The sequence below is a fragment of the Ischnura elegans genome, chromosome 1 (assembly GCF_921293095.1).
Source record: "Ischnura elegans chromosome 1, ioIscEleg1.1, whole genome shotgun sequence".
Classification (NCBI taxonomy): domain Eukaryota; kingdom Metazoa; phylum Arthropoda; class Insecta; order Odonata; family Coenagrionidae; genus Ischnura; species Ischnura elegans.
Window position 1 is genome coordinate 42571504 of NC_060246.1, and position 52056 is coordinate 42623559.

General features: G+C 37.2%; 2 protein-coding genes across 5 annotated transcripts; one reads left to right on the top strand and one right to left on the bottom strand.

Annotated features, from left to right (window-relative positions):
• Positions 1–277: 277 nt before the first annotated feature.
• LOC124159372 (serine/threonine-protein kinase PRP4 homolog) lies at positions 278–39668 on the bottom strand. Of its 4 annotated transcripts, XR_006864957.1 has the most exons (18): positions 39424–39668; positions 39120–39281; positions 38580–39036; positions 36802–36822; positions 36534–36709; positions 35474–36211; positions 34067–34159; positions 27894–27981; positions 27183–27539; positions 21097–21332; positions 7166–7319; positions 6641–6778; positions 5865–5979; positions 5679–5785; positions 5469–5600; positions 2048–2446; positions 1117–1228; positions 278–668 (listed from the first exon to the last, which is right to left on the bottom strand). XR_006864957.1 is itself a non-coding variant. In XM_046535153.1 (16 exons), the coding sequence occupies exons 1-16, from the start codon at positions 39426–39428 to the stop codon at positions 2240–2242; spliced, it is 3186 nt and encodes a 1061-aa protein (XP_046391109.1). In that variant the 5' UTR covers positions 39429–39668; the 3' UTR covers positions 278–2239. The 4 variants fall into 4 exon arrangements, 1 of the variants encoding a protein (XP_046391109.1); XR_006864953.1 differs by having other exon boundaries at positions 1117–2446; XR_006864958.1 differs by lacking the exon at positions 36802–36822 and having other exon boundaries at positions 1117–2446.
• A 2587-nt stretch (positions 39669–42255) lies between these two features.
• Positions 42256–48825, top strand: LOC124159389. Its single transcript, XM_046535168.1, has 4 exons — positions 42256–42506; positions 43367–44980; positions 45083–45204; positions 45288–48825. Exons 1-4 carry the CDS (start codon positions 42424–42426, stop codon positions 46307–46309), a joined length of 2841 nt encoding a protein of 946 aa, XP_046391124.1. The 5' UTR covers positions 42256–42423; the 3' UTR covers positions 46310–48825.
• The last annotated feature ends 3231 nt before the right edge of the window (positions 48826–52056 follow it).

Here is a 52056-nt window from a genome sequence, read left to right on the forward strand (position 1 = left end):
CTTTTGTGAGGTTTTGACTACATAGCAACAGGAAAAATTATAAAAACCTGAGTTGTTAGGGTGGGGACCACCAAAAATTGATTAAATGCAGATGGAGGTAACCTATTTGTGCAATACATAATCATTTAGTAGCATTCAAAACCATATTATGGCAAATTAAACAGCACCTTTTCACTCAAAAAGCCAACCATTCAGTCAAAATTAAGGTTCAATGGAGGGCGAATAAACTCAACACTTAGACATGTACATTAAATTTATGTTTAAAAAAATAAAACAGTTAGGTTCACTTAATTTATTTATGTACCATTAATTACATAAATATAAAATATGATTTACTTATTCATCAAAACAATTGCAAATGAATAAATGGTAGATAAACTTCAATTATCATAAGCTTAGCCTTTTTGGTGTACATGTTCTTCTTAGGGCCTACAAAAAAAGAAGAAATGTGTTAATAATGGATTATAAATATACACTAAAGTACTAAAAGCAGTTGATACTTACTTGCATCCAGTTCAATGCAATTCACTGTCTACCATAAAAATTTTGAAAGAAGATTTGAAAAATACCTTTTCTTTACCCTAAATCACAAACTTGCAGATTATTTGTGAAGCAACTTACAGAAACTCCACGAAATCCAACTTGAGGATAATTTATGAATGACGAGCCTGTGAAAGGGAACACATCTTTAGTCATCAAAGATTAACCCAATTGAAGTTTGTGTGGGGTTTAAAGGAATAGGACAAGGTTTCACAAGGAAGGAAATTCATTCAAACTTGAATTATAGACAAGTAATTGAACTTCTAATAACAACTGCTTGGATTTATTTTTAGAGCTCTGAGTCAAAACTGATCTGGCTGTAAAACTAACTATTTCAACCCTGATTGTCACGAATAAGTAAAACATAGAAGCACACAAGGCTGAGAATTATTAGGAGCCATAAGTAGTGTGGTATAATTAACCACCTGCTAGGAAAGAAGTACTTCACACTTCATAGGACACAAATTAAGTTTACATCCTAGAAACATTGCAATCGATAAAAGATAATGAGATTGCACTTCAATTAAGGTCACACCAAATTTCAGATCTATTCCTTCCCGCCAGTTGCACAAATACCTTTGAACATCTAGTTACTGAAATCTCTGTAGTGCTGAAATCAGCCCAACAGCATCTCAACCTTGGAGATTTAGAATATGGCAACAATTTTCTCAGATGGTTGTAATGATTCCTGGAAGGAGAATGACAGCATGAGAATGAGATACAATGTTGGTATCCTTAACATACCTGATGAGGAAACAATTGTCTCCCACAAGCCTAGTGAATGAAATGTAATTTCAAAATTCTGATAAGAACAATTATTCTGAATTGCTGACTGAGAATAGGTACTTTTAAAAAGTTTCTAGTTAAGAACCTAATGTTAAAAATTAGAAAGAATGACAGAAGGCAAGAAAAAATAACCATAGAGCAAGAAGAAAATAACTAATTTAATAAGGAATTGAAAAACATTGACACACTTATATAAGTCGACATTTTATTACTCTTGTGAATTGACACTAACAAAAAAAACTCCAACAGCCTTAATCTTTGGCCACATTTTTACATACATTTAAACATTTGTTATGATACATAGAAACAATATTTTGTACGATAAAAATGTTCACTAATATGTCCAACTTATAAAAAGATGGAATTTTTACGTCATATAAATCATCAGTCCATATGCAAATTTCACTGGCAAGGAAATATATGACCAATACTTGATTTAAAATCAATGAGTCAGTTAATAGCATACATCTGATGCATCATGGCATATTTCCTTGTCCATGCTTGACAGTTGCTGATGTTTTTGTTTATATTATATACCCAAAGGCCAAAAAAAGCCTAATCTCTAAGTTTTCTACAAAAAATAGTGATTTTTCTTGTGAGACGCACAAACTATATATTAATTATCATATATGATTATTAAGGATAATTATATCCACAAACATGGAGCAACAACACTCTCCATCACAACCTGCTGTGTTCTTGATGCGGAGGCAGTAGTTACCTCTCTCTCCCACTCTGCCTGATTAACCACCATTACTTGTTCCTTCCATCCACACTCGCGTAGCAGGGTAAAAACAATGGCAAACTGCATCAACTCCATAATTCTCCAGCAGAGTGTGTATGTGGGCTATAATTCTGATTCCTTACAGGAGATCATGGCCATAGCTGTGAATGGAACAATGTTTAACACATATTATATCTTCTCCTGAATGAAGGGATGGGTGAGGGCCTGGTTGATAGAAGCACGTTTGGAAGAATCTAACATCAGGATGCGTTCAAGCAAATCCTTGAGTTGGCTCACTTTCCGAAGTTGCTCTTCAGGGAGCAAGCTCTGATGACCAACCAACTCTGCTTGTAAATCTCTGGATGGATTGATGGCAGACATCACCACCACTTTTTCCTAAAAAAATAGATCAAACAATAAGCTCAAAGGGGTTCACAAAACTCCTGAGCATGTAAAGCTAATAAAATATTTCAAAATATATGAAATATTAACTCTAGTGTATATTAACTAAACAAACAAGAGGTGATGCGATATGAGACCCAGAAGAGCTCTTAGAAATATCATTCTATCGAAATTCAAAGAAGGACTCAGGTAAAAGATAACTGACAATAAGTTTTCAATAGTGCGAAAGATCCACAGAGAAAAAATCATTCGCCTTGATCGGGATCCCGGTCAAGGCGAATGATTTTTTCTCTGTGAATCTTTCGCACGATTGTGCATTGCGGGTGACTCCCATAAAAAAGTTATCACCGCGGCTAGTCCCGGTATACTTTAAATAAGTTTTCAATAGGTAGGCAAATGAATTTAAAATATTTACCACACAAATTAGCATGCATGTGGCTTCTTATTAAAAGCTTACATGTATTTCATACTGTCTGCCAACAGTATGCACAGCACAAGAAAAAACTAAAGCACAATTAGATTCTGAGCCTTCATTGCACACTTTAAGTCATTTTATAGTAGAACTTAAAGCAACACTAACAATATAAAATATCATCATATTGCATGAGGACTCCGTTTCATTATGTTAATGCCAGCGAAGCTAGATATACTAAAAAAGAATTACAAATAGTATTTTCCATTTGTCCAAATAGAACTTAAAAACTGATTTAAGATTAGACATACATAGCATTTTGTCATTTGCAAAATCAGTACCCTTAGGGTGTTTTTGAAAGCTCACGAGGCATCTTTTGATCATTCTAAGGGCCTCTCTCCGTACAGTCATGCTGACTAGTCAAAGATTGTTTATGAAATTAATGTCAAAAGTTTTTCAAAAATACTCATGCTCTCTTCACACATGGTTCCCACCCAAACTGAAATATAAAATTCACGGTTTTTTCCAGGTTTTCACGGTCTAGATGTCGTCACATTCACGGTTTTTAGATATACTATTTTAGGCAGAAATAATGATCGCGTAACGATCATCGGCCGCAGGTTAACTAAAAATTTTACAAACGCGACAGACACCGTGAATGCAAACGCAGCAATGAAAGTGCTATCTCTCCTGACGTCACATATCGTTTGCAAAATTCAGCTCGGGCTTAAGTTTGTGAGCGGGAAAATGGAGGGACCAGGGTGCCAGGGAAATTAAGAAGTGTCTGAATTTTTGCCAGGGTTAATGAAAACTTTGTTTACCAGTCTTCCGGCTTTGGTACAGGCTTAAGGTCAATGTGTCATCACGACACACGGACCAACAATTGCGCTTAGAATATACGTGAGCAGATGAATGCGTGGACAGTGTCTGTGCATGACTGAACTTGAAACATGATCGACATTTCAATTTTTTCTTTTATTTGTCTATCGTAGTTCTACAATCAAGTTTGACAGATTTCTAAGGTTTTATGACGAAATTCACGGCTTTTTCCAGGTTTTTTCACGGTAGAAGACATTCACGGCTTATTCACGGTTTTAAGGTTTTCACGGTTGAGTGGAAACCCTGTCACATATAAGATTATCTGTGATGACTAATGTTAAATTAAAGAGTTAAAATTAACAATCAATTAGTACTTATGGTGATATATTTGAAGAGGGCTTACCTCCGATCGGAGGATTTAATAATTACCGATAAGTTTATGGTAGTAGTTGTGAACAAGACATGGAATTTGCGATAGGTGCCCATTGAAAAATATGGAATGGCAAAATATTGATGTTCCAGTCAGATTGTAAAAAAGTTGAGCCATTTTTCCTTCCATTTACAGGTGGTCCAATAAATATAACTTTCACAACTTACCTACCTTCGTGATTTGTGGACAAAGAACTTTTTGATACATTTTGAGTATTTTTGAGACGTTTTGAGTGAGATAAATTTTAAGAATTATATTGGGTAGTTCTTATAACAGCAGACTCCCGATTATCCGGCTGCGGTTTATCCGTGTTGCGGATTATCTGTGCATGATTTTTCACTCTCGCTCAATATTTCCGCGATCTTTATAAAAAAAAAAATCTGATGCAAAATCACCGGAATTACTGCATTTGAATGCTAGGATACACCGGGCTTACTTTTTATATTAGAATCCCAAAAGTAAAACGAAAGTGATCGCGCACTAGCTGGATTCACTCTGTGTTCCTGTTTTCCAAGCATTGCAGTGTGCAATTGCACTCTGTGATCACGGATACACGTCCCGCAGCAGTTGCAACCCGGGCAACATGTGCGAGATGCAACTACGTGGCGTGGTGCCTGAAAGCATTGTTTCCAATGTCGTGCTGTGGTTTTGAAGCATTCATGCAAACCACTATTCAGTATCCCTAATCGCGTGGTTTCCGAAACGAGGTCTTATATGAGGCCATAATAGTACGAGTAAAACCTTGTTATCGCCACTAAAAAAATCGGGGTCAGGCAAAGAAAGCTCTCAATGAGTCCGGGAAGCACTCTAAAATAACATAATAAGGGCGTATATAATTACACACTTTTTTTACGTAAATTATGAACATTACAAGAAATTTAAGCGAAAGTTTGGATTATCCATGTCTTCCAATTATCCGTGCCATCTCTCCCCATCATTAGCCCGGATAATCAGGAGTGTGCTGTACTAGACCCTTTGAACAACAATGCATCAGTTCTGCTGACACCTAAGTACATTCTCGAAGAAAAAAAAAGTGTTTCCGAGTTGCATACCGTTAACCGCTCTGTTCGCTGGAAGTTTCATTTATACAGAATGTGTCCGGTCCCAGCATTCTGAATTATCTATCTTCTACGGTACAAAGTAATTATTTTTCAAAAATAAATTTTTTCCCAAGCTGAGTTCCAAAAAAGGGGGGGAGTAAAATTGTGTTTGTCTCAGATTCATGTAAATATGGTACCCAGGGTTTCCATAAAATTGCACCACAATTTACTATGCATTGAACCACCCTCCAACTTCACAGAATACCAAACATAGCGACATTAGATAACAATAGTGTGAAAAAAGTATAGTCTTACCCTTTCAGTAACTTTGTCAACTTCATGGTACAAGAAATTGCAGTTGCTATCAAAATGCTGATCTTTGAATGCTCCTTTTCTGATGATTTTATTTGGCATTTTCCCCTTCAAATCCATGAAAAATTTCAGCATCTAGAAAATAGGATAAGATGTAAGTACAAATCCGAGAGTTGCATCTTGACATACCATTGAGAAAAAAAAGGTAGTTACCTGGTTATTAGTTTTTCCAGCAAACATAATTTTTCCAGTGTACAGTTCATATATGGTACACCCAGCAGACCACATGTCTATTCCAAAATCATAAGGAATTCCCAAAACTAAAATATAAACAAATGTATTACAGTACTAATAATTCGAAGTAATTCATGTAATATAGTCAACATGACAAAAACTTACTTATTTCTGGTGCACGATAAAATCTGCTGACCAAGTATGGTGTTATCTCATTTTCAGCAACATGAGATGCCGAGCCAAAGTCACATAACTTCAAGACTAGCTTACTTTCATTTACCTAAAATGTTGCAAAGTGAGATGGGAAATCCCATGAGTGGGGCAAATACTATCAAAGAAATATAAAATTAAAATTATGCCAAAAAACCCAAGTTTTTGTCAAATATATACACTTATTGTCACACTGTATACCAATTTATACTGACATAATTTCATTTCCCTACAGAAGTTTTCAATCATGCTTTCAACACTCAAAATGAATGAACTACCCAACTCTTTCCTGAAACCTAATCCTAGAGCGTAACAGCAAATTGCCACCTCAAAACAACCAACTCACCCACCCAATACTGGTGCTTTGAATGGGCAGAAGAAAAGTGCATGGAGACACTTGAACATGAAGTAACAACATCAAAACACTTTGCGTCATTTGTGAAGTTTTTAATTGCAGTAACCCCTTAACCCCAATTATAATGGGATTTTTTAAATGCCATCTCCAACCCAGCAAGGCCAGAGGATGCCTTAAACATACTAGGTGAAACATCACCACCTTTAGGATACCAATCTGGAGAAAACTTGGAAACCTATTGGATTTCTATAATTCTAATAAAATCTTACACAGAAAGTAATACTTTCAACTCATTAAAAAATTTGGTAAATACAAGAGATCATAAATGGTAGCAGAAAAGTCCATATAACTTTATTTCAATGAAATAAATACTCACCAAAATATTGTCAGGTTTGATGTCTGCATGTAATATGTTAGCTTTCTTCAAAAGTTTTAAAGCCAAAAACAGTTGCTGACTGTAAGACCTAACTGCTTTCACATGTAATCCTACATCTTTGCCATATTTCTTTAATACCTACAATAGAAATGTAATACTTGAATTGTATAGCTCACAAAAATACAAGTACATAGTTAAATGCTTTATCATAACTAGGGGTTAAATACACAAAATACCACCAGTAGTAGTACCAATCAGATGAAGTAAAAATAAAAATTTCCATGAAACCTCAAATTATATAACAAATTAAATCATGATTTGAAACCTTGATTTTAAATTCATTGATTGTAACAGGAAGATATATTGGAAAAATACTTCATTTACCGCCTTCTGAAATTCCTTTCAGTTCCAACTATTGCTTGCAAAAATAGCTCACACATTCACGGATAAAAATTGGGATTATGACTAGGTTGCTCTAATTAATCTGGCCATGCACCACTAAAATAGACAATGGAGACAGCTTACCTCGCGAAGATTCATACTCAGAGGTTCAAAAACTAGGCACAAATGTTGTTTGTGAAAAAAATGGCGAAATAGCCTCAAACAGTGAAACCTATCATCAGGATCAGCATCATTTAAGCGCTTCAGTATTTCCAGCTCCTTCAAGCCAGTTTTATGCCTGAAATGATCAAAAGTTAATACAGTTAACTTTCAAGAATTCATAAATTAACTGAAAATATTAATGCATACCTAACGAAAAACTGTAAACAAAATGGCAAATTTAAAAACATCACGGGCACACAGCCATAAATAACTGTATCTCCGCAACAAGAGCTAATGTCATTTCTCTCAGAAATGAATTGAAAAATTGATACACAAAAAAAAGATCCATATTGCCAGTCTCTACTATCAGCATTATTAATCCACAATAAATTGTATAAATTTGAAACAATTTCTCAAGTTTGATAAACTTGGAACATGCATAAATAAAAAATTACCATTTCCAAAGAAGTTCACATTTACTGTGTTTCTAGAAAACCAGATAGTCCCAATCACCTAAGAGACCACTGACAAGTTCATACACACCAAATGCTTTTTCCTGAGATGGCTGAATGAGCAATTCTATTTAAAAAATGATGATAATAAATTAAAGACGTTAACTGTTAAGTTTAACTATCCACGCAAATTTATGACAAGCCCTTACAATGTTGCTTCCTGTAATTTTACTGAGTAAAATAATAGCATTCAAACAATATTCAAAACAGTCAACAAAATCTGTGACTTACAAATCAGAGAATATCACACATTAAATGACATGAAAAACTTCTAGAAACAACCTCTTGCAGAAACCCAATGGAAACATAATAAAAAGCTCAAAATTTTACCCAGAAAGTCATACTAAAAATTCACAAAATTATGCAAATTTCAACACATGTAGCCAAAAGTTAATGCATGTATGCTATAACCAGATAAAAATTTATATCACTGTCAGCATTAAGAATCTGGAACTAATGATCACACACCTTCATGACTAGCATAGTCAATTTCACTCGCACCCACACAAAATAATGATATAAACATTCAAAGATGATCAATGAAATATGCCATCACATAACAATAAGCAATGAAATATGCCATCACATAATGGTAAATAACACACATTTTAGCGATTGATACTGCTGAAAGCTAAAATACAGGAGAGTACCCATCATATCAATAATTTTTCTCTTGATTACTTAGAAAAAAATAGAAATGTAGGAATTCCACTATTAATCATAGAATCACAACTTTGCAAATATGTGTGGAGGAAGAAGTGAATACAATCCTTTCATCATAAGTCAATAAGTGAAATCTAGGAAATCCTACTGAATTCAACTGGGGAGCTTTTTGCAAAGAGAGTACATATTTAAGATACATTAAAAAAATGCGAAATGGAAATAAAACTGAACACGAAAAAATTACATTAGAATGCGACTTTTCCACATCATCACTCTGGTGTAATGAAACCTAGCCATTTTATCATTAAGGTAAACATTATTAAATTAGGTTGCAAGGGTATGATGGAAAATTTAGAGTATTTAAATATTTTCCATAATGAGGAACTGAGAATAAATAATTCATATGTATTGTCATATGCCTGGCAGCATATGACTCCTGTTGGTCATGTTGTTGCGTACTCTAGAGAGCAAGGAAACAATAAAGCTTGCTCATGGGAAATGCCCCAAGATACGGTAATGTTTGAAAATATGGATACATTCTTCTTAGATTCGCACTGACAATTGCACGACGTACTTAGGTTACGAGCAACCTATATCGCAACTATCCCCAGATAATGAGCATAAGATATGAAAAAAACGCTTTAATGTAGTAGGCAAAGCACAATAGAATACATAAAAATATTGTTGAGTTTCCACATTCCCTCTCAAAATGGCTCCTCAGATGTTAGGGGAGGGGTAACTTTCTTAGGAGCCCAAAATACGGCTTAAATAAGAGAAAACAGTACTCTGGGATGACAGCTTTCCAAATAGGATGTTGCCCCAAAGCCCAAAGTGTCTCTTTACCAGTAATATGGTGTTACAAAGAAAAACTAATTGAATAAATGTTAAAGATTACATATTTGATAATACATATTTGATAGTAATCGATAAATTTTAAAAAAGTAAATTTAACTTGTGATCTACTTTAAAGCTCATGAGAGTAACTGCGACATTTGATTAATCGTTACATCAAAGTAATCAAAAGTGAAAAGTTGAATTCCATTTGCAATAATAGAAAGGCAGTTCAGCTACATAAACCTCATCCACAGGAGTAAAATTTTGGTAGAACACATTTAATTGAAAATAACATTTCCTTTAAAATGACGTATTATTCATTATACCCAGGTCCAGATATAAATTTGCAAAGTACAGCGGCACATCATTTTGACGCCGACAGTAGTTACAGAAATTTTACACTTAATTAATGAACGTCTCACTTGGCATCTCAAGGCATTTGTCATAATTTAAAGAGTTAAATAAATAAATATGTACATATTTTTTTTGAATCTCAATAGAGTAAAGAGTGCCAGACATTTTGATTCTGTTGTCTTGTCTAATATTCCACGTTTTGATGAGGCTAAAATTCTACTAAACTAAAGCACTTAAAATTACGACAAATGCAATTTAGTCCAGAAAATGGGTGTTGAACTGGCAAAATTTTTTATGAAAAGAATTTGAAATAAAAGATTTTGAAATTCCAGGTTAGAGCAAAATTTCATGATTAATTCATGCATAATTCCAGAGACAAAAAAATTCACGCATAATCCCAGATTCTCTTGGTTTTCACAGTCGCCCGACACCCTGTAATAGCAGCATTGCTATGATTCTGCAATATAAGAACCAACTAAAAAGAATGGTATACAAAAGCATTGAAGCCATGACTCTCAGTTATCCAACAAGTGGAATTTAAGTTTTTTTTTAATTAATTAACTGACTGATTTGTGAATGAAAAACTTTGCTGTTTCTACAATTTGGAACTTTATTTTCCTGACTAGTTTCGATACACTGTATCATATTCATAGGTCCTAGGTCCTATTAATATGATACAGTGTATCGAAACTAGTCAGGAAAATAAAGTTCCAAATTGTAGAAACAGCAAAGTTTCTCATTCACAAATCAGTAAGATGGATTTCTACAACGTGAAGGCCTCTACTATTCAGTGCATTAATTAACTGACTTTAAGGGCAAACTTACAAGTCAAGAAATTTTAGATACACATGCATAGACAGTGCTAAAATTTGGTCCCACTTGGACTATGAGTTTGTGTAAATCCTTCAGTCTACAGTGTTGTCAAAGGCAAACAGCTCAACTGATTTCTACCAAGGAAGACACAAGGGGTAGTGAGGCAATAAGATGAACAAGACCTATTAGTTGACTCCGAAATACAGGCAGTCATACTATCTCATGGGGAGCAGTGCTGTATTCCACAATTATGTTATTACTTCAGGCCTTATGAGTGACCTCACCATGATAAACATTTAAGCTGACTTTTAAAGGCCCAAAGCATATTATAAGATGCTGAAATAAACAATATGAGACTAAATATAAAATAAGCCTCAAATGCTGTCACCCTGAACCCTCAACACTATTCCCATGGACTACTGGTATATATAAGAAACTGTATTTGCTGCATGAGAATGCTTACAGAAGATATTGGGATATACTGATGCTAATACGTAGTAAATAGCACCAAAGATTCCACTCATAAAGATACAAACCCCATTTTAATGTTTGCTATCACTACAAGGATGGAACTCATAAATAAGGACAGAAAAAATCCAAAGTCATTCCCCTCAGTTTGTGTCTCTAAAGAATACACACCCATTAATTTATTTTGATACTTGACCAAATAAGTTAATCAACACAACAACAACAATTTTTCAGCTTAAGAAAACTATGGACGCAACCAAAAAACTCTTAGAAACAGTTTTTGCCATGGATTACAAAATGAGCAACACAGCTGTCGGTAAAAGCAGGCAATGTCCACCTAATACAAGAAACTTATGAACATAAGCAAAGTGATGATATTTATGTATAGATAGGATTGTTCCCTATGAAACATATCATACCAAATATTAGAACTGTTGTTTAGTCTGGTGATTCAATGTTTCATCCCTTGAATTCAATCAATTTCAAATCCAAACACCTAAAACGTAATTCACTTCTTAAAATATGTAGGTTTGAGATCCCAAGAAAATTTCAGAGCTCCAGTTATAAATTACAATAATTTTTTCTACCACAAAACCAACATGCTGAATAAGCTGATCACTACCTCACATTTCCCAAATCATATTTAACATAAGGGTCCGGAGTAACCAGCATCAAAATGAAATTTATGTTAAAAGATAATGCTATCAGATCAAAAATCTATGATTTCTTCATACACAATATTTTCCTATTCACCACCGACTAATTTTATAAAGAGTGTGATTAGAAATGATATTTACAATTGAATAATGATTATAATAAATTCCATTATGTTAATACCATCAATGCCTTAATTATTGGGCTTTAATACCTGCATTGGCCTGCACACAGACATCTTGAAAAAAATCATTGCATAGAAAGAAATATTGGGAAGACTGATTATCCCAAATGTACAGACTAAAGCTAAAGCTATGTATACAATACTCTTACCACCCTAATTAAAACTTAGTATTTGAAAATAATTCCAATCTCTTAGTACATGTGAGCATTTCCTTACGAACACCAAATTATGTAAAAACTATCAACAAGCATGCTGTAAATTATCGGCAAATTATAGATTTCATTATTTAAAAATCAACAATCAGGTATCAAATATGTGGCTTACATCATTAATAACAAATGAACAAAAAGGTTTTTTCTGCTGATTAAGTTAACATTCCTTGATTAATCTTTATTCCTGATTTTGAAATATAACATGCTTCCCAGGCTTCAAAAATGTCCACAACTCCATTTTAATATAAAATGAGGAAGACTGATGAGTGGATTTGCATAAGGCTTTCACTCATTCCAAGTAACAGAAAAACAAAAATAACTGACGAATAATCAACACAAATTACACGAAGAGCTTGATTACACTAAATTCACTTCTCACAAAGTATAGCTCATAGGAGTAATTACATGAAACCAACATTTACATGACAGAAAAAATTCCCAGCCATACACCAGTCACTCACCCAGCGATTTATATATGTACCTATTCCTGATGTTGTAGCAGTACCATTTGGCACTGCAAATATGCATGTATTAACATTTCCTTGAATTGAAATCTATCGATCAGATGTAGATGAATCAGAATAAATCAGCCATTCAAACTACAGTACACTCCTGATTATCTGGGCTAATGATGGGGAGAGATGGTACGAATAATCGAAAAACACGGATAACCCAAACTTTCACTTGTCTTGCAATGTTCTTAATTTATCTAAAACAAACAATATATTATTATCTATGCAGATACTCTGTTATTTTAAAGTGCTTCCCGGACTCAATGAGAGCTTTCGCTGCCGGTTTGCGATCTTTTTAGCGGTGATAACATGGTTGTACTCGTATTATTAATGCTCCATGTAAGGCCTGGTTTCGAAAACCACATATCGGAGGCTGTGTGATCAGGGATACAGAAATGTGGTTTGCACGAATGCTTCAAAACCACTACTAGACATCGGAAACTACACTGTCAGCCACCACGTCACGTAGTCGCATCTCGTACAAGTTGCCAGAGTTGAAACTGCTGCGGGACATGTATCAGTGCGGTCGCATACTGCGAGGCTTAGAAAACAGGAACATGGTGCTCTCGTGAATGCAGCTAGCATGCGATCGCTTCCATTTTATGAAGGGGATTCTAACGGAAATAATAAGCCCTATGTATCCTAGCATTAATGCAGTAATTCCGATGATTAAGCATCAGATTTTATTTTTTTCTAAAGATCGCGGAAAAATTGAGCAAGAGTGAAAATCATGCACAGATAATCCGCAACCCGGATAAACTGCAGCCGGATAATCGGCAGTCTGCTGTATATACCAAAGAAAATATAGTCATATAGTTTTTCTAATGCTTCAATCTTCCTTGACCCTGACATATAGAGAGCAGAAAGCAAAAATTTTTTTAAGAAAATACACTCACATTACTTTTATCGATCAAACTTATTGACCAAGTCACAAAACAGAGACAAAAACTTTTAAATTATCTGATATTCTCCTCACTTAAAACATTCATGGAAATACATAAGAGGATTGTTTGTTTAAGGAAACAATTTTTGCATTACCAATAACAGAAGAAACCTAATTTTAAGAAAGTCATAAAAATTGCAGGCACAGTAATCCTGCAAAGCTCTCATGTGTGCCAACAAGTTTAAAAATGCTTCAATTTATTCTTACAAATTTACTAGAAAGGAATATTACAACAAAAAACTACAATGCCTAACCAGTCAATTATGAAGTCTGAGGAGTCTGGGAAAATAAACTTCTACTTGCAAAGTCACATGAAACATTTCTAAGATGGTAGCAACTTATAAAAACATATTATTCACTCCAATCATAAAATCCTAAAAGAAGCAGGACCCAAAGCTATCACAAATAGAATGACACCTCGAGTGCATGCAATGCACATGATAATACCACTAATATTGACTTAAAGATTTGATTTATTAAAATGACTGCCTGGAAATATTTTAGACAACACCCTTACTTACAATGATAATCGATTCAACACGTTCGCTGGTGAGATTTATCCTGATTCTTGACAACAGTATTGTGTAATAGTCACATAAAACTCTCACTATCATTCCCACATTGAGTTCTAAAACTGTATTAAAAAGCAAAACCTTATCAAACTTTGATAAATCAGCTGTAAAACTGTCACCAAAATTTAGTAAAATTATTCTACGTCACTCCCCTGAAGGTGAGGATTAAGGATATTTTTCCTGAATTGGCACAAATTAGCATTTTTGTATTTCCCATGCATTACACTGATAAAAATAAATTACAATATATTTCACTGAAAGATGTCTCCAGCCAAAGTTAACACAAATGTAGAATTTTAAATCAGAGGATTTATCAATAACAAAAATATTTTAGGTACAATACACACGGTTTTTGCTTTTTGGTCAGTTTTCCTCTTAATTAAACAACTTTTCCAAGATATGCATTTGTAGCATTTGCAACCACTAAGATTATGGATAGCAATCATGTCATTGGAAATTTACGAGTGTTAACATAAAAAAGGAATTGGATAATATTAACAGGATTTTTTCAAATATTTTTTTAAGAAGATCAATAAAATTCTTTGGCTTTTGACTTACTGAAGGGTTATGTAATTATTAAGTCACTTTTGGTTTTCAGCGACGATAATATTACTTCTAACACCAGTCATCCTAAATTTCCTTATCAAGCTAACTATTTCTTAATGTAGAAGCAAATTTCAAAAGTTGAACTACCCTGATGAGATTCATACAGAACTTGATCGATGGGATAAAAAATTATTGACAGCATCTGCCATATAAACCAATCACATTCATAAGCATCCGCTCACATGTACTACATATTTAATACACACAACAATTAACTTCAACATGCTACAATTATGGCAAAATTCTCTTCAGTGAGATCAGCTCATATTAAATTTAACCCTGCAAACAAAGAAGTGCAAACCAGGGAGTTTAAACTCACGCATTTGGTCGCTTGGCAGGAGAGAAGTGCTCTCCAGCAGAGGATTATTGGGGACAGTTTCAAAGCTGAAACACAGAAAGAGGTGACAGTATCAATTTCAATAGCAAAACATTCAAAATAATATAAGTTTAATACGCAAAAATTAACATTCTACAGTTACTGACAACAATCCTCTACTTATTCAATAAACATGAGAACTAAATTTTGGTTTACATACGCTATGAATTATTAGCCATTAAGATAAGCTAACGCACAGGAATTTTTCTCAAAATCAAGTGCATCAAATTCATATTAGCAATTACTTTTCATTCTCTAGTCATAAGAACAAGTACATTTCTGTTATGATCATAATAATGCAGGCCAATGCAGGACTCACCCATTTCACAGTTCAGTCCTCTTGTTAGGTTGCTGTGTACTTTAAGCAGATTTAACTCCAAAGGATATTCACTACTAGCAAAAACATGAAAAGGCAGTTACTTACTAGTAAAGTAAAATTTGTACGGAGGATATAACTACCTTATGACTAATATTGTAAAAGAGACCCAAAATAATTCAATTGAGGGTTCCCAAGGCATAAAAATAGTAGGTTTTATCCTACACTTGAAATAAGCCATCACATAATCTTGAAGCATCCCAGCATAGCTTTAAGAACAGTTGCACTGTTTTTTCCTTTACATATATTGCCACACGAAAAACTAACATTTCTCTGAAGTTGAGCGACAAGTTATGTTTCAGGAGGGAAACATGCCACAACGACAGTATCCATTATGAAAGTAATGCGCATGATTTTATTGTGATGCGACTATCCATCTTAGCAGGGTAAAACAGGTCAGAAAATATGTTGAGAGGTCTACCCTTCGAATGCAGCCAGTTGTCAGTTTGCTTTGAGCAGACTGAGTGGAAAGATGTGCCTGTGTGTGAAGCACATTTTTCGACTTCGTAACACGGCACTACAAAGGATAGCACAGACTTCGAGCTTTCAAGAATTGTTGGATTTGATTCAAAAGGAGCTGGACTTTCTGAACTCTGTCATAACTAGACACGAATCCTGGACGTTTGAGTATGACCCAGAATCGAAAAGGCAGAGCAGCAACATAAGGCAGCAGTGGCATACTAAATCAACTCTAGGACTCAAGAATGTGCGAGTGAGCAAGTTTAGCATAAAAACGATGTCCATTCTCTTTTTTGAAGTCCAAGGAATCATCTATTTGGAGTTTTTACAGTAGGAAGAAGCTGTCAACGCAGCATTTTACCTGCAGGTACTCAAAAGATTGACTGTTTTTTTGATGTAATCTCTAACTGCATAAGGGATGACATCAAAAACACGGTCAGGCTCCACCATAACAACGCCGCCAGCCACACGGCCTTCATCTTTACCAATTTCTTGACCAGGAGAAACACCCAGAACAACACCCTGATGGTCACCCAGCCCCCTTACAGTCTCGAATTGCCTCCGTCCAACTTTTTTTGTTTCCCTAACTGAAGAGAGATGGCTGAAATTAAAGCATTGGGAGTCTGTGGTAAACATCCAAAAGTATTTAACAATGTCCCTAAGAGACATTCCCATTAAGGAGTTTCAGGGTGCCTTCCAGGCATGGCAGGTGTATTGATGATGGGAGAGGGTATTTTGAAGAATTTGAAGCATTTATACCACTTAAGTATATAAATACATTTTTCCAAGAAAATGCACATCACTTTTATAATGGACCCTGTATGAATATGAAAAGTTGTAAGTTAAGTATTCAAAGAAAGATTTTCCACTTTTTAATTCACTTTTATTTATATGCTAAAACTTTTTATGCCAAGAAGTTTTAAAAGGAAAATACCCTAAGTAATACTAAGTGCTTTAAAATGTTGACTAAGACATATTCACCATGATATTGCAGAGGCACATTCAAAATAAATGATTATAAAAATAACCTGCATATTTGTGGACATTTAGGTACAAATAGCATTGCTTGAAGAAAATCATTTAAATATGAATTCTTACTAATCAAATTGTAAAAAATGAAATATTCAAAAATTTCAAGAATAGAAAGTCTATCTTTTATATGAATGTACTTTTCCAACCCTCATAGGCAGCTATTGAACTAAAAGAGCTGAGGTAACTCTTTAGAATTTGCCAAGGGACATCTTACAAAATTAGTGAAGTCCAAAATAGTGCACAATTATGTCATTTATTTCACCAACAATTCTTCTCTAAGTATATATTCGACAGCATAGCTCACAGGCAATTCATGTTCAAAAGGGAGATGTTCCGTCAAGTATCCCTATCTTCCTTCATTTATTCCCTGACTTGAAGTTATCAAAGACTACCTGCAAATACACTCAATGCTTTCACCGTTAAATGATTTAGCCTAAAGTAGTTGGTAATTATAGACATTCCCCTTTGATCCACTAATTATTCCTAGAAGTGATTAAGTGACTTTTGCAGCTTTTGATGAGCAGGTGCAAGAAATTGCTATCTTATCTGGACATGTGCGACACTTGGCATCACATGAAGTATATATATTCATTTCATTTCAAAGCTACTAACTTCAGATAGTAATGGGATATCAATTAGGAAATTTCTAACAAGCCTTGTTCTCCAATTTATGATAGAAATGGTTTTCAATATGCCACCTATTTTTGCCTACGCTGTAACTGTCTATAGGCACACTGTGCACACATTTATACTTCACGGTTTAACGACAAAATATAGTTGCATTCTGGTGACACATGGAAATCACTTGAAAGAAACTGATGGTTATCGTGCGATATCTTAATAAGACCCTCAATTGGATACTAGTCTCTAGGTCAGCCAACCATGCATTTTTATAATTAGATCTTATCTTTGTTATTACCTTTAATGTGCTACCGTAAATACTACTATTATAAATTTTATAGTAAATAAAATTGAATTATCATTTGAAGTTAAGCAACACTAGTTAGATTCCTTTTTACATTGGAGAGAGTCACACCATCCTAATTTAAAGTATAATATTTCTACAGGTTCTCCCCACGTCAAAACATACTCACTCTTCCTTTCCCTGCATAACAAAGGGCTCTTTCCAAACAATTTTTTTTCTGCCAAGAATTGCCCAGCTATCTCAAGTAGATGACTTCCTGGGTTCTATATTTATTTATGCTTCATACATTATTTTTCATGATACATACATACATGCCTCATTTTAGAGATTAAGTTCCAATCACTAAACGAAGAGATAAATATAATGGACTGAGACCTAGGTTTCAGTTTCCCTAACTCAAAATACAGCTGTATAAATATCAGCTACTGTTAATTGCTTTAAAATATTATTACCAGCCAATGACTGAGTTTTTGCAGTAGTTTAGATAGAACAAGTTTACAATCAAAATTAAAATAATTTGAAGGCAACCAGTTTAATTATATTGGTATTGTGAAAATTACAACCAAGAGGTAATTATTTTTCTAATGACTAAATATGAGTCTCACGTACTCCACATACATTTAAGGATCTACTGAAAATAGATAACACTAGGATTAATGCAAGAATGCAACAATTTAATGGAAGGAGTGCATTTCCCTAGTGATATCTGAAAATGTGTCGGAAGGTATATAGCAGGTAATTCTTTGGCCACAGAAGAAATTTTGTTCTACCACAATGGGAGAGCTCATCAAAGATTTTTTTCTCCTAGAATATCAATCATGTACCAATGATGTCTCAAACAGATTCACTTACATAATTACCTCTGAAAAATAACTGTTCCTCCCATCTTGATAACTGGTGATTAAACGGCCAAAAGAAGGTTCCACACTCTAAACCAGAGGCACTGAAACTAAATTTCATTCAAGGTTCAGATTTATGAAGGACCTAAACTATAAGTTCTAATTTATTTTTCTGCAATGGATTGATTTAAAAACACATATTTGGGAGAGTTTCTCAGGGAAAAAAGTTCTAACAAGCAGAAGTCTCTCCAAAAAAACTGCTATCTCTCACCCTAACCACTCCAGCATTTATATCCTTTAGTGAGTTCTATTGAATTAATCACTGATTGAGGAATTAATTAATCACGAATACAATGATCTATAATTTTTGAAGGTAGAAGTTGAAGAAAAAAAGCATGTTTCCACTATTTCACGATGAATTTGCAACCATGCTCCCGATTTTCAAAGTTCAATATCATCAATTCGACAAACAAATACTGTACTTCTCAGAAAATCCCCTCCATCCTTTTCACACAAAATCTTTTGGGGAAAATTAATGGGAGGTACTACATTCAAGGGCAAATGCTGTGTGATTTTGCAATATTGGATTCTCATAAAATATGGGGGAAACTAAAACTGAGAGAAGACTACATTTGAAGAACTACAATACTCTGTAAGTAGTTACAGTGAGAAACTGTTTAGCCACGAAGTGAAAAATTTGACAAAAACAATACAGTTGCATTTGTTCTTCAACCTCATATGTTTTGATTCCACAGCAAGCCTGAATCGTCAAAATTTTGTCTTCATGTAGATTCACAACAACAGTAGACAGAAAGCAAAGAGAAGCACAAGCAAACCACTCAATCCCTTCAACGAATAATCAAAATAACAGCATTCCAAAACACCCTTTACATACTCTCATGCGTGGATACCTAGGTGAAGTAAGGGCCATTTTCAGATCTAGATGTTGAACATTCAATTGCAAATAAATCCTCAGGATTACTTCTCAGTATTCCCAAGAAATCCTCAGAATTATTTATTTTGATACCCAAGTAACCAACAAACAACAAAAACTGTGTATATATCAAACATTGTTAAAAGAAAAAATCCCTAATTTCCCAAGGTATTTAATTTACTCCACATTTGTGTTTTGTAGCGACAGATTATCAAGGGCACTTTTTGAGTTCCGGTTTATTAATCACATTGGTTGATCATATGGAAGAGCCCACATCACATCTACCCCAATAACTAATCATACAAAACCATAATGACCAAACAGAAATGATCGCACAAGGCCTTATCATCCCAGACCTAATACCTGCATCAAAAAACCAAAATCCGATCCTTTCCCTCACTCCCTCTGATCTTTTTTTATGGCAACCAATAAAACAAAGAAACTGGAGCTCAAAAAAATAAATGAACACCAAAGCGAATTTGCAATGCTGTAATGTCAAAATAAATCGACAGAGGAAAGCAAAGCAATTTTTTCATTTGTGAGTCTCTAGGTAAGCCCATTTTCATTTTAACCAAAATACTTTTTTTCCATGATTAATTACATACATGACTCTTTCCAATTGAATCAGATGGAAGAGGAATTCTTAAAAGAGTCCAGACACATCACGGCTACATATTTTTTTGTCTCTCGAGAAAAGTGTACCATGATATACATGGATACAATGAGTCGATAATCTGGGATCAAATCTCAATCTTAGCCACACAGCAGCAGAAGAAAATTGTAATTCTGTGATAAGCATAGAGTCCACTAGGTTTGAGAAAGCAACACAACCAAAATATGTATTTTATTACCAGTAAAATAGTTGAATATCACCCAAATAGCATTCCATCCTATACCTGTAATTTATTCCTTACTCATCTCTTTAAAATTAAGAGGGTAACAAATATCTCCCTCATCATGACTCACATGACATTCCGCCTTGAAAGGAAAAAGGTTGAGCTGACTAGCACTAGACAAAACTTTGGAATGACTCAAGGACCTAGAGCGTTAACCTACTTCACATCCTCTTTGAGGAATGCTCATACCAAAATTTTTATAAATTCCTAAAGCCTCCAATATTTTCCAATTTTTTCAAAAGCCAGCAATCCCTATCTCAAGTAGCCACTTATCTAAGATTGTTTTCCAATGAAAGGCTAACAATTATAAGGATTTTACTCATAAAAATTTCCATAAGGATGTAAGCTCAATAACACAGTGAAGACAGAGAAGACACCCACATAATCACGTTTAACAAGCACAAAACCATTTTCACATACCTGTAATTTTATCCTGCAACCTGAAATTAAAAACAGCAAAACCAGGGCAAGCATTCTCACCAAAAATAAATTCAACAATGCATGTATCGAAGGCAAATAGTCACAAGTACGTGGAATTCCTTCATTATGATTCAATAAAAAATTCAAAAGATTTGATTTACACACAATGGAATCATAACTTAAAAATGTAGCAGAACTCTCAGCAGAGATAACTGCCACTTCACTGAATAACATAAAAACAGAAATAGCTTTTAAAAGATATGACCAATTGTGGTAGAAAAAAACTAACTAGTTTAGTTATAGCATGCAATAAGAAGATTTAGACTTACATAACTTCATTATTTCGAATGATTTTTACAGCTACATCCTGGTTACCACGAGCACTATCTCGTGCACGTATCACATTTGAAAAGACACCTTGACCAGTGTAGCCATAAACAGCATAGCGGCCATCCAAAACTTCACTGATCCTCACTCTATAATAACCTTCTGCATCATCCCAATTGTCAGTCAAATTAGGATTTTCCTGTGTACCTCCCTGTAATTTCTCCATTGCACTGGGACTCTGAAAAACATAAATATAATAAAGTACTTTGACAAAAATCATGCAGAAAAACAATGTCACAGTTTTACTTGTAAATATGTAGCTATTTTCAAGGACATGAATTTTAAAATTATGACTTCCTCTCATTAAATCTATAACATAACCATTCATTAGTTCCTGTTTCAAAGGTTATTAATAACTCATTAAGATTAAATATCAAAGAAACCAAATGACTCTATGTAATTATTAAATCCAAAGGTATTCTATGTTTGTTATTTTTTAGAAACAGTAGGTTGAAAAGGAGGATGCATAATACATAATCTGTCTTATTTGCAACAAATTCCACATTATAACTGTAACACATACAGTAAACTCTCGATTATACGAAGCAGGATTTTACGAAGTTTTCGATTATACGAAGTGATATTGCGGTCACGGCGAAAAGCCTATGGTAAATACATGGCGTTATTCGATTAAACGAAGTTTCGATTTTACGAAATGCTTTGAATTTACGAACCTCGGATCGGTCCCCAGGAGCGAAAGGCATTCGTTTATACAAACTATGGCGAAATATTTGTCAACAAAACTAGTTATGCCGGCGTAAGTAGCTAAAAAAATCAGCGCTTCCAACTGTGGTTCATCAAAAGTGTGAAATCGTAAATGATAGTGCAACTTTGGAGAGAAAGGGTTCGCCTAAAACCTCACGGTGGGAATTTAGGGGAAGTAGGAGTTCAGTAAAATATCGCGACTGACATAATGCCCCTTTTTACGTGCCTATTCGTAAACATCGCATTGACAATACTTCGTAGTTTAACATGTCAGGAAGGTCGCGCGGGGTGTTTCGTACACCCCTAATTAACCCTTTGCACTGCTGTGAACGTACCTGGTACGTTCGCAAGGCAGGCTGCTGTGAACATACTTCGAAGACTACTTGACTACTTTTCGCTGAAGCACTTCGAAGGGTCCCTAATCCGGGACCCTTTCCTCGATGAGCTCACCCTCGCTGGCCCCTCTCTTCGATCCTCCAAGCGGGGGGCCTCCCTCCCCAAAAGTGACCGCTCTGACTGCATTTTGAGAATCTATCAATCAATGCCATCATCAAAAAATAATTGTTTAATTGTTTGCATCGCACTCCTGCCAATCAGGCATTCAAGTATGTCCCTGAACCGTGTTTCTGCGATGAGAAATAACGATTTTGTTAACTTTGCTAAAATGGCCAAGTTAATAAAATTGTCATTTTTCATCACAGAAACACGGTTCAAAGACGTACTTTATTCCCTCCACTACAATCGCTAATTGCTGGAAATCGGCCGGATTCCCTTTGATAGCGCATCATGAGGATGTTCTCAAGGTTGGTAATTGATACAACTAGCCTACTAGTAATTCTACTGCTATAATATCACGGCTATGGTTGATTCGTTACGTTATACCTTCAGGAAGCTGCAGCGGATAAAATCGCGGAGGAGATTAGAGGCTTAAAAGATGATTTTGAAAAATTCTTGGAAAAAGCAGGAAGAGCACAGCATGCAACATCAAACGATTCTATTGCCCTTGACGATGATCTGCGGGCTTGCGACAATGGGATGCCGGTACATACGTCGGAAGAAGCAGCGGCCGGGACTAGTCAGAATAGCAGTGACGACGAAGATGAAAGTGAGGAAGTAATTTCACCAAATAATAAAAAAGTACACGCTGCCCTCCAAACATTAAGATACTTTGATCCGGCTAACGAGTTAGGTCCCCAATTTCATTCCCATTTATGCAAGTGAGAAAATATGGGGGAAGTGGCGATGGAGAAGGGCAAAAAGAAAAAAAATAACAGCTTTTTTAGTAATATCTTTTCGTGTATATAATAGCCTTCCTGAATAAACAACTTAAATATCTTAAGTATTGGACTCTATCAACCACCAACTTATTTTTCAGGCTACTCGTAATGAAGACGCACTTCTAACTCTTAACATGAACTTTCTTCTCGCGCGTCTCCCCATTTTCCCATGCCGAGAGATCTTTCTTTCCAAAGTATTTGTTTACTTCCTCCCGCGGCCTTCTGCTGATCTTGCTGACACCCACCTTACGCATCTCAAACCCCTCCTTCCCCAGCATTTCCCATTCACTCCCTCCCTAAGGTTACAGAGCTTCAGTGCGTCGTAGAAAAATACGCCCCCAAAACGTAGACTGAGGCAGAGCTGAAGGCCCTTTCCCCACCCTTCTTTCTCCTGCCCCCTTCACCCCACCATATGCTGACCACTTCTTTCCTCAGGCATTCCCCATCCCACTCTTATTCACCCCACCCACTGGGAACGTTCTCCGATTGTGGAGAAGGGCATGGTTCATCTTTACCTGCAACGGGGGTAAGTTATTAACCAGAGAGAGGCTGAAGAAGTATCTTCCATTATCGGGGAAATGGTGCCGCGCTTATAATTGTCTCTCTTCTTCTCTGCAGACGTTTCAATTGAAATTATTTTCTTTGCTCTTTCCACACTATATTTATTTACGATTATGGCGCGACTATTTTTTAGTGCTAAAGCTAAGAAAATCATTTCTCTACGTCAATGATCCTTTGCATAACTTTCAATACGGCGGAGAAAGGAACACGAAAACTAAATGAGGTGAAGGTACAGGTTTTTGCGTGTCATTTTTGGAAATTCACGCAAGTGAACCAATACTTCACACACGTTGAGAAATGACGAAACATCTCTTGTAGGAAAACAATCAATGCGGATAATAACGATTCTCTCTTTATTTCTCCGATAATGGAAGATGTTTCTCCTGTCGTTTTCCGGTTGGAACCTTGCTCCAGTCGGCATAAAAGAAGAGAGAAATACTATACACCCATGTCTCGTATAGCGCAATTTCGACATAGCGCAAATTCGTTCCTCGGGGAAACATTGCAACGCAGTGTAGCCTAATCAAAAATCTAAATCTAAATCTAAATCGTGATAAAACGTGAACTTGCGCTAAGTAAACACGTAATTTCTATAAATTTACGCATATTATTATTATTTCTTGCCTCAAATCTTCTTTTTTGTTTATATATTAATCGAAATTCATTGCTGTGCAATTGCCAAAAGTATTACTCGTCATTGGGTCCACATAGCCGGCCTACCGAAGATTTATCTCGTCTCCTTAACAGAATGATAATAAATAATTTAGATCGTTAATTAAGCGTGGGGCTAGTGGAAATGAGTTTTTTTTTTTCAGCAATACGGTTTGAGACGTATTTTTGCCGTCGTAGGTTACCGGGCGATTGACTTCCAGGTAGAGGGTCTACGCTAAAGCCTTCAAGGTCATCGGTATTCACAGGGGAGAAATGGAGCGGTGGCCGAGTTGCGCATGAATAGCATCAACACATAAAAGGGTCCGCTATAGAGTCTCAAACACAATGGCTTCGTTCCCTCCCCGCAGTCCTAGGCCTTCTGCGTCTCAGGAATACAGTTCAGCAGAAGAAGGTGATTAAGATAGAGCCATACAGAGTAAAAACCAAGAGAATATGGCAAAAAATAGGAACGCGTGTAGAAAAATCAAGAATTTATCAAGAAAAACCATAAACCTAGAAGAGGACTTGAGAGAGGTCAATTGCTTTGAAAATGGAGAGCGTCAAAGCGATATTGCATGGAAGTTTAAACTCACGATGCCTTATTCTGAATAAAGACGAAGCTAAAATATCAGTGACCTCAGCCACACCAACTTCAACCAAGCGGTCTACACATACGGAAAGTTCATGGTGAATCAGTACAAAAAGACGAGAGTGGTAATCGCTCCGAGACATTTAGTGAAAGCGGTTGGTTCCAGAATTTAAACGGCAAGCAGGTATTTTCAGTGCGGCGATATCAGGTGAATCTGCAAGTGTTGATAGCGCAGCCACCACAACATTTTCTGATGAACTCCAAGCTTGTTATTGAAAGTGGCACCTTTCCCCCTCGACTAGATTTAGTGTTGACGAGACGATATTCTTTTGGAAAAGAATGCATTCTCGTTCATTCATTTTCAGGGAAGGAAAACCTGGGTCAGGTTTCAAGGCATTTAAATACTGTTTCACGTAGCTGCTAATGACTCGGAGGACTTCAAATTATAATGATTTATCATTCATAAACTCCGCTAGCTATGAAATGGCATTTAAAGTAGCATTTTCCTGTCATTTCGATGAGCGACTAAAGGGCCTGGGTGACACAACAGTTGTTTTTAGACTAGTTTGAAAAATCGTCAACTGCCGGCAATGCATTACGATCCCCTGAGATAGCAGATGTTAGCCCACCCGCACGACAGGATGGAATTTCGAAAGCACGTAAGAATTTTTTTTAACGTGAATAAAAGTCTTTGAATGCGTGAATACTATCTTTAAAGATGTTTTAAACTATAAATATTTATAGAAATAATGTTTTCTAAGGCTTTTAACACACTCAATGCGGATGCCTTGAATTCAAGGCATCCCGCGCTAGCCTAGGACGCGGATGCCTTGAATACAAGGCATCGGTCTCGTTAGGTTTCTCGGCCCGCCATCTGCCTCCGCGTCTTCTACTAGACCCTGCCATTGTGCCCAGCGTCTCTGTGTGTCTTTTCCTGTGACTGGATACATGTCGTTTGCTTGCAGCAGATTTTTTGCCTTCTTTTTATTATAATATATTTATTATAATTTTATTATAATATTTAATATTTTTTTTATTAATAGTGAAAATTTTAATGATTTTCAACTATGTATGATTGTATACGATTAAGGAAGACACAATATCTGATATTATTGCAAAATATTTTTTCCGCGTGGCGGTATGTTATGATAAATTTTCTCAGCATTGAGTGTGTTAATGGGAATATAGATGTTTTAGAGGAAATTCAATACCAAAGACCTATGCTACCAGGAACGCATCCCTATCTTCCCTATGTTAAAACGCTCTCGTATAACGCAAGTTCGTATAGCGCAAAGACCCCAAGGAACGCATCCCTTGCGCTATACGAGACATGGGTGTATAGCACTTCACACCCGGTATGAAGAATATGGTCCTGATGAAGAATAAAGTCTTTCGTAGCAACGTCAGCAAAGATGATGGTGCACAGTTACCGGACGGAGAACTCATACATAATTTACTTCAAACGTTCGCCAGAAGATATCCTACGTAATTTATGATCGTGACTGAATCTCAATGAAAACAACTAATTGAAAAGATAGCACATTCAGCTGAAAATACGGAGTAACTCGAAATATTAACTTACGAAGGTTATTTTGGAAATGGGTTAAGGCCCTCGTTTTTCTTTTTTTTTCTCGTCACTGAGCGATAGAGGGCGACATAAATGGCGGTTAGGCCGGCTGCCGCTAAAATTCCGTGGGTGCTGGAAACAAATATCCATCTTACGCGTACTTAAAAGTTGTTATTCGCTCCTAACCACAAATTTATAACATTAAATTCTTATAATAAACTTTGCAATTCATTATTTGATTACGTTTTCTAAACTGGTCGGGAATTTCTTAAGCGATCGTTGATGTTGAAGTATGAATGAGAAATGGGAATTATATGGTGGTATAATTATTTAACGATCTTTCACAGCATAAATTGATAGCAAAAAGCCTTTTCTATGAATAATACCGAGAATAACCGCCAAAAACATATAAATTAGACCAATATAGACAAAAAAGGGCGGAAGAAACAAAAGCGAACATTTTTTCGTGACTTATGAAAAAGGTTTGAAATTACGAAACTCGATTTTACGAAGTGCCAATTTTCCGGTCCCACTGACTTCATAAAATCAAGAGTTTATTGTATACAGTTCAGCATTTTGTTAGTTGTTCAACTGGGCAATCTTTCCCTATTAAGCACCTCATATCACAGAAAGTGTGATTGCTAAGCTTAAAAGACAGATAACTTATAAAAATCTTACATTAAAGTTTCCACCAAAGTTATCAGCCTCAGCAAACATATCCCATTCATTCTTTTTAGCCTGGTGTGATGCCTCTTTTTTGTCTGATTTATCTTGCCTGCTACATGTATCTTCAGGTGGGTTGCTGGTCACTTCATCATCATTGGTACTTTTATCCTCTTTCACTTCATTTTCTTCCGATTTACTCTCAGAGACCTCTACATCTTCCATCTTCACATCCTGCGAGGCTAAAGAATTATTCTGTTGACTGTTTTCTTCCGACTGCATCTCCATAGGTGTATTTGGCCCTGATGGACTGCTGGGTCCTGAAGGTCCAATAACAGACATGTTGGAATCTTCACTTACAGCTCCCAATCTCTGAAAGGTTATAAAATAAAAATATTTACACTGGTTGGCCAATATTAATTCAATATCTAAAAATATTCAACTCTAAACTCTATTTCATTAATTTACATAAATTCTAAAATGAGTCATTGTTCTTTCTATATTCTAAACACTTAAGCATAACAAGTCCCACATGAAACATGAAGGTTCAAAAGTGGAACAAGAGCTGCCCAAATATTGGTGACTGAAAACTCAAATGCAGTCCAATAAAGGATAAAAGATACAAAAATACCATCATTATTCAGAATCTACAATAAATGCTACACAGAATTATTTGCATAGTAATACGGACTTAAAATTCTTCATAAAACTGATTAAACTTATCACCTTGAGCAACTCTTCTCTTTGCTTTCTCCTTTTCTGAATGATTGCTTCTACATCCTCTTCTTCTTCGTCAATATTGATATCTGCAATGCTGGAAGGAATATACAAATTATAAAATAAAATACAAAAACAACCTTTTGCCATGAGCAGAATTTAGGACCATTGCTCTGAGATATCTCCAGCTGCAAATTTTCTCAACATTAAAAAGGAGTGAACAACTGCTAATTCAGAGTAAAGTTAGTATTTTTTTACATTCATTCTTTGTGGTGCTTACCGAAATATTTTGCATTGAATGACAGTTGTAAGAATAGAAAAAAAAGATTATACTATGCAAAAAGGGATGGTGGGAATGACCGTGTGACTCAGACAATGATGAATCGAGCAACCACTCCATTGTTTGGTTCCTGAAAACTTATCACAGGAGCTATCATTATGAGGGATGGAAAAAATGATTGTGTGATTCAAGCTTTAGCTAAAAGATTTAATTCACTAATAGAGTAAATTCTTGAAGACTATCAATCAGGATTGGAAGAAGGCATGTCAATGATAGACCAGATATGTATTTATAGTATGACAAATAGAAAAGCATTTTGCACTCAAAGAGGATATACACAAATTGTTTGTGGATTTTCGAGAAGCCTATGAGAGCATAAAGAGAAAGGAACTATATAAGACATAGAGCAGCATGGATTTCCTTTGCAAACTCATAAAATTAATAAAATGACATTGAATATCACTAGATGTACGGTAAAAATCAAAGGGAGGCTCTTGAGAGAATTAAACTTACTCAGGGCTTTAGACAAGGTAGACATCAGCAACCCAGGTGATACATTGATCAATTGCACGTCTTTAAATCTATAATACACTGAAGACGAGAATGTGATATCCAAAAGACAAAGTCAAACTATTTGGGAGTACTGGTGGCAATAGAAAATGAGGTCAATAAAGAGTAGCAGCAGGTAATAGGGCTTATAGATAGGGCTCCTTGATTTTCGCGAACATGAAATTTTACAGTTTTTCACGAATTTTGGCAAATTTTCAGTTTTTACGCGTTTTTTAAAATAAGTTCTTTATCCCACCCAACTAAACATTGCTTGTCCTAACAAGTGTCGTGAAGAAGAGCTCGCAAAGCAGCAGATAGTTCGTTGAAGACACGGGTGCATTCATGAGGAGTGAGCACTAGGCCGTGAATCGCATTGGAGCGGCGGCCTCTACGTGAACCTCCCTGATTGCGTGAGCGATTCGGTAGGGTACCCAAGTTTTAGCTTTTATATCTCATAGCAACACCCCCCTGGCACAACGGATTGCTTCAGAAGGAACAAGTGCTAGGGCAAGAAGCGGCCTCAATGAATGTTCCGAAAAACAGCTCCGCCCTCGTAGCGAACGCATTCAGGGCCACGGCTACTACTGTTGCACTCAGTGAACCTACAAAGAGTGAGTGAGAACCTACATGAGTCCGAACAAGAAGGTATAGCGGCATATTTGGAATCAAATGTGCACGTGTTGCGAGATATTTCAACTATGATCGAGTATTTTAATTCATCATCAACACGATTTTTTCAAGATGGTCACGGTGCGCAACAATTTCCGAAGCTCTTTTTCCGGCAGTCCTCCGTTGCATCCGAAATTCGTTACCAGGAAATGTCTTGATTTTTGTCAACGATCAAGAGGTTAACATGTGGGTTAAAAGCTTAAAAAGTCATATCGCTAAGGGTGAATTTTTGCCGTTTGGAATGTCGAAATTCTTTAACGTGTTTACAAGTACGATGGCGAAGGATTTTATGTTTTTTGACAGATAAAACCATATTGTCATGTACAAATTCTGCAAGAATCGATTGGATCATGAGGATTCCTGACAGAAGCACCTACCACAGTTCTTCAGAAAGGCACGGAGGAGTCTAATGAAGCTGGACCATTGGCACGACAGGTTTCACTAAAAAACTCTTTAGATAAATCATAGACAACCAAGCTAGATAAAGAACAGTTCAAATATGATTTAACAGAAGCATTTATAAAAGCTGTTTTAGCACTCAAAAAAATAGAAAATCTTACTCTATGAGGTTCCCTCAGCAAAAACTGCCCTGGTTAGTTTTCTTAGGAGTTAAAAGAAACTGTACAAGATAAGCCAGTTAGAATAATGTGCGATGGAACTACTGACCGAACAGGGAAATGCATCTTCATTGTTATTATAAAGCCACTTCATTGCTCAAGTAAGCAGTTTACTTTCATAGATGGAGTCAGGGTTTTGGAGAATGCAAGTGGAGCAGAATATTCCAGGGCAATACTGAAAGTGGCTACTGAAGTTACTAATAGGGATGAGTCGATTCCAAATGTCGATTCTCGATTCCACCGATTCTCGGGCACGGAATCGGAATCGAGAATCGATCGCCTAAAGTTGATTCCGATTCCATCGATTCCAGGAAGATAAATGTTTTGAGCATAGACTATAAGATTGGGGCATAAAGGCTGCCGCACACCTAAGCGGCCGCGGTGTCAGCCTTGCCCGCGCGTAGGATACGCCCGGCACGCGGGTGCTGCGGCAAATATTGCCCTTCATCGAATACATCGGATCCAAAGTCGCGGAAAACATCGGATCTAGATCCGAAATTTTAAATAATAGCTTCAGTGAATGAAATAGAATCAGAGTGGAAAGAGTTCCGATTCTCTCATCGAATGGCCGTCGTATGCGATTCTTGTCCTACTCGTGAACCGTTTTGTTTGAAAGCTCTCGGAGAGGTTACGAGTAGAATTTCAGCCGTGGCCAGGATTTTCAGCCAGAAAATAAAAAAGGAAAGATACGACTGGCACATAGTGTGACTCTTCCCAAGAGATTGAACAATCATCGCGAGAATCTCAGCGCCGTAGGATAATAATCACGTCAAAAGTAACTATGTCGCAGATTTCAGAAAACCACCCTCGGCCGTCCATCAGCCCGTGCCTCTGTTGTTTTTTTTTCGTTTCCGAAATCACACGGACCATAAATCATTGTCTTCTAAGGAAAATATCAAATCACACGAAAACAATTGAAGCGTGTTTCATCCCTACCTGGCCTCCCCAGCTGACCTTTTTGGCCTACCTGCTTCAATTCTCCGTTTCTAGACGAAAAAAGCTAGGAGAGTGACTTTCTGGGCACGAAGATATCTTGATAGCTTCGACAATTGGATGAAATGTACGAGATTTAAAAAAGAATTAGACCAAACGAAACGCATTCCTGACGATATTTCTATTTATTTTTCAGCTCTAATTGATTGCCACTCAGTTTTCTACCTGCAATTCTACAATTAGATTTTACTGATATGCAACATTGTCCAAATAGCACAATTTTCAAAGAAACAAGCGCAGCATTAACCCCTCAAACAATTAGAGACGGATTGGAAACGCCAACGGCATAGGTATATCACGTAGCGAGCCCGGCTTCGCTTTGAAGGCAACAACGTCACTGAAGCAAGATCTGACTTCTTCATCCTTGACTCCCTCATTTGTAGCCTTGTTGTTTGAAATACGGAGGGAGTGCACTCCTTCCTCTCCACATCTCCTTTACGCGCTCCTTCCCAGTGGCGTAGCCAGGGACAGGGTCCAGACCCCCCCCCCTCCCCCCCCCCGAAATATAAAAATACAATTATTGTCCTTCACAAAAGAAAACAAAATATTGAAAAATCAGGAATTTACTAAATTTTTCTTCAACAAATTAAGTTTTTTCGATTATAAAAAGTGTTAAAATTAGTTTAAAAACCCATTATTTAGTGCCCGGTTTTTTCAAAAATTTTCCCCCCTGGTTTTGGATCCCCCCAAACAAAATTCCTGGCTACGCCACTACTCCTTCCCCTCCACCTCTCCTTTACGCGCTTCTGCTGCCCACTCCTTCCTCATGCTGAGCACATGACGTTAATGCTGTTTTAAATACTGTTAATTGTGTTACTGATTGCGCAGTTGCATTTCAATTTAATGATACACCGATAAAAATGTCTTTCATTGTGTATAAACATTTCCACTGAGATAAGGAGAACCAATGAATGCCGTGTGCGTGCACTGTGGCATAAATTATCGCAAACAACTTGAAAGCCCATAAAATAATTTTTAATTTATAAAAATATTAAAATGTGTATGAAAATCTAAAAAGCATTTCATTGATTGTATGTACTCAGAATAAACTTGAATAATGACTTTGTTTAATGGCAGGAATTTGAAAATGCATTTGGATTCGAAAATAACCGATTCGAAAAATCTGGCTCCAAAAATCCTGGATCCGTCCATCCCTAGTTATTTTATTCTATTCAATTCTTAAATTTTAATGACAGCAACGCTACAGATAAATCAAAATCCCACCTGTTAGAAGGAGTAAGAATCGATGGAATCGGAATCGAGAATCGATTTGAAGGAATCGGAATCGAAAAAAAGTGGAATCGACTCATCCCTAGTTACTAAGACTGAAGCATTAAGTTTGAAAATGTAGAAGCAATAGCCACATATTCTGATAGGTATATGCTTACACGTGTTGACTCTTTAACACTTTGAATCCAACGTTATTGAACAGGTTGTGAGAAACCCAGGGCTTTTAACGTTTCTTTATAAAATTATTTCCTAATTTCATAAAATCACGTTTAGGAGCCACTAAATGATAGCACCTGCCATACAAGAAGACCAGATTGATATTGAAAGAGGCTCCATAGGTAGTTCAAGCCCAAGAAACATGTATGGAATCTTTTCCCCCGGAATCAAATGCGAAAGACTGAGCTCTACTCAGGCTCGGATCCATGGCAGGAAATATACATCCCAAGGAATATTCGGGCTGGGGCTTAATGGTAAATTGTTAATGGTACCATTTAATGAAGCCATATTACATACACAGTGTATGTAACATTTTTTTCATTGGGCCAGTCAGTTGGACCTACAAACTCAACTTGGTAGCCAGCATATATGGTCTACACAACTAAAGGAGCTAAACACGTGTTACATTATGCAAACGTTTGTTCTTGAAGAAAGCATCGATACCTATCACACCTAAGGAACAAGTACCCTAATGGAGAAAAATGTGCCAACTTGTTCCCTATTCCTGTACTAACAAGGTGGACAAGCTAACGAGGATACCAGAACATATTAAATAATATTGTGAGGACTTAAGAATTCTAGTCAACTTTGGATGAAGAGATTAGTTGTATGCTATAAATTTCCATGCATTGGTGTACTGTCCATAATTGTTAATGTTAGGAAGTTGCTAAGTTAAGTTTGAAGTTTTCAATAATATTTTTCTGTTGATGTTATAATCTAAGCATCAACATTTTGCATTACCTATGATCAGTATTTCCCCCATCGATATGTGTTGCTTAAGAGCATTTGGCTTGATAAAAGTTTATTTTTGTTCTTGGAAAATGATGTTTTATTCAACAACTTTTTTTATTGCCTTTATTACAAAATAGATCTTTTTACCGACTTTATATACTGAATTTCGGTCCATTTTTATACAGCTAACTGAAGGTTTTATTTACCATAACCTAGGAGCCCTACTTATAGAGAATTACTAAAGGTTCTCAATTCACGTCACCTCAGTCAAGAACATGAAAGTCTATTTATCTGTGATTTAACCTATGTTTCTGTACACAAGTCATGACCTCTGCAGAAGAACAACTTATTTACTTAATTACTCAGTTCACTACTAAGGTTTCCATTGCCAACCACTTTCAAGGTTCCCATTTACAAACAAATATGTGTACAGCAAAATAACTAACTATGTATTATGAAGGCTATTATTCATGGTCACTTACTGATTTAACCTAAATGTCGATATAATTTGGTTAGAATAGAGCTCACTTCAAACTCAGCCACAAATGACACAATGAGGGCTAAAAGGCTCCCCATTTAAATGAGAGATTTTTAATGGAATCAAATGAATCATATTTATTCTTTGCTATTCTTAGGAGTCACTTTGGCTGTGCAGTATCAAAAACAAAGCCTGTGCCCTCATTTTCCCTACCAAGCAGTGTTAGAGATTTATCAATAAACAAGTTATGCTGAGTGGTTTTATTTTTATGCAAACTAAATACATATCTAATACTATTGAATTAGAAAAATGAATATTTTGATTAAACAACACTGAGCAATCAGTGATTCTACATCAATGCATTCATAGTAGAACATGTCACTTCACTAATTAACCATTTAGAAATAAAGGTACTCACTCCTCTTCTGATGAAGATTTTTCAGCTTTGAGTCCTTCAGAGAGGCTATCCTTGAATTTATCACTCCTCTCTCCACCTCTTCCACGCTGATAGCTGAAATATGATACAAGACAGTATTCACAAAAAAATACATCCAATATCACATTGACAAAGGAAAGAAGTAGTATTGTGGCCTTCAATAGAGGAAAAAAAATTAACACAACCAGATAACAAAAAAAAATATTCAATTGGTCATGAATCAGTAACTTCATGCAGGGAAATACCTTCAAGAGATACCCTAAAAAAGACATAAAAAGTCACACGAAGGACGAAAAAATAATGGATAACAATTGGGGATGGACGGACTTCAGGTCCAAGTGCGCTGAAGACGCCTGGTGGAATCCTGGCGAAACTATCGTCACCTCTGACCACGAAACATGGCGATAACCCGGAATATGGAGAAATCCACAAATTCTGTATGCCACGGAAGACTCCGAGACATGAAAATTCCTTTTTTTTTTACAAAATGTACAGGATGGAGAAAAATTGCGTCACAAACCTTTAAGCCAAGCACTCCAATTGGCTGTGAGTTTGCCCTGTTGCAGGATGCTCTGGAGAATTCATGGCTTGGAATGCTTTTCCTACCAGACATTGTGATCTATCCAAGGCATCCAGTAACAGGGCAAGCTCGCAGCCAATCGGAAAGCTTGTCTCTAAGTCTCTGTAATTTAAAAATGTGCATTTTCAAACTGAACTTCATCAGCAATTTTGGTTGTTAATAGCATCAGCTATCAAGGGCAAAAAAATTTCATGACATTAATTTTTCTTCAGTATGAAGTCTCCTCCCATAGGAGCTTCAATTTTGGAAAATAAATGATTAGCATTTATTAGTAATCACTTCCAATGCTTATTGACCACTTCCAGGAAAAGGCTAGGAATATACTAAACACAAGCCCAATGGTAACAACCATTACCCTAGTTTCTTATGAACTATGAAACAAATTGCTACAGCATTAGGTATCTACTGAAAAGCAAATGAAGAAGTGATGCAAATACAATTGATGAAAAGTTACTAAAACCAAACATGGAATTTTCATTAGAAAATGGCATGTTTCCACAAAAAACTTCTAATTATGGTGCTTACTGATATAATTATCTTAACACAAAAAAAAAGAGCAAGAGCTTTAAAATATAAACACATATATTAACATGTAACGTATTAACATATAAACATGAAAAATCATTACGAGCAAATAACATGTCACCTTGCCAATTTCTTTTTCACCATAAACTAAATAAAATATTTCATCATACCTTTGTATGCTCATTCACATTAGCACATCATGGAAACACTCACCATAAAATCAAATCTTCAAAAACTAATTATAACATGGTAATGCCGAAATTTAAGGGGTAGAGCATACTAACCGACTAGAATGGTGCCGTCGATCTCTACCTCTTGGACTAATTGATCTTGACCTGCGATGTCTCTTGTCACGATCACGTTCTCTTTGGTCCCTGTCCCGGTCATTACCCCGATCTCTTCCCCGACTATATGACCTCCTAGGACTGGCACCTCTACGAGGACTCATTCTTCGTGGGCTACTTCTTCTTGGACTCATCTTCCTGGGACTTGCTCTTCGAGGGCTGGTCCTTCTTGGGCTACCTCTTTGATTATGATTGACTTTTCGAGGGCTAACATCACGTCTCGCTAATGACTCACTCCTGTGAGCACTTCTACTACGACTTCTACCACGAGGGCTGTAACTACTTCTTCTCCTGGAGGACTGCTCTGATATCCTTTGGCTATCACTTATCCTGTCCTTTTCACCTTTCCTTGAGCTTTCTAATCTATTTTTCTCACTTTTTCTTTCCTCATTTCTCTTTTCATCCCGAGATCTCTCCAAAAACCTAGTCCTATCATCCATTTTCCTTTTGTCATCTCCCTTCCTATCATCTAATTTTCCCTTGTCATCCATCTTCTTTCTGCCGTAGCTGTCATACTCTCTGGATCTCTTAGCATCTCTCTGACTTTCTGTCGCATATCGACCTTTTTTATCTCTATCTAGGAAATCATCTTTACTTTTATACCTGTCATCCATACGGCCCATTTTTGAGTGCTCATCTTTTGATGGTACCCTTAACTTCTTCTCCCGGCTTCTACTTCTGAAAATAGAATTACATTGTGCATATGTACTTTGGCTTTGATATTTTTTATAATAACAGAATTTGCAGCATTAAAGCATTTTTCTCAAAAAATAATCATAAGTGAATGATATAGACGCAACAAGAAGGAATAGTATGTTCGCTAAGCAATTATAAGGAAAATTAGGAAATAAGTCTCTCTGAATATAATTATACAATTGAGTTATCTACAGAAGTTTCCCCAAGATTTTTTTGATCAATGCAAAAAAAATCTCATAAAACCAAAATGATACGCTTGTGACCCCATTCATATTTGAATAAGAATTGCACCAAATGCACTGACCTGCTGTGTTTCCTCTTCCTTTTGTCTGGCCTTCGATCCACTGATCTACGTACAGGATCTGAATCGTCATCATGAATACTTATAACTTCAGGATCAATTTTACTGCTTTTCCCAGTTGATTTTCCCTCTTCATCTTCTTCTGACATGTAGGCACCAAGTCTTGCTTGAAGTAAAGCCTAAAAATTTACAATTGTAAAAAAGCTTAAAAATAGTCAGGCTCCCCAACACACAGACAAAAATCAATAACGTGTATTAAGATTTAGGTTACCTGCATAGTGGTAACCGAGAACTTCATGCATACATGAAATAAGAAGTTTGTTTAAAATGGCACCATGCAATATGGACTGGTGAGAACATGACATCTCTGAATGCTAGCAATTAATATATTATTCCAAATGCACCGTTGTAACCAATAAAAAAGTGCTCAGGGAAATTTTTTCAATGTCCCTATCTGAAATGCAATGCTGCTTAAATTGGAGCAAACTGAAATACAGATATTAGGTATGAAATTCAAGATTATTTGAAATCCATTTCATTATGGTCAGTCAATATAAAATTTCAAGTTTAGCTTACAAATTCTGTAACATCCACCATATTTGTCAAGAGTCGACGCTAGAAGTAGTACCATATTTACTCGTGTAAGCCGTGACCTCGTGTATTCCACACACCCTCATTTTTGAGCCGGCTCGTGAGGAAAAAAAACTTCTTTGTGCTTTTAGCAGTCTAATATAATTTAAGGATTCATGTAAGCTGTGCACCCTGCTTTTTTCACTGCCATTTCCAGGAAAAAATCTGTGCGGCTTCTGTGAGTAAACATGGTATATTTCACTGTTTTAGCTTTCCTATGGCATAAATATTAGCTATACCAACAGATTAGAGATAATAAATGAAGTGCTTATGGACTATATGATGTGAGCTCCATAACTTATTTAAAACTCTAAAATTTCAGCATTAATGAACACGCTGAATTTCATAGTCAAGATGCTTGGCGTTGCCGTTTCCTAAATATAACAGATTAGTTAAAAGAAGGAAAAATGTCAATTAGCAAAATAAGAAGTGTTGATGAAGAGTGATTCAAGGAATTGAAAATTAAAAAAGGATGGAAAGAACCGAACCACAAAATTCATAATGAAAATCATTACACAGACAGATAAGAATCATGTGCCATGTAAATTGCAGGGAAACAGAGACGATAATGAAAACTGGAAATAAGATAAACTGTAAAATAGAATTCTGGATTAATGACAGGCATACGTGGATAAGGGGGGCATATGCCCCCCCAAATACGCTTAGAAAAATATACAAAATTTTTTATATTGTTACCATTACGTCCATTTTGTTTTATGTATTACGAAGCCTCAATCATTTCATTTCATTTTCAAAGAGAATATTTTGTAGAATAACTGTTGTATGTTGTTTTTAATCTCAAGTATGATAAGATCGTTTGCCTGTCAGGCCCCTGTCTGACAAGCAAACCTTTGCCCCCCCCAGAATAAAATCCTGGATCCACCCCTGATGACAGTGAATATCAACAGAGATCATAAAACCGAATGTAAGAAAGTACATGGTAGGAGAGGTACTCAGGCATCTGAAGCTTTACGCGAAGAGTTGAAAATAAGTAGGTAAGTTCTCCCTTCCAGGGGCGCAGCTAGGAATTGCGGCTGGGGGGGTTAAAGGCGACTAATACAAGGGTGTGTGGGGGCATGGAATACCCACCAGGATAAGCAATAGGTGCGAGATTAATAAATTGTGGAATTTTAAGATAAATGGTTCAAAATGGTGAGTTTTACGGCTTCCTGAGGGATATTTTATGACTTCTTATACTATTCTATTAGTAATCAATACAATTAAGTAAAATGGATTAAACTTAAAATTTCTCTGAGCTCTGGGGGGGGGGGGGGATGTTAATCCCTTAAACCCCCCCCCCCTCGCTGTGCCACAGCTCCCTTCAAAGAGTATATTCAAATCTTAAAAGACATTAAATGTATCTTAGAAATTAGATAACAAAGTGTTAAACTGATAACGTAAAATATCCAAAATAATTACCTTCTGCCTCATTAGGTCTTCAAGATTCATATCGTCTTCGATCACTGATACATCAATGTCATCAGAATCTAAATCTTTTTCATTCTTTACTGAGCTATCATCGCTATCAGAGTCTATCTCAACCAGCTTGGGTTGATTTAGAGGTTCATGCAACTTTTCTTGAGTTTTATTTACAGAAGTATTCGCGATTCGGTTAGAAGAAAGTTCTTTTCCTGATGAGTTACCATTGGACACTTTGTCGACAACAGGCACATCAGGCTTGACTTGATTATCGTCCCTTAAAACCTTTCTTTGAACATCCTCCAGCTTTTCAACCACAATAACACTGTCTTCCTCCGCTGTTTTCACATCACTATGAAAGATAAGTTTATTTTCACTAGCGCCTTCTGCCTCTACAGGACCTGCTTTCGAGCTACCATCGTTTTCTTTCTTCGTCTTTTGTTTTTTATGGTGTTTCCTAAAAAATTGAAGGATAAATGTCAACATAATCTCCCAATGCCAATAACTTCCGAGGTAAACGGGCGTGAATGCCATACTTACTTCTCCTTACTATTGGAGCTGTGTTTTTTATGCTTATGGTGATGCTTATGCTTCTTCTTTTTCTTCTTCACATTACTGTGAGACTCTTTGTCGTTGTTTTCTTTCTGGCTAATTGGCCCTTTCTCCATTTCCACAAAATTTGGTGATCCCGACTCGGATGACCTTAAAGAATAAGGGCAAAACAAATCGCGCGGAAATAGGATGAATGGTCCAAATGACACCAATGACATGAGAAATATACGTGTAAGATGATTAGGGCTGATGCAGTAACCAATGAATTAAAAAGAAAACAATAAAAACTTACCCCATGCTAGCTGAGAATAAATACGCTACTGGCAGACACAAACAATATTGATGAATCAGGAGACGATATCGAAATAAATAGTTTCACCGCAACAGGAATATTAAACACACGAGAAATTACAGTTCTTCTTCCTTATTATTCAAAAATACTACCAATACTGGTTTTCCATGTCATTCACGATGTTATTTTCCTGGAATGTACTTCACTGTACAACACTTCACGTCCACATCAAACAAGATGGCTGATTCCATGATTCCATGGCTGATTCAATCGAAACTACTCGCGAAGCTTGGCGAATGCATTAACCAAAAACAGCCATATCATAACTACGAAAAGTAGAGTTTCTCCAGCTAACTCAAAATTTAATTTTCACATTAAAAAACAAAATATACATTTTAATCTAATTGATTGCGTTCGTGTGACTAATGTCCTTACGTCCTTTATAGCTATTCTTTTATTCGATGTAACTTTCGCGGGGAACATGAATTCTATGAAAAAAAAAATTGCTTGCTTTGTCTATGAAATTACATTCATTTTCTCCCTCATAACTTTCCCTTTCATGACATTAATACCATTACTCGAAATGAGAGTTTGATTCGGAGAATATTTCAACCTATAGCAAATTTTACACGGTGTATGGATACCATTAGGATTAACCCATGTTCATTCAGCCACGGCCACGGCCGTCTTTAAACTTCAGCCCACCCTAGCCTGCCGCCGCATGGATGGATCTCAGGCCGTGTTCCAATCCACCGTAAATGCGCTCTTGCGCTCTTACCCGCACTTTTGGATCGTCACATTTCGGAAGTGACGTCACGTAGTGCGATTCCAATCCGCTCTACGTTCTGCTCTGAAGAGCGCATAGTCGAAGAGCACGAGAGGGCGCATGGATCCACCCTTATTCGCTCTTCAGCCCTTCGTCTACCGCCGTTGAGGTGGAATTTTCGTGGATTCGGATGGGATTTGATTCGGAGCAATGATTCGGTTCTCTAAATCGTTTATAAGGAATCGAGTGAATATCGAATCCGAATGAATCTTGAATAGATGCGAATTTAAGGGTGTCCAGCGACCGGGAAAGTCGGGAATTATGCATGAATTTTTTATCCAACCCGGGACTGTAGAAACGTTTATATCAAATTCATTTCACGGATAATTTTTCCAGTTCAACGCCCATTATCTGGTTAAAATGTAATTGTTGTAGATTTAGGTGCAATAGCTAAGAAGAGTTTTTTCAGCCGCAACGAAACGTGCAATGTCAGACGAGACAACAGAACCGAAATATACTAATATATGTACTCTATCTGAATGAATGTAAATATCTAACTATGAACTCAAGTAAGACTCAAAAGAATGCCAGGTGACGTCGACATCTAGTTACGAGTTTGAAGCAGCTCGTCAGGCTTGCTTTGAATAATGTCAATGCTAACAAACGGATTTCTTTTCCTTGTAAATATATTAATATGATATAACATGAAATCACTTCAATGGTTTAAAAATCATGTAAGAGATTCGGGTGTATTAAAATTCGAATATATCGCAGTAATCACGTAAGATTAATCTGGGAATTTGTAAAATTTCCCTGGAGAAGCTGGAATTATGCATGAAGTTTTCTGCTTTGGCTGGATGCCCTAAATCTGCCGTATTTCAAATATTATGACGGGTACCTATTTACAGTGATAATTTTTCATTTTAACGACATCTTTAATAAATTGTTTTCAGATATAAAAACCACTTAAATTTGTCTGAATGTACGAACACTACATGGTTGCCTACACGAAATTAGTAGCCTACAATTGATAAATCTCGCCTATGCCGTATTTTATTCGTTTTAACTTCTGCAATTCCATTTATAAGTTACATGTAAGCATATATATAAGTACATATGTTTATAAGGCATTAAATTATTGCAACACTCACTCCATAACAACAACAACATTGCACTATTTTCTTAACCTCCAAATTTGTTACTCAACTTTTTTCAGTTTCGAAATCTGCCACTTGACAGTGGTGGCACTACTTGCAATAAGAGCAGGAAAGAGCGAAAGAGCCGTTTAGAGCGTAAGAGCGCAAGAGCGTAGAGTGCACCCTATGGATTGGAACACGGCCGCTACCCTACTACAAGCTTTCTCAAGCTAAATGTCGTAACGCACACTTCGGGTTGTGTAACAATTAATTTCGAGTTTTATTTGAGTTGAGTCGGAGAATGTTGATGTGACATTGGTGGGAGAGGAACCAAGGTGGGAAGGGATCGAGGCAAGTGATGGTGGACGGAGATTGATATCAATACGCTGTATTACACGTTTTATAATTTAAAACTCCCGAGTTTTGTTTTTCACGTTTTTAAAATCAATTTTATCAATTCGTATTCGTATCACGTGCGTCTAAAAATTATGTTTGACAGTGGAATACGTTAAGTAAAATTTGTTTGAAAGTCATTAAGTCCTACCATTTCTCATAACTTTCTTGTGCTTTTCATAGGGAGGTTTATACATTCTTCAGAACTTCATCATGAAAAAAAATGTTCGGCTAAGTTTTATTATTCTCTTAATAATGTACTAGTTGACAATAAATATTATTTTTGTCATTTTATATTTGATTCTAATTTGTGTGCAATAACCTAAGATAACCAATAACCTATTGCCTTGAGGCCTTGGTGGCTCTTTCTTCCAAATAAAATTGTGCGTACGAGTTTGCGGGCATTTTGAGCTGAAGCAGATCATAGCCGAGCCGATAGACTTGATAGTGATTTGAATTTGGCGGCAAATGCTGAGCTGCCGACGCCACGCTAGTGTCATCTGAACTTCTAGTAGGCGAAACTCTTCCCGCTCTTCCCTGTCAATGACGTTTTGCGTGGAGTTCGAAGTCGCCGGTGGTCTTCCTCGTCTTCAAAGATTCTCGTCTTACTTGCCCACGCCGGTGAAACCCAACCAGTGAAACCACGTGCCTCTGTTATCTAGCAAGTCAGGCGATCCTGCTATCCGTGCGATTTTTAAAGTGAACATGAGGCACTATTGTAGTGTTTCGGGGTGTGGTACCCATATTTCGGATGGGAGGTTGTTTCCCTTTCCGAAAGCTGAGAAAAGGTAAGGAAAATACATGATTTCATGTGAATTGTACGCAATTTTCATGCGCAGTTTTGCAAACGATACGATAACTCGCATGTACTTAGTGTTTGTTTGTACTCGTACGTCCTCTAGTGTTTGTTTTATGATTAATATTTTATTCTGCATTCATTATCGTTCGTTCCCATTGCATGCTGATATTTCGCCCTTATGTCCCTTTTCGTATCACCATTTTGTCTTCTCTAACGTGTACCGTGTCCTCCGTGTACCGTGTAAAACGGCCTTTCATCCAGTGATAATGGAGTTTTGGTGCCTAACTTATTTTATTCCGTCCTCTCTTTAAAAAAATATGCTTAACTATTAAGTAGCAACCATTGATGAACGCGAATATATTGCAGTGGTAGCAACTTGTGATATTTTCAGAATGTTTAACTTGCTGAAATGCTGCGCGTATTGTCCGTGTCGCATGCCCCCCTGTGAATACTCATTGCTGTTAGTTTCATTTTCAAATCAGTTCAAATTCCATTGAAGTGCACGTTAAGTTTGATGCTCTATCATTGAATGTGAATATTTTGTTTTAGCAATTAAACTTATCCCCTTGTGTTCATTTAAAGGATAGTGCTCGTAGCTGCTTTCCTCATGTAAAGATTTTACCATAAATTTTATTGCTCATATGTAGCTTGTGATTTTGAAACTAGCAAATTACGGAGGTCATCTCACCTAAAAATATGTTCTCAAAAAAGTCATTCCCTAAAGCTTGCCTTTTCCCAATCATGCATGCCATTACATCTATAACATTTGTTTTAACATAAATACCTTGATAATAAATGAATTTCTTGCACTTGTATTTGACATCTATGTATGCTATTTACCATTTTCAGGGCAATGGTGTGGAAGGCATTTTGTGATAATTCAGAGTTGGAAGGGGAATGTATCAACCAGCTCTTTTATAAGGGGGCCATTTGCCGGAAGCATTTCCGGGTTGAAGACTTCCAAACTCATGAGTGTTTAAAGCTCAACAGGAATGCCGTACCTGTCCTGCATCCTCCCATCTCTTGCACTGATTCTGTATCATCATCTGATTCATCTCCTCCTAGCCCCATTGTTGCATCTTTTTCATCTACTGCCCTCCCTATTTCATCTTCTCTCTCATGCCATCAGCCTTCACCATTTCATCCCTCACCTTCTCTCCTTGAAAGATCATCATCTGCCGTGGTTGTTACATCAACACCTGGCTCCTCACCTCCCCAGCTATTACCTAAGAATTTAACCCCTGTATCTGCCTCTCCTAGTACCTTTGGTGATGAAGCCAGAGGCAATGCCTTTGGTTCCCACTGCCAAAATCCTGTACTAGAAGAGGAAAGGCCTTCCCTTGCAACATCTTCCATGGTCATCACATCTTCTTTATCTGGAGACATATCTGGTTCTAGTGATTCATGCTCTAGGACTATGAAATGCCCTTCAGTTAGGAGAGGTGCTCTGCTCTCCATTCTTCATGATATTGGCATGAAAAAAGTTTCGGGCTTGACTCCAAGGAAGAAACTCATGTTTAGTAGAATGAAGAATCTGCGTAGACAATTGAAGAAGTTGACTAAAGTTACTGATGGCAGTACATCAGCTTGCAATTCAAATCACCTCCTCCAGGACAGCAGATTTTTGAATGGCCTAGATCACAATTTTCCCCCATCTGTTGTCAAATTAGTAAAAATGCTACTGAGGGAAGGGAACAGAAAACCCAAAGGTAGACGATGGTCCCATGAGGAGAAAGTTCTTGCTCTCTCTATTTTTAAGAAAAGCCCAAAATGCTACTCTCTACTTCGGGCATTAATTCCTCTTCCTTGTCGCAAAACTCTGTCTCATCATCTTTCCAAATTTACTTTTCTTCCTGGTATTAATCCAGGAATTTTCAAATTTCTTTCTTCTGTTGTTGAGGGAATGGAGGAGAGGGACAGGTACTGCTGCATCTTGTTTGACGAAATGGCACTAAGGCCTGGGTTGCAATATGACAGCCAGAGGGACCAGATTGTAGGCTTCGAAGATCATGGCACCATGGGTACTTCGAATGCTTTGGCAAAGGTAGCCATGGTGTTCATGGCTCGAGGCCTATTCTCTGCCTGGAAGCAGCCACTGGCCTATTATTTTAGTGCCTCAGCCACTTCATCGGAGGCATTGAGGGAGATGCTGGGGGAGGTGCTTCGAAACCTGACGGTGATTGGGTTGAATGTGGTTGCCACTGTATGTGATATGGGCACAAACAACGTCCAAGCCCTTCGACTCATGGGAGCATCATTCGAAGATCCTTCATTTGACTTTGAAGGGAAGACTGTGGTTACCATATTTGACCCCCCTCATTTGTTGAAACGCTTCCATAACCTTTTCATGAAGCATGATGTCTCAGTTCCGGTGGTATTGGCTGGAAATGAAGTGAATCTTTCAGCTTCGTGGCACCATCTCCAGCAACTCTACGATGAAGATGGCAGGAATCCCTTTGGGCGGTGAGTGGATTGAAACACTGATGTAATTACTTAATGTCATTATAGATAGTGTACCTCTTAAGGTCATCATTAATATTATTGGTGTTTGATTCACTCTTTTAGATTGTTTCCTCTGACTGAGAAGCACATGAACCCAAGGGGATTCCTGAAGATAAGGGTGTTCTTGGCATCCCAAGTGTTTAGTCTCCGTGTTGGCCGAGGTATTGGCGCATTGGTGGCAAGAGGTTCGTGCCATTCCTTATGCAAATAATATGTTGATTTGTCCTTGAGATGAACAATGGTAAATTATATTTTATTGCTTTTTCAGGAGCTCTTGGAAACAGTGGGTTAGCCACTGCTGAGTTCCTGATTGCCATCAATGATCTCTTTGATGCGCTAAATGGTGACACAGAGGCGAAACAGAGAGAGAGAAAGCGGGGTCCGATCACCAAAAATAGTGGGCACATAGCACTCTTAAAGAAAATGGAGGTTCTTTTGGGAAAGATAAGGTTCCTGAGAGGAAGGGGGCCACAATTTCCTCCATCTCATAAGGGGTGGCTGGCTACTATTAGGGGTGTGTGTAGGTTATGGGAGCGTTTTCAGGGTAGGTTTCCTCACTTAAGCACCAGGAACCTCAACCAGGGTCCTTTAGAAAATTTGTTTGGAGTATTGAGGCAAAATTGTGGCAGTAAACACCACCTGGATGCTGTGCATTTTGTCTCAGCTTTGAAGACTGCAATCATCAATGGAATGGTTGCCACGAGATCTCGTGGAAACTGTGAAGTTGATGATTGCAATATTCTAAGAAACTTGAATAAATTTATGAACAGTAATCCTGGTTTGGAATGTGAGCTTCTCCAGCCAGACACTGTGGAGGTTGGTGCTTCAGTTAGGAAACCTATTCCAGTGAAGGGTCACAGGCTCTCTTATAAGAACATAGACTCGGCAGCATTCCCGGCAGGTTATGTTGCTGCAGGCGTTCTTCAGGGAAATGCGTGTTCTATCTGCCAGGATAGTCTTATCTCTATTGACCCTTCTTCCTCGGACTTGTATTATGCCGTTGATGGGAAAGATGGAGAAGGGAGCCCTACAGAAGGTTTGACTATGCTGGTGGATAGTGCAATACGTTTTCTGCTGCAGAAACTGCAAAAAGTTGGTCACTGCAGGCAGGTATCTGTTAAACTCAGGAAAGAGCTGTCCTGCTGTGACCTTGATGAGACCTTCATACGATGTCAGAGCCATAGGATGGAGCTGGCATCAAAGATGTATCCGTACATTATCCAGTTAGCTTTGAAAATGTACTGTCGGGAGAGGAATAGAAGCCTCACCATCTCACCTTCTGAAGGTTAGAAGCCAGTTATTACCTAATTTAGTCAATTGACTTTGGCGTGACTTGGTGGAATGAGGAGAGATATTCATAGTGAAGCAAAAAGCTGAGTACTATTCCACAAACTTTTATTTGCTGGCGACTAGTTTCCACGGCTATGGCGTCATTCTTAAGACAAACAGTTTGTCTTGAGAATGGTGCTACAGCCGTCGAAACTAGTTGACAGCAAATAACAGTTTGTGGAACAGTACTGGGTTTTTTGCTTCACCATGATAACCTAATTTAGGTATTTTGACTGTTAAGGTTAATGTTACCTAGTTTAGGTATTCAAACCTTCTAGTACCAATAATTTATTACCTTTGTTGTTTAGCTATAGGTACTGAAGGTCTCATCATCCCTTGTGTTGGGTTATGTCAGTTGGTGCAGAAATTCCCTTATCATATTATAGGCAATCTTATTTATGTATATGTAATATATTTTATACATTATGTAGTGTACACACAGAAATGTGTGTACACTACATAACTACACATATATACATACATATATAGCATATAATTATATTGCGTATATATCAATAAGATTTCCTATAGTTTGATTGTTATACATAGAACCTGTGCCCATTTATCACACATATAAATATGCATATGCATGCCCACATTTGTTTGTTTTTGTTTAAGATGATGTATTTGTCATGCTGTTGATATCATTATGATTTATTAGTCATGTTATTGGGCTATTAAGTACAATGTGTATTCGTAATATACATATGGTACATAATAGCCATACAACATGACGCACAATAAGAAAATCCTCTCAGTCTTAGGCTTCATACATTAGACACCTACACACCAAGCATTTTATCATCTTTCCAGCCACCTCTTATGTTGCATATTGAAGATTTTCGGGGGCAGCTGTGTATTATGATTTGTCAAGCAAGCTTTTGTGGCCATTACAGAGTGCATCATCAGGTGATGAAATTTTTTTTCAGTGTCATCACCTGATAATGCTCTCTGTAATGGCTACAAAAGCTTGCTTGACAAATCATAATACACAGCTGCCACCAAAAGCCTTCAATACGCGTGAACCTTGCTTAACAAGCATATGTATAAGCTTTTCTGTTGCTCTGTCCCTCTTTCGTGATTGCTGATATACTGTTGTTTTCTTGAGGATCTACGAGGAGTTCATTGTTATTGGCCCCAAAATTATTATAGCAGTTGCTTTCTCTTTCTCAACATCTTCTTTACCGGATCCCTCCAAAAACAAAGGTTGCTGTTTACCACAATTACTGCCAATTATACTGATATCTAACGCCCTTCCCGTATTGTGGTCAAGGTGGTGCTATCACAATCCTGTCAGTCCTATGTACATCGTGTTTGAGTACCATTGACTGTATGTTGGTTTCATTGTATTGTTATAAAGTTGCTGAGGTGCTCTACTTTTTGATTCACATGCCAATGTTTGAGGTAGTAGTGTGATTGCTATTCAGTGCTCATGTGCCTATTAATACATTGCATTCTCTACTGTCCTTTGTTGTGTAACAATTAATTTTGAGTTATTTTGGGTTGAATGTTAATGTGACAATTGATGGGAGAAAGACAAAGAAGCAGGCGATAATGAGCAGCAAAAATAGAATGGATCAATTGTTGATGGCGCAGAAGAGAGAATAGGGAGGATGGTTGAAAAAGTTGTGTTGTGCGGGTGTGTGTAGGTGCTCCCCATGTGTTCGCCAGGATAACTATTAAAACTGTTCTAATTTTGTTTCAACTGTATTTGTGGTTCATGGTGAGAAATTAAAACATTACATTTTGGCACTGCAATGTGTAGGGCATGACTTCTCGAGAGGATCGAGACCACAGGACCCCTGAAAAATGAGTCGCTTCGTAGATAGTGCAAATTCTAAAATGGTGACGACAATAAATCAAGAATCCGCCAGCAGAGGAGGCCAAGGGCGTGATAGGGGACTCCCAGGAGGCCGACCTCGGCGATTCCCAGATGGGAGGAGGAGCAGAGTATGGAAAGGATATTCTCGCGGCCAGGAGCGTGGGGATTTCAAGAAAAGGCGAATGGCAGATCGATGGGAGAGTGTGCGAGTGGGAGAAGGGGCGAAGTGCTCTCCGGTTGAATTGCCTCACGATTATTTTTTGCTGGAAGGGGGTGAGGAAGCGTAACAAAGTGTTGAATATCCCGAAGTTGCAGTCGTAATGGAGGGAATTGAAATGGGTTTTGACATGGTATAATTTTGAAAATGGTATTATAATGTGGCATTTTTTAGTGTACCCCTTCCCCAAAATTTCTGGTACCTCCCCCCAGAAATTCCTCCGAACTTATCCGCAGAACTTCTCCCGCTTAGGACTTTTTGCGCTAAGGTTTTTCGTGCAAAGGCCCTTCGACTCAAAGGCTCGGAGACTCTTTAAGTCTCGGAACTCTTGTCTCTGAACTGCCCTCCAATATCTGCCAACCGAACCAGCCATACCTGGAGATCAAGACTTACATAGGTAGTATGGCGGAGGAATACCTACTCCTGGCAATCAGGGGAAGTGGGTGCTGAGGCATAAGAATGCAGTTTGAAGTGAGAAGTACTCCACTTGTCCTATCACAACTCTCTCCCTCCAACACCTCATCCTACCCGTCTTTCCCCTCCTTGAATTCCAATGACTTGCCTCTACCAGCTATCACACCACTTGGCTATGTCTCCAACCCAGGAGATACAGGAGAGAAAACCCGGCGGTTCTCCCCCAACGTTGGATGACGAACGTTTTGCAGTGGTGCCAGCCAACAGGGGTGCCTACCGGGAGATTTACACCGATGTAGCTAACTTGAACATTGCCCTATTACCCCTCCACTCCTTTGCAAATTCCCTCCCCTCCTCCCTGACACAGTTCTCTTCAGCCAGGCCTCTTTCTTCGGCACTCGTGGTGGACAGATTGCTCGGCTGAGAGGGTGATTCCTATTGAAAATCATACAGCTTGTATTTAGTCTTTGGTAATGTTTCCTATGGGATTAGTAGTTATCATCGTTGTTTTCTGTAATAATTTTGATTTTGAATATTTCTACTTATAATAGATATTGATTGAAAATTACTCGTAATTTTGTGACAGTTGTTTCTTTGAGTTCTGTTTATTCTTGTTTGTGGAGTCTTTCCCTCAACCAGCTAGTGACAGGCAATTGGAGTTCCCTGTGTCTGCGTAACGCCACAATATTGTGAACAAGTGGGGTGTGTATTTTGAAGAAGAGGGGAGTGAATTTTGTGCTTCAATAAGTATGAATGTGTTGACAGGTTTCAGTTATATGATTTTAAATTTTGGGTTGTAGTTGCTTCTTTGAATTTGAAAATGGTTACTAAGTGAACTTGAAGAATTTGATGGTATGAGTTTGATAATAGAATGAATGAGTCAAGTGAATGGAGGAGAGTGATAAATGAAAGGGGGGCAGCATAAAGTGAAATGATCTTAGGAAGGAAAAGTGTTCATTTATTTTCATAGTTATTGTTTGAGGTGTGTTCTGTGGTAGAGTTTAGCCAGTAAAATTTCTCTAACAAATTTTAAATTGCCAATTTAATATTCTTGTACCAGTCTCTAGTTGTCATTCATTAATTCAAGATAAATAATAAGGTTAGGTGTAACTCAAAGGCTTTGGGGCTTCGATTGTAAAATGTAGATTAGGTTATGGTAACCAAATTGTTTATACTTGTAAGATTTTACTTTTTCCCGTCGTATCATGGCGGTGAATTCTTCTCGGGTTTCCATCCGGGTGAGCTCCATCTCCATCGCTGCCGACGTTTCACTGCAGGACTGAAATTGCCTGGTGTCTACAGCATACCATGCGAGTGTGGTGAGGAGTATATCGGTGAAACGGGAAGAACGATCGAGACCCGAATCAAAGAGCATAAGCGTCATCTCCGGCTGTGCCAACCAGCGAAATCGGCGGTTGCGGAGCACGCCATCAATCTCGACCACGCGATTCGCTGGGAAAACACCAAAATTCTCTGCCACTCCAGCGGCTACTGGGATCGCCTCACCAAGGAGGCAATTGAAATACGACTCCCCAAGAAAAACTTCAACAGAGACGAGGGTTTCAACTTAAGTAAGGCATGGAACCCGATTTTGAAAGTGGCGGGAAAAGTGCACTCTTTCTCCGCCAATCATAACGACCGAGGGTATATAAACCTGGCACTTTCCTACTGGCATCATCGGCCCTGATGACGATAGAAAAGGATTCTATCGAAACGTCGGCAGCGATGGAGATGGAGCTCACCCGGATGGAAACCCGAGAAGAATTCACTGTTTATACTTGCTTTGTCTAAAAAAAGTTGAGTTTCGAAGGCTTTTAAAAGAAAATGTTTTCAGTCCCTTACAACATTTCTTTTTATGGGGCTAAGGTAACAATTAATTTTGAGTTATTTTGGGTTCAGTGTTAATGTCAATTGACAATTGATGGGAGAAAGACAATGAAGCAGGTGGTAATGAACAGCAAAAATAGAATAGATCAATTGTTGTTGATGGCATAGGAGAGAGAATAGGGAGGATGGTGGAAAAAGTTGTGTGCACGGTGCTCCCGATGTGTTCGCCGGGATAACTATTACAAGTGATTAATTTTGTTTCAACTGTATTTGTGTTTCAAGGTGAGAAATTAAAACGTTACAGTTGATTGTGTTGAAATGCCCCTGACTATCAGTTGGTTTAATTGTCTTGCATGGTTATGCTGTGGTGTACTGCCTTTTGCTACATAATGCAGTGTATGAGATAGTTGCCTGATTGCTATTCATTGCTCTTTTACCTATTAATGCATTACATTCACAACTGTCTTTTGCTCAATGTGTTCAAGTTAGCTATATTTCTTTCCTTAACCCTGAATGTGAGGTTGTTTGATTGCCTTAGTATATTTTGATTTTAACTAAAATTGCTTCTAACGTTAGGCATTGAAGTGGTGATTTATTGTTTTTCAGTGATCTTTTTCATATTATTTCGAATGTTAATGTTCCCTTGTTTTGTAAATAATTTAAGTTTTGTTAATCAATAAAAATTACTTAAAATTTAATGACTTGTTTTTATTTAAAAGAAACGAAAAGTGTATTTCAGGATATGAGAGAATTACTGTATACACTGGGTGATATAATTGAATATCCAGTTTTGCCGCTCATTGTTAGTGCTGCCATCTATCGGCAGTCACCTATACTTTTCAGGCTGCCCTCAATGAAAACGATCATTACTATGTTGACGAAGGAGAAAGGGGGGAGGTAAACTACCTCTTAACATGGCTTTTCACAAACCCTGGCTTGCCCTCTTTAGCCACCCGAACCTCTTGGCATACAATGCACCTACCTCTCCTTCGTTGTGAAACTTTTCTATTTTCCTCACAGTCTCTTTTAATAAGCCTCCCTTGCCCTCTTAGTTTCACCCTGTAATCAATTATTTATTTCCCTGAACATCCATTTGTCCTGTTCTATGCCTACGTTCTTCCTCTTCTTTCTCTCCTCCATTTCTTTTAGCATTCCCTTCGTTATACAAAACTTCCTTATCCTTCAACTGTCAGCTAAGCGAATTGACTTATTAGCCACTTTCACTATTCCAGTTTTAAAGGTATCCCACCCTTCCTCTACAGTGTCCAAGATACTATTATCCACAAGTTCCTTATATTCTCATAGTCCCCTGCAATTCCTATGTCCAATTTCCTTGCCTTTCAAATTTTCATACATCTTTTGAATCTTACGTTGCATTTGCACTGTGTTGTGATCTGTATCCGCATCCACTGCAGACAAGCTGCGTGA

Coding starts and splice junctions, on each gene's coding strand:
- LOC124159389 (XM_046535168.1), top strand. CDS start 42,424: ATGAGGCACTATTGTAGTGTTTCGGGGTGTGGTACCCATATTTCGGAT. Junction 44,981..45,082: donor GGCAGGAATCCCTTTGGGCG/GTGAGTGGATTG, acceptor TCACTCTTTTAG/ATTGTTTCCTCTGACTGAGA. Junction 45,205..45,287: donor TGGCGCATTGGTGGCAAGAG/GTTCGTGCCATT, acceptor TTGCTTTTTCAG/GAGCTCTTGGAAACAGTGGG.
- LOC124159372 (XM_046535153.1), bottom strand. Junction 21,333..27,182: donor ACTTTGGTGGAAACTTTAAT/GTAAGATTTTTA, acceptor TATGTTTTTCAG/AGTCCCAGTGCAATGGAGAA. Junction 7,320..21,096: donor ATTCGAAATAATGAAGTTAT/GTAAGTCTAAAT, acceptor TGATCATTTCAG/GCATAAAACTGGCTTGAAGG.